Raw genomic sequence first — 72,089 nt, 5'->3', positions numbered from 1 at the left:
TCCTGCAAAACATCCAAATGTAATCTTATCACAGAATGTATTAAGAGTCAATGAATAGGAATTTAACAGAGTTAGATAGTGGATTTTACGCCTTGACTCCCCATATCTTAGATCTCTTAGGTACACTGGGCAACTTCGTCTCCAATGCCCCTTTTCATGACAATGGAAACAAGTGGATTTTTCTGGAGTATCCACAGAAACATGGTAGGTTGAGATTTTAGACAAAACTGCTCCATTGCTTCGCCAAATCATTTCTGATTCAGCAGCAAACAACATGTAAGTCAGGTCAATGAGGGTTGCATCAAGATCCATCATATAATACTATCTTATGAACTCATTATATGATTTAGGAAGTGACTGAAGAACCCAGTCTACAACCAACTTCTCTGGGAAATCAACCTATCGATGTTTGATTTCATTGTTAGAACGTGAGCACACACGGGTTTACCATCTTCATGTTTCATTGCCAATAGGGCTTTGGTGATCTTGAACCTTTCAAGTCTTCGTTCTTGTGGGTCAAGGAGAACAATGGAAGGAGGAGGAGGAAGTGAAATCAAGCTAGTCCAAATTGAACCTTCACTTTGGAACGAGCTTTCACTTTCAACAGGAACACTTTTTCCTTAGGATTCAGGAAGACCATGGTTAGAATCTGACATCTACAAATCGGGAGAAAATTCAAGTTAGTTGATTGAATCCTTAATGAAACACCAAAATGAGACATTAAGGCTAGGATCCAACACAACATCCTACAAATTAGAAGAGGGATGTTGTAAACTAACTTGCAGAACACTTGAAGGTAAGTGAATGACGATTCACTAATTTCCACAATTAAAAAACGAAAAAGAATGTAAGTCTTAAATGTAGATCTTTTGAGATTCATTGAACTTTTCAATGACATGTTTAAATCTCGATATGCCCTTCGATTTGTGACTGGGATGCCAAGGATCACAAAACAGGGTGTGAATAACCATGCAAATATACATGGTGCTCCCAATGTTACAGTCACCTATTCGATGTGTCAGTTAACCACACATGCTCCATCGAACTATGAAAAACATGGAGTCACCCTTTGCCGCCTTTTCTTAGAACCCAATTACTGTGCCGGTTAACCACACACGCTCCACTAACGTCTTAGCAAGGATACAAAGTGTAATTTCATGGATTTGCATCAATTCAGTTTTTGCCTAAAGTAACTAAGATTGGGAATTTTGTAAAACGTTTAGTTACTTTATATTTCATTATACTTTTAATGAGGATAGGGTTTGCCCTATCCTACCCGTTCGGCTAACGACCCTCCACTAGTCAAGAGTACGGTAGGTAAGAGTGGATACCCTTTCAATCGCCATTTTATAGGCAATTTTCATAAACACCCCTTATAGACTAGCTTCGTGAGTAAGGACTACTAACTGTAAGACTAGCATTTACGTTATACATATATAATATTAGACTTTTAATGTTATATATAGTATAAGGGTGTATTTTACACTTTTAAAATACTATGTGGTTTAATTTTATAAATTACACTTTTAATTTAATCATATATAAACCAAATGATGATGGATTTATTAACTTTCTTTTAATTATACTTTTAATTAACTTAATAAAACCAAAAGGGTGAAATTTGAACTTTTCAAAACTAGGGTTTTTGAATTTAACATTTTAAAATTAAACTTTTAATCAAAATTTAAATTCCAAAACTTGAGGGCAAGTTTTGAAACTTTTCAAAACATAAGCAAGAACATTCTAGATCAATTTACAAATAATAATAATTAACCAATTAATTAGTAATTATCTAAATATGACCTAATTCAATTTCTTGCAAGATAATCTATCAAATAATTCAAATAAATCAAGTTTATCACATAAGGCAATGATTATCTAATTAATTTGACAATTATCTTCTATTTTGGTAAGGATATCTTTTAAATTAAACAATTAATTTAACCTAATCCCTTAAATCCCCTAAAATTCAAAATTAAGGGATGGGATAATACAAAATCTTTAATTACCAAATTTAAACACTTAAAAGATAATTACAAGATATCCCATTTATCCAAATCCTTAAAAAATAGGATCTTATCTTGGGGAAGGAGGCAAAATTTGAAATTCAAGGGTTGGATAACCCTAGAATTCGAAAAGTTGGAGGCTAAGGAAAGGGTTTGGAAACCCTAACCCAATTTCGTAAATCAGGGTTCAAGAACCCTAATTTCGAAAATTCATGCCTCCTAGGGTTTATTGGCCATAAACCCTAATTTGTCAAGTTCATACATTTGTATAATGCTAATTGAAAACAAAAACCAATGGCTCTGATACCACTTATGGGTATTATACAAACAATCCTATGTGTGCATGCAACCCTAAAGTTGGATCTATGTTATTACTATTAGTTATACAACATTATGAACATGTGAAGAACCTTAACAAGCTTCTAGGGATTTCGAAATTCACAAAGAAAGATGAAATACATACCTCTTGTTGTTATATTGTAATAACAACTTAAATCTTGAATCTTCTTGTCTTTGAAAGCAAGTACCACAAGTGTAGTACCTCTAATGGTTAACAAACACCAAGAGCAAATGGAGAGGAAAGAGAGAAAGAGGAGAGGTATGAAATTCGGCTCTAGGAACCCTAGATCAAGGCATGGAAGGATTTCTTATGCCAAGGGGTGTTTATATAGGTGTAGGGATTAGGGTTTCAATCCTTATCCTTATCTGGTCGCTTGCCCACCAAGCAGCCCAAAGAATAACCCTAGAAACCTTATCATGGATGAATTCTAAGGCCTTATCCCCTTGAATTCATCCACCCTATTCTATAGGGCATCCATTGCCCTACTTTGCAATTATCACATAATTACAGTTCAGCCCCTCTAGGTTAGTTAACTTATTTTAATCACAAAATTAATTCTTAATTAATTCTTGACTAATGTTAACTAAATAAATATGATTTCTCCTTTAATATATTATTCATATAATATATTAATAAACAATAACAACCTATTTCTCTATTATTTCTCCAATCAAGTCGCTTTGGTGAAGGCAACGTAAAAGGACCATGCACAACCGGGTCATGTACTTACCAAATATGGTTACGGGCTTAGACACTAATCCAACAATATTATGTATGACCCTCTGGGCAGTGTGTCTCAGCGGGACCCTCCAGTCCCGTAGCTCATTGAACCATCTGGTCCGGTCTGGTTGAGCCTTTCAGCCTCATAAATCGTTGGACCCTCCGATCCAGTCAGAATGGCACATATCATATATAATCACAATACACATAATCTCAAACAGGCACATATGACCTTCCGGTCCACATATAGATACCACCCTAGGTAATGTATAGTAAGAAGACTCACCTCGGTAAACTCGAATGATCTCGAACTCAAACCACTGATCTGGCCTCCGCCTAATCATACACATAAATTATCTCTGATTATTAATGGCTCTCAAAGGCTAGACTAATCCCTCTTATGCTCTCTCATAAGGGTAAAAGACCATTCTACCCCTCCAATGGTCCACATTACTTGTTGACTAAACTTTAAAAGTCAACCCTAAGGAGTACGCGGTGCGTACTCGATCCCTACGCTGGGCGTACTTGACCACTATGTAGATAACAGGCTGATTTCACCCTACGCCCCGCGTTCTGGGATTTACGCTCAGCGTACGTCCCAGTTTCACTATTAACTCATTTATGGTGTTAATAACTTAAGACCTTGGCTCAAAATACAGATCTGGACTCCCTACAGCCTCCTAATCCATAAAGTCTAGGACTTTGCGCCTTTGCATGGCTGTAAAGATCACCATCAACCAAAACACACCACTTTCTTCACTCAAGAGCACATATCTCATGCATGACTCACTCCTAACATCCAAGAGTGGATTTTTATGGATTAATAACACTTCATACACTGAATAAGGACAAATCAAGGTCTATGGAGCTCCCTTTGCTCATAAAGTCTCCACAACCCTAGAAATGACACATAATGCACAAATCAAAAAGATTGAGATAGCTTTGATCTTTTTACCTCTAACTGATGCTCCAACCTCTACAAAGCTCAGATCCAAGGCTTGCACTCCAACTCTAGCTTCTTAATGACACCTTCTTCTCTTCAAAGGCGCACAAGAACACTATAAAGCTCAAACACACACACACACAAGGTCTAGAACGAGGGTTTAGCACACTTAGGGATTTGCTCTCTGGAAATGGTGGCTAAAAGTGAGGCCAAAACATTTCTTATATAGGGTTCACCCCTACAATTAGGGTTTCCATCTGGACCTAGTACGCCTAGCATGCACTATGGTACGCCCAGCGTACCGGGTAGACTTCGCGTCAAGAACACGCTCACGAGAACGGGCAACATACTCTCCCTTACGCCCAATGTACTTAAAAGCCACACTTTTATTTCAAGGACTAATTTTGACAACTTGGGGAAATAAAAGGATCAAAGGAAATATACCTAAATTTCAGGATGGTACACTTAAACTCTAGGGCTTCCAGCCTCCTTTGTCCAAACCCTGAGTCTAGAAACCTTAATGCCAGTTTGAGTGTTGTGAGCCATCCTTGAGACAAACTTGGTGTGTTTTGAAGCTTGTGAAGGAAGGAGAAGCTTGGGGATTCAAGAAGAAACTAATAGACCCAGAGACTCCATCTCATTCTTATCACTTTCTGGTAATCAAATCTCAAACTTGCTTAGTAGCTTCTTAGATCTCTTTATTATTATTTTATTGGATTTTTGGTCCAATTTAATACACCATCAGATCTGGAACCATGGAGGGCTTTCATGGCATAAAGGTGCATACTTTATGGCCATTGAAGCCCTATGCAAGCTGTAGGGTGACATTTTGGCCTTTTAAGCTCCAAAAGGCCATGCATGGAGAGAAAGGTAGAAGCTTTTCGTGTTCATGTAGTGTTTAGGGTCTAGATCTCTATTTGTATGCTTTAGTTTGGAGTATGGTTGGTTTGTGGACCAAGATCTAGGTCCTAAAGAGTTAGGGTTCTAAAGAGTTGGAAACTTTACCCTTAAGAGGAACTTTTCAGTGTATATGAGAAATATGAAGCTTAGATCTGAAGAGTAGGGATTAATCCATTAAGGTGGTCCAAACAGACTGAGGAACTCATTGAGTCCATAAAGGAAACTCGACGAGTTGGGTCACTTTGTGCTGATTCTGTACCAGGTAGAACTCGACGAGTCCGAGGAGGGACTCGACGAGTTGACTCGTTTTGTCACGAATATGAGTAGCATGGAAACTCGGCGAGTCAAGGGGGATGACTCGATGAGTTGAGTCAACCCATAATGTTGACTTTGACCATAATGTTGACTTTGACCAGAATGTTGACTTTGACCGGGGTGTTTACTCTAACTTTGACTTTGACCAAGTTTGACCCGTGAAGGGTTCTTGAGAAAGGAATGATATCTAAGGTATTATTGGATTTTGACTAAGTATTATGTTGGTAATGATAGCTCGGGGAGTCGAGAGATCATCAGTTCGGGGATCTGCCAGCTAGCAACGAGAGGTTTATTCGCAGGATTCTGCAGTCAGCTTGTGAGGTGAGTTTTCTCATGTAGGAACGAGTCGAAGGCACCAATGTCGGCTCATTTTATGTATGTTAGTATTTCAAGACTAAGGTTCGTTGCTGGGTAATGCCCGATGTAGGTTTGTATGTTTCTGGATTTCCGATCTGATGTCAAGCGGTGTCCGAGGAATGTTTGTATGCTTGATGTCTTTTTGATTCTTGGATGTGCTTTTTTTATATGTTTCTAGAATTTTTTCCGATGCTGGGGAAATCTCAAGGAAGGTTTGTATGCTCTATCGATTATGGTCTGATGCCGGGCAGGGCCCGAGGAACGTTTATATGTATGTTTCCGAACTACGGTTCGATGTCAGGTGGTACCGGATGAAGGAATGCATGTTTATTTATACTTGTTGTCTTCGTGATACTTGTATATGCCTGATAGGGAGGTGAGTGTGGGCGGGGTCCCGTATCTCATCACTAGCTGAGAGTGGACCAGGTTCCATATCTCATCATTAGCAGAGTAGGGGCGGGGCCTATGTTAGGTGATGCCTTAGGATTGGAATATATAGTACTATGTATGATTCCTTATGTGCTAGCATGATTATATGTTATTATTTGTGTGTGCATAGTGGGCGGGGCCTAGAGACAGGCGGGGCCTGGAAGAAACATATATGTATACCGAGTGGGGCTCGATGCCAGGCGGGGCCTAATGCTCGACTCTATCCGATGCCAGGCGGGGACCTAGTCTATGTGATTATGTGTATGGTAGGTGGTAGCTTGGGGAGACTCACTAAGCTTCATGGTTGCACTTTTCAGTTTTGGTTTCAGGTACTTCCAGTAGCTAGGGGAAGAGCTTGGGATGACTGCAGTGCACATACCATTTATTTCAGCCTGGGATGTTATACTATGATATATTGACAGATGTTTATGTTATACATGACTTATGATTTTTATTTGATGAATAATGTTTTATGGTTTTATTAATGATCAAAAACGAAAATTTTGGACTGTATTTTTGGGATGTTTCAGAATCAAAGTAAAGTTGATTATGGATGGACATGACATATGCGATAAGGTTGAACCAAGGGCGTTCGGTGGAAGAATCTCTCGGAACATGATTGAACGAAAAAGGTATAGTTGTCAAGACAAGAAGGGAATGGACAATTACACAGTGTGAACATTATTGCATTTGAGTTCAAATCGGGTAGCTTTGGATGTGGCCTAGGAAGAGGTCGTGGATCCAGGAAAATTTGATATGGTAGTGAACATGTCCAACGTGATGCCATGGTATATGTCACATGTGACATCAACAATTAAAATGGGTTGTTAAAAGACTTAGGATGTAACCGAGATGAAGGTTGGGTGTCCGGGTAAAGTCAGGATGGTTCCAAAAGGCGGTGATTCAGCACTACTATGAATAAGTGGTATGACCAATCCGATTAAGAGGGTGATTGTTGGGTTAATCATATATTTTGAATACATGTTTTTTATGGAAATTTCTATTTTTAGTAGAATTTGTGTTAGATTAGGATGCTATCTGTTTTAGTATAAATAAGACCATTGTCTTTGTTATTTGAAGTGTTCTAGCAATAAAGTTTTATTTACATAGTAATCTTAATCTCAAAGTTTCTCTTATTTTTTTTGTTGTTCTGATTTCATCCTTGGGCACCGAGGTGTCACTAGTTTAATATCTTACAATTAATATTTCCAACCTAATTTTTGTGGTTGTTTAAATTTAATTATTAGACTCACGTAGTCTAATTATAAAAGTTGTGATATTATTTTGGAAGTTAAAATATCAGTATCTTTGATACGATCAAATATGATTCGGTTCTTAATAATTTCACTTATGGCATATTATTTAATTTTAGTGTAACTTAACTGACACAATAAATCACCAAAGTAATGTAATTTGTGGAAATTAAATCACAAAGAATTTTATTGTTTTGGTCTATGTGTTTATTACTGCGGATATTAACCGACCCAAATGTTGGTTGACATTTTTTTCCGGATAAACACATATATGAGAATAAACATTCGACAATTTTTGAGGTTATATATCATTAACAAGTCAATGTAAAGAGGAACTTGTTAATTGACATGTTTTACTGTCGATGTTTGTTATTATATTTTATGGTTGCTGTATTAATTAATGCAAATACTAATCGACCAAAATATATGATAATATTTGATCAAATAAACACATGTTTGATGATAAATATACGAAAATTTTTAGGTTATATGTCCTTAATAAGTCATCCACGCACATGATTTATTTTCAATGCTTATTATTAAATTTTATAGTTTATGTGTTGACCAAAAGGTTGGTTGATACTTGGTCGGATAAACATATATGTGACCATAAACATGTGACAACTATTTTGGTTCTATATCTATGGAGAGGCTTGTTAATTGACATTATTTATTGTCAATGTTTAATTACAAAAACAAATATATCCTTTTCAAGTTAATATTAAAGTCCAAATACTTGATATTAATGTCGTGTCAATATCTTGTAAAGATGTCATAAATTGAATTTATTGATTATAGTCAATAGATTAATGAGCATAAAAAATAGATGTACTTATGTTCTTAAAATAATAATTTTGAATTATGGTATTATATTTGCTAGCATTGATCACATCCATGATGCTCAATGAGACTAATTTTAAGGAGTAACATGAGAGGATTATGTTAGTCCTCAGTTGCATGGGTATTACCTTGGATTACGGATAAGAGCAACGTTCTTAGAGATATTTGTTGTCAACATACCCCATAGATGATTTTCATCAAATAAAAAACACCATTGACTTCTTCTAATTTCCTATAAAAACTCCCAAGCTTCAAGACCGTTTTTTTTTTTTTTTTCATATATGTAACGTACTTTCTTTTTTGTGTGGTGCTGCCAATAGACCAACAAAAATTTTTAAGACTCACATTCTTGTACTTTTGCATGAAATTACTTCTAACGTGTCGAAGACAGAAACGATGGTATGCAAATGACTATTTCCAATCATGTAGATTTTCCATTGCATTAATTATTCCTTTGTATCTATCTGAAATAACAATTGTCTTTCTTGAACAACAAAATGTTTAAGTTGGTAAATGTAACACCTGCCACATGTATTATTTAATTTTCTAAGTTTTAGGGTTTTGATGCTGGGACTTGATGAGTTGGGAGCCCCGACTCGTCGAGTAGAGGACATTTTGAGGATGCGGGATCTAGGCCCTACTTGACGAGTAGGCACTGTAAAGGTAAAACCCTAATTTTAGGGTTTGCACCCTATATAATCTCTTTGAGGCTGACCTTCTAGTAGCCTCCAAACCCTAAGAACACCTGTGCTAAACCCTAACCCTCATTCTCTTTTATTTTTATGAGTTATAGTGACTTATGGAGCTTGAAAAGAGGGAAATAGTTAGAAGAAGAAGGAGAGCTAGCAAATCAAGCCTTCACTCTTGAGTTGGACCGTCTTGTGGACTGTGGTAAGTCTTCAAGATTCGATTTTTATCTGAAAATATGCTAGATCTTGAGTTTACTCTTCATTTCCTATCATTCCTATTGATTGCATGCGTGAGGTTCATAAAGTTTGCTACTTTATGGATCTCCAGGGAAAAATAGTCCCAAGGTAGGCTAGATCTAGCTTTTAATCAATCAAGGATGCCATGCTAGGTTTTTTAGAGAATATTTATGCTTTTTGGCCATTTTAACCTAAAGACATGAAATGGACATGCATGTCCCTAAAGCCTCCATCTTTGGACTGTTTTGAGGACTAGAAACTCCTCTGGAAAAGAGGGATTCCAGTTCCTCAAGTTTTGGGAATGCATGGAAATTTTTTTGAGCTTTCCAACCTTAGATAAGGACCTTAGAGCATTTGGAGTTGTTATAGAGGGTAAAGTTGGAAACTTTATCCCTATGGACTCCTTAGGGTTTCAGATCTAAGCCATAGATTCCCTACATTCGGTGAATCATCTTACCTTGCCAACACATCATTCGTGAGAAATGAGTCTCCTCACCATACCAATGGGTCGAAGGCACCAAGGCCAGCCCATTCTGTGTGATATGTGGCATGCTTGTTGATTATAGAGATACGTGTTGCGATAGTTAGTTATGTTAGTGCTTTGCTATCTATATGTGTTACTTGCAAGGAAGACCATGGGGAGAGCCCATGTCATTTGAATGTAAGACCATGTGGGGGACCCATGGCTTTTCAAGTAAAGACGATGGGGGAGACCATAACACCTGGGTGTAAGACCATATGGGGGAGCCCATGGCTTTCCATTTAAAGACCATTGGAGGAGCCAATGACACTTAGGTATAAAAGCATGTGGGGGAGCCCATGACATCCTAGAGTAAGACATGAATTATGGTTTAACTTATAGTGGATATCCTTCTGTTTTAGAAGGTTATTCAGATGCCAGCTGGATTAACAACTTAGAGGATCACTCCTCTACTAGTGGTTGGGTGTTTCTTCTTGGAGGAGGTGCCATTTCTTGGGCATATAAGAAACAGACTTGTATTACTAACTCAATCATGGATTATGAGTTTGTTGCTTTGTCTTTTGCTGGTAAAGAAGCTGAGTGGCTAAGGAATTTGATTTATGAAATTCCATTATGGCCCAAACCGATATCTACCATTTCTATCAGATGTGATAGTGTTGCAACCTTGGCTAAGGCTTATAGTCAAGTGTACAATGGAAAGTCTAGACATTTAGGTGTTAGACATAGCATGATTCGTGAGCTCATCATGACTGGTGTGATATCTATGGAGTTTGTACGAACTCAGTTGAATTTAACCGATCATCTAACCAAAGGGTTAGCAGGAAATCTTGTGCACAAGGCAGCTGTAGGGATGGGTTTAAAGTCCACTTAAATCTTTTATATTGAGATACCCAATTCCCATCTAATGCAATATTAGATGCTGAATTCAATGTGGAAAGATTGATATTTGAAGATTGGAACACATTTTATTATCATCCTAAGGTATGTGTTCAGTATTGCAAGTTAAGGAGGTTGAAATTTTATTTCTTAATAGTTCTTTGAAAATTTTCATTTGCAGGTGCAAGAACAAAAGAACTACCTATATAAGCATGAAGTTTAGCTGCTTCAAGAAGTTGGGACTTGACTTTGATATGCTTATTGAAGGATGGGACACAAGCTAGTAAAATATAGTGTCAAGTTAGAACTTTGAGAATGTAAACTGTTGTGTATATTATCTTCATGTATTCACTTAGAATAGATAATATACTAATGTGAAATTCAATCGTCACGATATTTCATTTATGCATTAGTTTTGTTGGTGTTATGTTTCATTTTAAGTTAATCAAGATTACACTTAAATGACTCTTTCAAAAAAAAATTACACTTAAATAGGGGAGGTTTGTTGGTGATTTGTTATCATCAATGTTATTTAAGTCTAATGGGATTACTTTGTTGACTAAAAATGATCTTGATAAATATTGAACAAGTAAGGAAGGTGTGGAGTACACACTTGTTTAAGTTTGATCATGTTTCAAAGTATACTGTCATTTAGGGGTGAAGCCCCTGAACGAATGGGGGTTCGGAGGCAGCGCCCCTGGGAGCGGGGTCCAAGGGGCAGAGGCCCTGGCTCCAGGTCAGCATGAAATTTTTTTATTTGGGTTATATTGCTGTATTAAAAATGCATCATAAAATCCAAATTTTGAATATTTGACCCTGTTTTGACTTTGTATTAATCCATATACAAAACCCGGATTTATAACAATAATGACTGTTGAGAAAAACTGTTATATGCCAGTTTTGACAGTTTTTCAAACAAGGAAGGTTTATAACCAATTTTAGTCATTTTTCTGGTACTCACGAAATTACACTATCTCATTCTCTCTTTCTTTCTCTCTGATTTTCTCTGAGTCTTATTCAATTGAGGATTTGGGAGTACCACCCAAATATTTCGATTTGAAAGTGATTATCACGATTCTCAGATTTCCAAGTGCCACTAAACCATATTTCTAACAAAATATTCGACTTATATGACGTTTTTGAACTCCAACATGATTATAACATAAATCTTTAAATTCTTCATACCCCATTTTATGCCTAATGATATTTGAAGAGCTAAAAGTTGAATGGTCACCCTTTACGATACCATTCTCATATTCAATATTACCACCCCAATATAAAACAGTCATAAACGGATGATCTAGAGTCATAATGCTAAATAATACGTATCTGGTTATAGATGAATGAATGATGAGCATGATAAAGAAGGAAAGAACATAAGTTTGAATTTGTGAAATAATTTCTCCAGGATAGAATGAAGTGAATAAAACCAAGTATAAGAGTTGAAATTTATAAATACCAAAAAGTGAATTGATTTAACAATTGATGATTATCTGTATGATAAGTTAGCATTTGATTGAAGGGGGATCATGACCAAACTTTGTAGTGAAATCATGAAAGTAACAACTATACTTACAATATTATATCAACAAAAATCTCCCTTTCAAATACATTCTAATATATTTAAGTTGTATTGTAATATTGTTTTTACTTGGTCTTGTAATTTCGTAAAATATATATATATATATATATATATATATATATATATATATATATATATATATATATATATATTCAATATTGATATCTATTTGAAGATATTTGTAAGATCTAATTAATGGTTTAAGTTATTAAAAGTAATGTTTAAGCTATAATCATATATTTTGGTTTAAATTAATTTACGTATAATATATTGCAAGGGTAAAAGTTAAATTGTTTAATAGTAAAAAATTTAAATAAAATAAAGATAAAAGCTGAAGGGCTAATTATGTAATGTCTAGGGGCTAAATTTGTAACATTTGAAATAGAAAAATCGAATCAGACGAATCATATGTAAAAAGATAAAAAAAATGTGGGTTACCTCTTAAACTCAATCTATTTCGATAATTCTTTTTCAAATTAACATACTTCTACAAACACTTTTTAAAACATTACCTAATTTTTTTTTTTTTTTTTTAAAAGTCCACTTTCATCCCACGGTATCAAAAATATCTTAAAATTTTCCAGAAAACGAAGAAGATGCTATTTTAAGAGAGAAGAGTGAAATGTTGTTCTATTAATTTTAAAAAAGAATGGTGATTTTTGTTTGAAAAATAATGAAGTGGATAATATCATTTATAGGAAAGAAAGGAAAAATGAATGAAAAAAAAAATATTCAAAATTTTGACCGTTTATGGGTCTTTTTCCCCATCAACCAATCACATTACACGACTATAAATTGCCACACTGAGGCCTAAACCACATGAGACCGTGGTTAGGAGATGGTGTGCACGGTTGAGGTGGCAAAACCACAGCTCCAAACAACAATCACTCCCTCAAACCTAATGAAACTTTTCAAATAGTTGGGCAAAAAACTAAGACTGTTTGCCTATCCCAAAAAAGATGGCCACAATAAACGTGATAAGACCCTTTTTATGGATTTAGGGACGTTGTAAACGACTCCTATGGTTGATGGTACCATTGCGGGCGATCGTGCCTCGGACCCATTTATGATAATTTGCCGGGATGATATTGCCCTCTCATTTCCAAAAAAAAAAAAAAAAAAAAAAAACCGGACAAAATACGATCAATGAAAATAATTTGTTTTTTCTTTACCAATAGTTTCATACAACGGGGTAAATCACGACTTTTTTAGGCATTATGTCCTAATTTTAAAGTTAGTCAAACAAAATTGTATAGTTATTGCGTTATACCAACATTTGATATAATTATATAAATAACATAAATTTAAGTTGAATTATTTAATTATGTTTTTTTACAAACTTCGATTAATTTTTTGTCTATTATCACATTCAAAAAGAAATAAAATACTTTTTTGAGAATATTGCATGGAAAATCAGAGTGTACCGAACTTTAAATATTTATAAACATTCCCCTTTAATTTCTGAACCTTCAACTCCATGATCAGAACTTTCATGGCACCCCTTTCCCTACGAACACAATGACGAAGGTCCAATTGCCGTATTGAGGATCGACTTCCTTCAATCTTCATCGTCATCGAAACTTACTTTCAACGGAACCAATGACATATTCTTCGATCATCGTTTGATTCAATACACGAGACTCTACAATGGGTAATGCCATTTAATCTTTGTGTCCTTTTAAGTTGATGTCATCAGATGTGATCTTTCTCTTTATCTATCTGTTTTGTATTGGATGGTTACAAAATCGATTTAATTTCGGCAATTGAATTCAAATTTGTTACGTTGTTGAGCGTTTCAATGTCCATGACCACATTAATTGCCATCGTTTTCATTAACAACAAATTGATGTTCCTTTTTAGATGCATTTGTTTGACGATGAAAAACCTACGTATTTCTGATTCACATAGATTTTTTATCATCATAACTTGACATTATCACATTTGAGGCCGCATATTTGGTAAAATTTCAAGCAATTCATTAGCAGGTATAAACGCTAGTTGAATTTGGTCCACAAATTCCATTGTTAATTGAAGGGCGTTTTCTAGAATTAGTTGATCGACAAACATTCCAAGTTCCCATGATCACACCTAATTTAGGATTGAATGATTGTTGTTGTGATTGTGTTGCATTGCAAGTTTCTGCTTTCGAACTATGATGAAAAAGATAATGGGCTAATGATGTTATATATACCCGTATATATGTTCTCCTTTTCAGAATCAGCTGCCTCCTGTTGTTCTACCCACCTGATAGATGGAGATGGTACTTTTAATGCAGCTGGACTCGAGAAATTTATGAAGGAAGTAAAACTTTCTGAATGTGGACTTTCGTATGCAATTGTTTCCATCATGGGCCCACAAAGTAGTGGTATGTTAAAGTATATATATTAATATTGTGTAAGCTAAAGTAAGTCGGTATATATTGAATATTTTAAACACACCTATTGTTTTGAACAGGGAAAAGCACACTTCTAAATCATTTATTCCATACCAACTTCCTGGAAATGGATGCTTTCAAGGGAAGGCATGCATCCATTCCATTCACTTATTACTTTGGTTTTATCTCAAGTATTCTGACTGTGGTTCATTCATATTAGGTCTCAAACCACCAAAGGTATTTGGATGGCAAGATGCACTGGTATTGAACCTTGTACTGTTGTTATGGATCTTGAGGGTACAGATGGAAGAGAAAGAGGAGAGGTTGCATACTAATTAATACTTCTCTTTCATTGGTTGAATGATTTTACATTTGTACTATGACTTATTGTATTCAATAAGCTTTTGTTTTCATTTTCAGGATGACACTGCATTTGAAAAACAAAGTGCACTTTTTGCACTTGCTGTTTCAGACATAGTGCTTATTAACATGTAAGTGTACTGATAGCTTATATTGATATATATATATATATATATATATATATATATATATACACACACACACACACACATTATCTAGAAAGTTCTATAAACTTTTATCATGTTTCACAACGAAATTTCCTGTTATTAGGTGGTGTCATGATATTGGTCGTGAGCATGCTGCAAACAAACCTCTACTAAAAACTGTATTCCAGGTATATCATGTGTATTTCTTCTCTTCCTATATATATTCTTATACGGGTAAAATTCAAGAAATAGCAACGTACTTTATTTATTTATTTATTATAGCAACTTACTTCTATTTTTCTTTATTCCAACAATGTACTTCCAAATTTTCCTTTTAAACATTGTACTTTGTAAATCTACCTAATTATAACATTGTACTGTCGATTTCTTATTAGGATATTCTAATTTGAAAAATCTACCAAATTACAACAATGAAAATTACTTTGTGTTTGGATGATATTGCTATAATTGGGTAGGTTTATCAAAGTACAGTGCTTTAATAGGAAGAAATGGAAGTAGAATGCTCGAATATACAAGTAAATGAAAGTACATTTCTTATATATATATATATATATATATATATATATATATATATATATATATATATATATATATATATATATATATATATATATATTGGCCAACTTTCTTAAGTTAGGATTTTCCATTTTTAGGTGATGACACGATTATTTAGTCCACGGAAAACAACATTGATTTTTGTCATACGTGACAAAACAAGAGTAAGTGTGCTGTGATCACACTCATTTTTCTCAAAGTTTTCTGTTATTTCTTGTATAAAGTTTTCAATTTGTTTCTTTAAAGACTCCTCTGGAAAATTTAGAGCCTGTATTGAGGGAAGATATCCAAAAGGTAAAATTCTGTAAAGTAAAAAAATGATTATATAATTACTGAAGTCTTAAGTTTGATTTTCAAATGTTGTATTGGGTCTAGATATGGGATTCTGTACCCAAGCCAGAAGTCCACAAGGAAACACCACTAAAAGCATTTTTTAATGTAAGATACCAAAGATAGCACTTACTGTTTTGTTTCACTTTTTTTACTTACCATCTGTTGATTATTACATTTTTATCTTACCAATCAAATAAATGACCAGATAGAAGTTGTTGCTCTTTCTAGTTTTGAAGAGAAGGAAGAATTGTTCAAAGAGCAGGTAGAGCTTGTTAGTCTAATCACATTCTGTTTTATATAACATGCATTCTTTTAATTTTTCATTTTTTTAAAAAAATGGAAGGTGGGAAACCTTAGAAAAAGATTCTATCAATCTATTGCACCTGGAGGGCTTGCAGGTGACAGACAAGGAGTTGTTCCTGCTTCAGGTTTTTCTTTTAGTGCTGAACAAATCTGGAAAATTATCAAGGAAAATAGGGATCTTGACCTTCCTGCTCACAAGGTACAAGATTATGCAAAATTAAATGCTTATAGTAAATATTATAAATATACTTTCAGGGTGTTGTAGTTTTTCTTTTGAAATATTTGGGTAGGTTATGGTGGCCACTGTACGTTGTGAAGAAATTGCTAATGAGAAGCACTCCGCATTTGCTGAAAACAAGGTTCACTATTTGTTCTTGTTAAAATAGTTCCGATTTTTGTTTTATTTTTCATGTGAGAACTTAATTGTTTATTCCAGGAGTGGTGTGAGCTAGAGAAAACTGTAAAGAGTCAATTTGAGCCCCACTTTGGGAATAAGATTAGTTCACTACTTGACATTTACCTTGCAGGGTATGCTATGCACATATCCACTTCCTTAATGCATGTGTTTAAGTATATATATTTTTCTGATGTATTTATTTTATCTGCAATTTGTTTTCAGTTATGACAATGAGGCTGGGTTTTTCGATGAAGGTGTTAGGAATTGTAAGCGAAAACAATTAGAAGAGAAATTGTTGCAGGTAAATATCTTTGTGACATAATTTTAAATTGTCTTTTGTATTGCTGATAATAGATGTTGCTTCTTCATCACATCAAATTTCCTTCATTTTTCTTCTTATGTTATGTTTTTTTTAAGCTTGTTGAACCAGCCTACCAATCAACAATGCATCATATAAGGTCTGAGACACTGGAAAAATTCATAAAAGCATTTGAAGATGCTTTGAATAAAGGACAAGGGTTTAAAGTTGCTGCCCATGATTGCACAATCTCATCAATGAAATCATTTGATGAACAAAGCAAAGGTATCTATATATTCATTTGATCCCCAATAAATTCATTATATTATTATTAGATGAATGTTTTTATGCGTCATTGGAAAAACAAATGAAAATAGTTATTCGGTTTATGATTCTATGGGCTTTATACATTGAATCTGAAGGTGTGATTATTAAGCAAGCTGATTGGGACTCCTCCAAAGCAAGGGTTAAACTTTCTCATGACATCGATTCACATATTGCTGATGTAAAGACTGCTAAGATTTCTGATCTTACTGCATTATATGAGGTAATAATATGCCATATTTCATTTGTTAGACAATATAGAATAGAAGAATATAAGATAGGAGTTTGAAATGCTTTTAGTCTGGGAGTGATGCAAAAATTAGAATTTTTGGTCCCGGGACTCAAGTTCTCAACTAAATAAAGGAACTGTTATGCAGTCAAAAGTAAAGACGACATTATATGGACCTGTGGAAGCTCTTCTAGAAGGGGCTGCTGATGACACGTGGCATGCAATCAGGAAGCTTCTTAGAAACGAGAGCGAGACAGCTGTATTTGAGTTTTCTGATGCACTTTCTGGTTTAGAAATGGAAGAATCCGCCAAGAAAAATCTACTTTCAAGATTGGAGAATTATGCAGTAGAAGTAGTTGAAGGGAAGACTAAAGAAGAAGCTGCTAAAGTTCTAAACCGCATGAAAGAGAGGTATGTTATGTAATTCATTAATTATTAATTATTCCAACCCACCCCATGTTTTAGAAAGGTAGTTTTTGATAACATAATACTAATAAAATGCACACTCATAGGTTTACAACCATATTTAACCATGATAATGATCTAATGCCACGTGTCTGGACTGGAAAAGAAGATATTCGTGCAATCAATAAAACTGCCCGCACTTCTGTAAGAATTGAATTATTTGAACATTAGATAAAAAAATCATAAATATTGTTTTCTTATATAATGAATGTTTTAGTCTTTGAAGTTACTATCTGTGTTGGCGGCAATTCGCTTGGAGGATTATGGTGATAAAATTCAGGGTATACTACTTGTGGCTTTAGCTGATCCTGCCCAAGCGTCTGATAAAAACTCCAATGTTCAAGACCCTTTGGCAACAAGCAAATGGGAAAAGGTAGGTATATAACTTAACTTATGTGATTGTAATTCATTCTTTGAAATTTAATGATCCTTATATTGTATATATGTTTTTACCTTTGGTTAATTAATTTACACCTAGATTCCAGCAGACAAGACGTTGATAACTCCTGTCCAGTGTAAATCTTTATGGACCCAATTTCAAAAGGAGACAGAGTATGCAGTCAGTCAAGCTATTTCTGCCCAGGTGTGATGTTGTTATTTTAGGGGAGATAGGTTTGGGAAAATAATGTGATTTCTTATTAAATGAATGCCTTTTGTTTTCTTCCAGAAAGCTAACAAACAAAATAACAACTGGATGCCTCCTCCATGGGCTATCCTTGCCTTATTTGTGTTAGGGTTCAATGAATTCATAACTCTTTTAAGGTTATTTTCTTTTCATTTCATTTCAGCATATCATATTTATCTATTCAACTATTTTGACTGACTCAGTACCAAATTGTAATATATATATATATATATATATATATATATATATATATATATATATATATATATATATATTTCAGGAATCCATTGTACCTGATCTTAATTTTCATCACCTTTTTGCTTATAAAAGCCTTATGGGTTCAAATGGACATAGCTTCCGAATTCCAACATGGCGTGGTTAGTTATTTTTTCATTCTGGTTAAATGCAAGAATATCAATGTAGTTTCATTGATTTGCTTATTATTTATAACAAGCATCCTACTTTCCTATTACAGTTTCATGGGTTTCTCTCGTTGTCCACTAAGCTTATTCCAACCATCTTGAACCTCATTAGAAAACTCTCCGATGCTGGCCAACGCCAACCACCACCACACTAAAGTAATCCCCAAACACATTGATGAATTAGTTCATCTTGGTAAAAACAAAAATTATATTTGTTTTTGTATTTTATTGTACAGATATGTATAGTTTTACTATGTTGAACTAAGTTTAAGTTTGATTAATATTGTATTGGAACTATTTATTTATTGAGATAATATCTAATACATTTTGTAACAAACCAAAATAATCCCTAAGCTTCTTTGTAAGAATTATAAAGCTTTTTCTTTTAAATTGATTGTATTGGTTTCCGTTATTTAACATATATTTAGATAAAAAATATATAAATTATGAAAACAAGTGTGTATTAGTATCTAAAATGAGGGTTGAATTGATCAGTTTCAAAATTTGTTGCTTCGGATATGTACAATAAAAGCCGAAAAAGATGGATACTTTGGTTCATGATTCCAACAAAATCGAATCAAATCCAAATCTTTTTTTATTAGCTTTAAACAGAATGATAGGCTTGGTTGTTACAAAGCATCATCCAAAATACATATATTAAGATTCTAAATTTATATAATGTAATCTTTTCATATTTTAAGATTCTAAATCTATGAAGTTGCAAAACTTTTCTAAGAACATTTCATCTGCAACTGCAAACGATGACATCAACAAACCATTAAAGCCTTTAAAGGTTGATTCTGATAAGATATATGTACTGCATGACCTGAATGACCCGAATCACATCATCCTTGTATCAACTGTAACCAATGTAAAAGAAGCTATTAACAACCAAAGAATTACTGAGAATCAGCAACATGTAACAACTGGAATCGAAAATGGTTAACAGGGAATCAGTACGCAATGGGCCCATAACCCTGAAAAATATTTGACTGATCTAATTCATGGCTTATCCAATAATGTATCTCATGAATATGTTGTTCAATTGCCATTGATTTAGAATCCAACTACATCTGCTGGTCATAGGAGGGAAGTTTCACTGATGGATGAACACTTTTTCATCTACACCAAGCAAGAAGTTGGTAACTCAAATCATGAAGCATATTACAATAAAATGCATAAAGAAATGGAAATTCCATTTATCCAGGGCATGAAAGATAATCAACTAGAGTTGCTTGACCTTTTGGTATATATGATTGATGCTGCAAGCAATTCTCCTTTGTTAGATGTAATCAGCACTGAAGTTTAATCCTCAAATCAACAGAAGCTGAAAGCACTTTCTCAGATTCCAATGTCGAGGTATGCGCTTTTTCTATCAGATATTAAGATCCAGTTTTAAAGTAATAGACATTTGACCTTTAGTTGAGGTATTTCCATATCTTTTGCAGAACGCTGCAACAGATAATGAGGTAAGGATGGCCAATTCAGTAATGCATTGATGGCTGAAATGGAAGCTGATATGTATGGCCTCCAGGTATAACACTATGTTCTACACCCACACATACATACATACAGACATAAATATAAACATACACACATACCTATATTACTGAACTCGAATAACTAAGAGAATTAGGATCTGGAACATATGGAACTGTATATCATGGCATATGGCGTGGATCAGGTATTGCTATTAAAAGAATCAAGAAAAGCTGCTTTGGTGGGAGATCATCTTAGGAAGAATGGTTGGTGTGTTATCCATCTATAATTACTATTTTCCCTTTAGAGTGGTTGCATTTTTCTCTATTTAACTCCTATAAATAAAAACTCATGGACTTCCAATTGTCCAGACGAATGATTTCTGGAGAGAAGCCTGGATCCTTTCAAATCTTCATCATCCAAACGTGGTTGCATTTTATTGTGTTGTACTAGATGGAGCTGGTGGAACTTTAGCTACTATTACTGAATTTATGGCAAATGGATCACTGAGAAATGTCCTGGTAATAAAAGACAGGTAAAAAAAAATTCACTTTTATCTCTCATGAAAATGAAACCATTGGTTGGTTCCTAGTTTTGTGTCTTAAGTATGTTGAATTTTTTTTTATCTCATTTAAGGTCACTTGATCATTGTAAAAAGCTCATAATAACCATGGATGAAACTTTTGGGATGGAATATTGGCAATCCAAAATCATTATACATTTTGATCTAAAATGTAACAATTTGTTAGTTAATATGCGTGATCCAGAATGACCTGTTTGTAAGGTAATTAAAACTACTAGCATTGTTAATTTTTCAAATTTCTTTTTTTGGTTTGTAATATGAATCCTTAAGTATTTACAGGTTGGAGACTTTGGATTCTCAAGGATCAAACAAAATATTCTAGTTTTAGGTGGTGTGAGAGGAACTTTACCATGGATGGCACAAGAATTATCAAATGGTAGCACTACCCAAGTCTCTAAAAAGGTCAATAGTATACCTCATAAAATAAAATAACAAAAAACTTTTATTTATCTGCGAGTTGTGTTTTTTTTCTTTTCTTATCAAGGGATTAATTCTACTTTGAAAAATCCATCCTGTTGAAGATATTGTGTTTCATCATTGGGCTTTTTTTTTTTTTTTTTTTTTTCCCGGTTGGGCCTGTCCACCCGTTATTTATTTCTAGGGTTATAGTATTTAAGGTGCATGCATGCATGCATGATGTTTGGTAACTTTGGATTTATTCTTGTAACCCTAATCATGCCTCTACAGTAGCAATTCTTAATCGAGTTCTTATGAGGTTGTGGCTTATAATCATTAAGCATATTTTGAATCATTGTTCTTGTTCTTGTTTTGAATCTAATCGATATTTCAAGGATTAATATCCTAAAAATTGGTATCAGAGCATGAGACTGTGTAATCTATACACATCTCTTCTGTTATTAGAGTCGTTAGGATTTCCGTTAATATTGGATCTGGTTTAGCCGTCATCACAGTTTCCTTAAAGTTATTATGTGATCTCAATATTACCCTAAAACTACATCAGTATACACATCTAATTCTTAACAGGTCTCAAAAAGTATATCAGCATGTAGCACGACGATTCTCACATCAGATCCATTAACCTTTCAAGCACCATTGGATTGACAACTAGGATCCTTATTATTTTCCCTAATGCATATGACGTATGGGCACTTCATTTTGAAGATTAAGTTCTTGGCCTTGAAGACAACATATATTTGATATGGGAAGCCATCACTATTGGAGCATTTGTTCACACTAGAACCAGAAGAGTTATTAAAACCCAGTCTGACTACAACCAACTTCTTCTTGAAGTTAAAGATGTCCCTCAAGATGAGAAATGCAAACTGATTAGCAATGTTAAGGCAATGAGAATTATTTGATTTGCTTTGTCAGCTGACACTTTTCTTCTGGTTAGTTCATGTGACACAGCCAAAGCCATCTAGGAAAGGCTTAAGGAACTTTACTCTACAAATGCAGATCTTGAGCACTCTACACAAATACTCTTGCTTTCAAAGTTTGGTGACTTTACATAGAACCCTGAAGAGATTTTGAGTCAAACTTTAAACAGTTATAATCGTCTTCTAAGTAGGATGATGAAACATGGTATTGGACGTGAAGTTATTGAACAAAAAGTCATGCTCATGAATGAGCTTAGATCAGAGTGGATGGTGGTGGTGTCAACAATCAAGGCAAATGAGCAGTACAAGAATTATAGTTTAGAAAAGCTTGTTGGAATCCTGAACTCACATGAAAATGAGGTGACAAAAGAAGCGAAAGTTGTATCTGGGATGGGATCTTTGGCTCTCGTTGTGAAGGGAAAGAAAGTAGAAGAGGATGGTTCAGAGATATTTTTGATTGTGAGCTTAAAAATGAAGAGTTTACATTGAAGGTATCAAATCCAAAGCGATTTGCAAAGAAGAAGTTTCCAAATAACAGGAACCGAATCTAGCAGGGAAGCTATAGCTCTGAGGAATAGCTCACAAAAGGAAGAGGAAAAGACAGAAAAGAAGCTGACTGGTGACTCTGGCTATGATTGTAACTACTGTCATGGCAAAAATAACTTGGCCAAAGAGTGCATGTTGTGAAGGTTGAATGAAAAGAAGGAAGGACAAGACGATGAGACTTAAAAATCTCCGAAAGCTTGAGGAGATAAAGAAAAAAAGAACTTTGATAATTCAATGCCTGCTTTAATTATGAAGGAAAAAGAAGCTGATGATGAATTTGGCAGGGTGAAAGTCTGGTCCACAGATTCAGTAGATGAGGAGGTTCGCAAGCCAACTCATGGGAGAAGTTTCGTTGCAAAAGAAAAGAATTCACATTCTGGAGGAAGATGTTTCATGGTGACAAATGATGTGTCACAGTTGCGAGGATACGCCACTGATAGTGAACATCGGAGTGATAGTTGTTTCACTGTAAAACCAGTTTTTGAGCAAGTCAACGAATGCGATCAAATGATTAACAAGGTAAAATCTATTCTTAAATCTCTCAATATACATGTGTCAAGATACAAAACAGAACTAAATGAATTAAAATTCACATTTTCTAGTAGCAGCAACAGTTTCAAACAAACTCACTTGACAAATTCTAATCTAACCGATCAAATCAATAGGATTTCATCAACGAGTAAGGAGAGACGCATATGGATAGAGAATATTGAGTCCGATTTAGCTAAGTATAGGGATGAGTTAATTTACTTGCAAAGAGACAATTTAATGCTTTTGAAACAATGTAATTTTTTTTGTTTGATTGCAAAAGGATTTATTTTAATATTAATCAATTGCATCTTGATTGTCAGATTGGTTAAAAATTCCATAAGATGATATTGCCATTACTTGAATTAAAGGAAGATGACATCGACGCTGACTGTTTCAAGTGCAAATCCATCGTATTATCTGGAGAAACTTCAGAAGCTTACATGATTGGTCTGGACAAAATTGAATCATTTATTAAGTCCAAAGACCACAAGAACATGCTAAAACAGATTTTGGACGAGAATGCTAAAAAGCAAATTAAATATGACAATGTGCAGAAGTTTGACTCATGAAGTACAAAGTTGAGTTAAGATAACAAACTTAATGTTGATAACACATCTGAATTTGACGATGACAATGATATGAGTGAAATATCTGTAGATGATGAGGTTGATTGCTCATTGTTTGTTAAAAACAATCCTGATGTTGCGAAAGTCCCAATTTCTGAAAATTCTGTTGAATTCACACGTCTTTCTGAAAATAATCCAAATGTCTTAATAGAAATTGTGACTATTTTTCCAAAAGTTCAAACTATCCCTAACCAAGTTTTCAAAATAAATTGGGTAAATTATAATCAAAGAGTCGAATTAAAGTCCTTAGTTGAAGAAGACAACGTAGACAGATGTGATGAGTACTTTTGGTCAACTCCTATCGATAATGTTGATGAAACAGTTGGTCTCTCAGAAAGGACCTCATGGAGAGTAAAAGGAAGATATGTAGCAGAACCTCTAAAAAAAGGTCAATTCTAGCTATGAGAAAGGGAGTTCCAGTGGAATTAAGTATGTTCCTAGTGACACATCTTCAGTACAAAATGAAACTCGAACAAGAAAGCCAAGAGCGAAGGTTAATAGTCACAAATCCTCAAAATAGTTCACAGCCCAGAAACATCAAAGGAACGCGAGATACAACACAAATCTCAAGGAAGGAAAACAATTCTGGCAATCCAAAAATACCAACTTCGTTCGCATTGAAAAACCTCTCAATCAAAATGCGAAAGTAGCATTAAATGCGAATCCAAAGAACTCTTCGTAAAGTCCATTTCCCAGTCCACAGAATATTAAACAAAAGGTTTTTCAAAAGCCTATTCTTCTAAAGCCAAAAGGCCCTATGGAGAATCCACAACCTCAAAACTCACAAACCAAGTATACTTCATATCCTTTCAAGACATCAAAAGATGTTAAGGGAAAAGGAAACATGGTTTCGAATCACCAAGCTCCAATCAAAAAGCCCGAACCTAACACAAAAGATACTAACATAAAAGATAAGAGGATCAAGGTTTTCAAAATAACAGGGAAAGATAACACCACATTAATAAAACGAACCTATATGGTTGATCTTGCAATTGCTTTCCCTCTTTCGGTAAAAGGCTCACAAGGACCCAAACAACCTTGGATTCCTAAATTTGCTTAATTTTTTGCAGGTAATTCGTGACGAACAGTTTGACACTGAATGATATATCGACATTGGTTGTTCGTGTCACATGTCAGGAAGAAAGGAGGAACTATGAGAGTATAGAGAACTGAAGAATGGTGGACGAGTGAAGTTTGGGAATGACTCACTTGGAGAGATTAAAGGTTACAAGATAATAACCAATGGCAAATTCTCAATTCGTAAAGTTGCTTATGTCAAGGGTCTGCAACACAATCTTATAAGCATTTCACAGTTGGTCACTGGCATAGGATTAAAGGTCTCATTTGAAAACGAAGGTTCTAAGATCATAGGAAAGTCAACCAAAGCAATTCTTTTAAAGTCGAAACGCAAAGAAGAAATGTATCCATTGAACATAAATCCGATATGAGGGAAGCCTGCCATTTTCCTTCTAACGAAAGCTCTTGCAGACGATAGTTGGCTATGACATAGAAGACTTCCGCATCTTAACTTCAAACATATCAACAAGCTTGTTCTTGGTGATCATGTGTGAGGTCTTCCTTTCTTAAAGTACAAAAATGATCATCTTTGCACTGCATGTGAAATGCGGAAGAAAAGCAGGAAAATTCATCCAACTGTAGTGAAAGGAAAGTCATTGATCCACTCGAACTTTTGCACATCGATCTCTGTGGTCCTTCTACAATCGAAAGTGTTAGTGGTAATAAGTATATTCTTGTTATTGTAGATGATTTTTCTCGTTTCACTTAAGTTCATTTTCTTAAGAAGAAATCTGAAGCCAATCCCAAGATCAAAGACTTCATAAAGCAGATTGAATTACAACTACGAAAGCTGGTTTACAATATTCGCAGTGACAATGGGTTGGAATTCAAAAACAAGGAGTTTGAAGAATTTCTGATTGTGAAAGGAGTTTTGCATAACTTTTCGGCTCCATACACTCCCAACAAACAAATTCATTGAATGGAGAAATCGATCATTGTGTGAGGCTGCAAGAACCATGCTCTCATTTGCGAATCTGCCACTATATTTCCGGTCTGATGTGATTGGGACAACTTGTTTCACCCAAAACCATTCCTTTCTTAATAAACAATTTTCTATCACTCCCTATGAAATCATAAACAAACGAAAACCTAACGTAAAATTTTTCCATGTTTTTGGTTCCAGGTGCTTCATCTTTAATTCTAAAGAACAAAGGAACAAATTCGATGTGAAAGTTGACGAAGGTATCTTTTTAGGGTATTCGTTGACCTCTAAGGCATATAGGGTTCTCAACAAACGATCAAAACGAATAGAAGAAACCTTTTATGTCACGTTCGATGACAACCATTTAAAGATGATTCAAGCGAATGACAGTCAATCAAAAGAGATCTTTCCTAAACCAAGCCCAGCTACGATTCCACTATCCAATCTCTATGAAAAATTCATGCTACTATTCGATGAACCAGAGAAGGCTATCTCTTATGAATCCAAAGTGGCTAACAACAAGGTTGATGAATTAAAGAAGATTATTTTTGATGCTGCGAATGATATGTACAAAGAGCCACCAAGTACGAATGTCCCACAAGACACAAACGTTACATTCCATGGGGAGAGTTCTGAATCACCTTCCAATGTAACTTTTTACGGGGAGCACTCTACTCCACAAGAGACTCACGAAAGTCTTGTTGGATAAGTTTCTAATCCTGTAACCATATTTGGTAGGTACTTGACCCGGATGTGCATGGTCCTCTTGGGTTGCCTTCACCATAGCAACTTGATAGGGTGATTTATATATATATATATATATAGAGAGAGAGAGAGAGAGAGGATATTATGGTTTATTAGTATATTATAAGAATAATATATTAAAAGAGAAATAATATTATTTAATTAATATTAGTCATAAATTAATTAGGAATTAATTTGGTGACTAAAATAGATTAACTGAATAGAGGGGACTTAAAGTGTCAAATGTGTGATAGTTGATCTTTGGGTTGGGAAACCTAATGGATCAAGGGGTGAACGAAATTATGATGAAAGCCCATCATATTTTCGTCCATGGCCTTATTCCAGAAGGTTTCATGGGCTGCTTAATGTCTAAGCTGTCCATTAGGGTTTTGATTGAAACCCTAGCTGCTCATTGCATAAATAAGACCCCTAGGTTACAGAAATCGGCCACTTGCTTCTCTAAGAACCCTAGAGCCAATTTGTGTGCCTCCTCCCTCTCTAAAATACTACCCTCTTGCTAGTTGGTGTTTGTAAGCCATTAGAGGAGTGACACTTGTGACTCTAAGCATCAAAGACAAGAAGATTCAAGCAAGCAACAAGAGGTAATCTTCTAGATTTGTTTTGGTCATTATAATTTCGAATTATTATCACTAGATCTCGGGTTTATAAGCCTTTGATGATTGCATGTACAATTAGTGAAACCTAGATCCAAGCATTAGGGTTTGCATGAGCACATAGGATGTTCTTTTGGCTCAAACCCATCAGTGGTATCAGAGCTTTTGGTTGGTTTAAATTGTATTTGATGCTTATATGTTCATTCATTTCTTGATATGAAAACCTTTTTCTAAAAAAAACAAGCTCACGACGTGACACTATGAAGTTCACGACGTGAACTTAGTCTGTCTCAAAGACTCGATGAGTACAGTTAGCTGCTCGACGAGTCTGTGGATCAGATGGCTCAAAACTCGGATTTTTTTTTGGCTAATTTTGTGTTTGGATAGTTACCAAAATTGTTTTTGTATTATAAAATCCGATTTTTATATATATTTTGTGATTATGCTTATCAAATTAAAAGATAATTACCATTTATTTGAATAACAAGTTAATTATATGATAATCTTTAATTATTTAATTTATTTGGTGAATTATCCTATAAATTATCTTGATTAGGTCAAATTTAGATAACCATTAAATTAATTGTTTAATTTAAAATTATTTGCTATTTGATCCTTTATGTTTTGAAAAGCTCAAAACTTGCCCTCGGGTTTTGAAATTTAAATTTTTGACTAAAAAATTATTTTGAATTATTTAAATTTCAAACCCTAGAATTTTACAAGTTTAAAATTCACCATATACTATTATATTATTACAAGATTAAACGGTAGGTGAATTGGTGCAATCTTAATTTTTCATTTGGGTGACATCTGAAAAAGGAAAAGAACAAAGTTTGAAATTCCTTGATTGGTGGAGGGTCGTTAGCTGAACGTGACATCTGAAAAAGGAAAAGAACAAAGTTTGATATTCCATGAATCTAAAATTCACCTCATTCAATATTAGTTACTTTAGGAAAAGTCAATTGGTACAATTCCTTGAAATTACACTTTGCACCCTTGCTAAGACGTTAGTGGAGCGTGTGTGGTTAACCGGCACACTAATTGGACTCTAAGCATAGGTGGTAAAGGGTAACTCAATTTTTGTCATAGTTCGATGGAGCGTGTGTGGCTAACCGGCACATCGAATAGGTGGCTGCAACAATGAGGGCACCATGTACATTTGCATGGTTATTCACACCCGCTTTGTGATCCTCGGCATCCCAGTCACAAACTAGAGGGGTACATAGAGATTTAAACATGCCATTGAAAAGCTCAATGAATCTTAAAGGAATCTAGGAGTTCACCATACATTTAAAACTTAATCTCTTTTTCGTTTTTCATGGTGGAAAATTAGTGAACCGTCATTCACTTACCTTCAAATTATTTGCATGTTAGATTACGACATCCCTCTTCTAATTTGTAAATAATGTTGTTGGATCCTAGCCCTAAATTTTCATTTGGGTGTTTAGTTGGGGATTCATTTCTAATCAAACTTTGTTCTTTTCCTTTTTCAGATGTCGAACATGAACAACAACAATGCTTCCGGCTCGAGTTCCTTAGGCTCATTCTCACTCATGAACTTGTGTGGGAGGGTGACATTTGATGGGAACAATTTCAATGATTGGATCTGTAACATGAGAATGGTCACCCATTAGGAGGACAAAGAGTATGTCCTTGACAAGGAGCTGAAGGAGATAAAGATGAGCACTACCACTCTCGAAGAGATCGCTGCCTTTGAGGCCTACGAGAGTGATGCCACGAAAGTCCATTGCATCATGCTTGAGACCATGACTTCCGAACTCCAAAAGTCCTATGAGGATATGTATCCCTACGAGATTCATCTAGACTTGTTGGACCGGTACCACCAAAGTGCGAGGCAAGAGAGGTATGAGATCATCACTTCGATGATCACTGCCCGAATGGGTAGTGGAGAGTCCCTTACCGCTCATCTGAAAAAAATGCAGAGATATGTTGATCACTTGCTGAAGTTAAATGTTAACTTCGATGAAGAGCTGGCAATTGACATCATCCTTCACTCCTTGCCTCCCTGCTACATCCAGTTCTGCATGACCTACCATATGAATAAGGAAGAGGTCACCTTGATCAAGCTTCAAGGCTTGTTGAGGACTACTAAGAGCAATCTCAAGGATAAGTCTGTTGCACCGATTCCCTCTCATACTGCTGCGCCTGTCTTGGCAATAGGTCAAGGGAAGGGCAAGAAGAGGAAGGCTCCCTCAAAGAGCCACCACAAGGGAAAGTCCGAAGATGACACATCTTCTAGTGGAACCAAAGTTGGTTTTGCTAAACCCAACTCTAACCCTATGGAGGCAGAGAGGCACCACTGTCACAAGATATGGCATTGGAAGAGAAGCTGCCTAGAATATCTGCAAGCCATCAACGATGAGAAGATCAAGCCATCTTTCGTACGTATTTACACGATTAAATCTAATGATTCATCACATGCTATTTCTTGGGTTCTTGATACAGGATGTGGTTTTCACATATGTTCTGATTTGCAGGGACTAAGAAGAAATAAAGATGTGGAGCGTGGAAGGATAAATATAATCATGGGGAACAGAAGATCATCGCCTGTCACCAAGATTGGAGTGTATTCCTTGACGCTTAGTAATGGATTAGGTTTAGATTTAAACAATTGTTGCTATTCTCCAGATATGGCAAGAAACATCATTTCATTTCATGGTTTATGTAGACAAGGTTTAAGATATTCATTTGATAATGAAAAGGGTTCTATTTATGCTTATCTTAATAATGTTTTCTATTTTGAAGCATTGTCTTGTAATGGAATATATGAGATTGTGATGGTTGTAGATAACTTAGGAAATGATGTGTTGTCTGTTGATTCTTCCTATAGTATGGATAAAACATGTTTGTGGCATTGTCATCTTGGACATGTCAACAAGAAACGCATAGTCCAACTCCAAAAGGATGGAGTATTGGAGCCATTCGACCTTAGGGACGATGACATGTGCGAGTCTTGTTTACTTTGAAAGATGACCAAGTCACCTTTCACTAGCACTTGTGAGAGGGGTGAGGGATTATTGGATCTGATACACACCGATGTGTGTAGGCCCTTTAGATCCACCAAAAAGGATGTGAGGTGCTTCTACGTGACTTTTACCGATGATTATAGCAGGTATGGTTATATCTACTTAATCAAGCACAATTCAGAAACTTTTGAAAAGTTCAAAGAGTTTAGACAAGAAGTGGTGAATCGCTTCGGTAGGAAAATCAAGATGCTTCGATCCGATTGAGGAGGAGAGTACCTAAGTCTTGAATTCCAAGACTACCTCAAGGAATGCGGAATCGTTTCGCAATTAACGTTGCCTAGGACACCACAGTTGAATGGTGTAGCTGAGAGGAGTAATCGAACCTTGCTAGACATGGTTTGTTCCATGATGAGTCATGCTTCACTACCTATCTCATTCCAGGGGTATGCCTTAGAGACTGCTGCCCATATCCTTAACTTAGTCCATACAAAGAAGGTTGCCAAAACACCTCATGAGATGTGGACATGGAAGGCTCCCTCCTTGGCACATATCAAGGTTTGGGATTGAGAGGCTTTTGTAAGATGAGAGACTCACGACAAGCTCGAACCTCATAGTGAGCGGTGTATTTTCATCGGCTACTCGCAGAAGTCCTTTGGATATCTCTTATATAAACTGAATGACAATGGTGTCTTCATTACGAGGATAGGGGTTTCCAAGAGAGAGAGAGAGAGAGAGAGAGAGAGAGAGAGAGCTCATTAGCCAAGGGGACAGTGGGAGGCCAATCGATCTTGAAGAAATTCAAGATTCGAGCGATGAAGGAACCTCTAACACTGGCGCTCAACCCGAGGAGGAAACTCCGGTTGAACCGATTGACGAATCATTACCTCTTAGATATTACAGTAGAGTTAGTGTTCCACCCATGTTGTATGGTTTTCATATAACCACTGAGGGTGATACATATATTAGTGATAGTACACTAATAAATTTGGATGAACCTAACAGTTACAAGGAAGCCATGGTAGGACCAGAGTCCGCAAAATGGAAAGAGGAGATGGACAGCGAGATTCAGTCCATGTACGATAACCAAGTTTGCAGCTTGGTTGATCATGTACCGGGTCGTAAGACGGTCGGGTGCAAATGGATCTTCAAGAAAAAGACCGACATGGATGGGAATCTGCACACTTATAAGGCTCGATTGGTTCCGAAGCACTTTACTCTAACTCCTGGAGTTGACTACGATGAAACCTTCTCACCAGTTGCGTAGATAAAATCTATTAGGGTGATGCTGGCCATTGCTGCATTTCATGATTATGAAATATGGAAAATGGATGTCAAAACCGCTTTACTTAATAAGAAGTTGGCTAAGTATGTTTACATGGCTCAGCCAGAGGATTTTGTCAATGCAAAGCATCCTAATAGAGTGTGTAAGCTTGAGAAGTCCATTTATGGACTTAAGCAAGCGTCTCGCAGATGTAATCTTTATTTCGACGAGAAAGTCAAAGAGTTTGGTTTTCTGCGAAGCGAGGATGAATCATGTGTATATGTCAAAGCCAGTAGGAGTATAGTGAGCTTCCTCATATTGTATGTCGATGACATACTGCTCATAGGAAACGGCATCCCGACACTGCAGGAAGTTAAGTCCTGGATCGGGAAGTGCTTCTCTATGAAGGACCTCGGAGAAGCAGTGTATATTTTGGGAATAAGGATAGTGAGAAACAGGAGTAAAAGACTTATAGGACTTAGTCAAAATACTTACTTGGACAAGGTAATAAAACATTTTAGTAAGGAGAATTCCAAGAAAGGGAATTTACCAATCCAAATTAATGCCAAACTGAGTAAGACTCAATGTTCGAGTACCGAAGCCGAGATAGCGGAGATGAGTTGAGTACCTAACGCTTCCGTAGTTGGCTCAATCATGTATGCTATGACTTGTACTCGCCCTGATGTGGCCTTCTCTTTGAGCATGGTCAGCATATATCAAGGGAACCCTAGAAAAGCACATTGGACCGAAGTCAAGAATACCCTTAAGTACCTTCAGAGGACCAAAGAATGGTTTCTAGTCCTTGGTGGGAGTGATGACTTAATGGTGCGAGGGTACAGTGATGCCAGTTTTCAGACCGACAGGGACAACTACCGTTCGCAGTCGGGATGAGTCTTTACAGTTAATGGAGGAGAAATGACTTGGAAAAGTTCCAAGCAAAAGGCCGTAGCTGACTCAACATGTGAATCATAGTACATTGCAGCGAGCGAAGCATCCAAGGAGGCAATATGGATGAAGAATTTCATCGGAGACCTTGGATTTGTGTCAGACATACAAGAGCCTATGTAAATTTTCTGTGATAATGAAGGAGTGGTTTCCTTGACCAAGGAACCAAGGTATCATGGTAGATCTCGACATATCGATAGAAAATATGACTTTATTCGACATCGGGTGGAAGAAGGATTCCTCATAGTTAAAAGGGTATCATCAGAGGATAACCCAGCAGATCCGCTTACGAAGGGACTGAGTAAGGTTAAGCACCTGCAACATGCTAGGAGCATTGGGCCGAGGGACGATATTAGTTTAGATTAGATAGTTTGGAAACGTGTAATAGATAAATGTATTTGACATTTGATGATTAAATAAAAGGTATTATTTAAAAGTAAAGTTACTATCTTGTGTTAATTGTTTACCTATTGTTTCATTTTGCATGTTTTGACTTCCTAAATAATAGAATTATTTGAACCGCCCACATTCGTTCATATGTTAGAATTAGGTATGAATGAAGACTGTCATGAATTTGTGTGTAGATTGTCTAAAATGTATTCGACATAGCAAAAGTTTCCTACAATGTTCATGAGTGCTTATGAGTTTGATTTGAGCATTGGAATAAACCTACGCTTGCTGGAATCACTTCATGGAATTTATCTTGAGTGATCGCAAGGCGATAATATCAAATGGTCTTAAAACCTAGATATATGGTTTATTGTTTGCTAATTGGTTGTGCATTGATAATGCGTAAACGCATCAGTAACTTGATGTCATAAAACACATTATTGTGTATGATTTGGTTAGTGAATAGTAAATGCATATAAGTCGCAGTTTATCTGTTCCTTTTATCCTAAGAGGTTAAAAGTGATATCAGGGCCCCTCGATGATTTGGTTTGACTTATGTGTCTGGCTCAGTCAGGACTGAATTGATGTGTTCAATTAGGTTCTATGTCAAACGAATATGATATCGAGAAACAAACTGTTGGACAATGAGTATGACCATGTTCCATGTGATTGTCTGCTCGATATCAAAGATAGAGCATTATACGATCCCTTATCTAAAGGACATGTTATTGATAAGATCAGAGTTCGACATCATCTTTGAGAGCTACGACTGCTAATCAAATTCTACTTGCATTTATGGTTACTAGACTTATCCCAATGGGAGACTGTTGTATTAGTGTCTAAGCCTGTAACCATATTTGGTAGGTACTTGACCCAGTTGTGCATGTTCCTTTTAGGTTGCCTTCACTATAGCAACTTGACAGGGTGATTTATAGAGAGAGAGAGAGAGAGAGAGAGAGAATATATTATGGTTTATTAATATATTATAAGAATAATATATTAAAAGAGAAATCATACTATTTAATTAATATTAGCCATAAATTAACTAGGAATTAATTTGGTGACTAAAAGAGATTAATTGAATAGAGGGGACTTAAAATGTCAAATGTGTGATAGTTGATTTTTGGGCTGGGAAACCTAATGGATTAAGGGGTGAACGAAATTATGATGAAAGTCCATCATATTTTCGTCCATGGCCTTATTCTAGAAGGTTTCATGCTCTGCTTAATGTCTAAGTTGTCCATTAGGGTTTTGATTGAAACCCTAGCTGCTCATAGTATAAATAAGACCCCTAGCTTACAAAAATCGGACACTTGCTTCTTTAAGAAGCCTAGAGCCGATTTGTGTGCCTCCTCCCTCTCTCAAATACTAGCCTCCTGCTAGTTGGTGTTTGTAAGCCATTAGAGGAGTGACACTTGTGACTCTAAGCATCAAAGACAAGAAGATTCAAGCAAGCAACAAGAGGTAATCTTCTTGATTTGTTTTAGTCATTATAATTTCGAGTTATTATCACTAGATCTAGGGTTTATAAGCCTTGGATGATTGCATGCACAGTTAGTAAAACCTAGATCCAAGCATTAGGGTTTGCATGAGCATATAGGATGTTCTTTGGGCTCAAACCCATAAAGTCCACCCTAGGGGGAAATTAAACACCTGATGAAGAGACATTCAAATCATTCAAGGGGGAAAAAGATAATATGAATGATGGTTCAAATGTACAGAATGATGATTTGGATGTATAGTCAGAATTTGAGGATATAAATGCTGAGTTGGATCCTTCTTATGATCCTAATTATCCTCCTCTTGCAAAATAAACTAGAGATCATCCAAAAATGCAGGTTATAGGTGAATCGTCTTCAGGAGCTCTTCTAAGAGCAAGACAAAACATGAAACGAGATTCTTTATTCTCCAAAGAAGAATATTGCATCTTTAATTCGTTCATCTCCAAAGTCGAACCCAAAAATGTTCAGATTGTTCTAGATCATTCGGATTGGGTACAAGCGATGCAGGAGGAGCTCAATGAATTCGAACGAAACAAAGTTTGGAGACTGATTCCTACTCCAAAGGATGCATACGTTGTAGGATTAAAGTAGATGGTTTGCAAAAAGCTTGATAAAGAGGGAAACATTATACGAAACAAAGCGCGACTGATTGTAAAGGGGTATTGTCAAGAAGCAGACATTGATTACGAAGAGACCTTTGCACTTGTTGCTAGGCTGGAATCCGTTCGCATCTTTCTGGCTTATGCAACACATAGGAATCTTGAAGTATACTAGATGGACATCAAATGTGCATTCTTGAACGGGGAACTTGAAGAGACAATATATGTGGAGCAACCACATGGATTCATAAACGAGAAGTATCCTAATCATTGTTACATTCTAGACAAAACAGTGTATGGTCTGAAAAAAGCTCCAAGGGCCTGGTACGAAACTATCACTCGTTTCTTAAAATTGTCCAAATTTAAACAAGGTTCGGTTGACCCAACCTTCTTTTGCAACAAAGAGGGTGACCACTTAATTATTGTCTAAATTTAAATTGATGACATTATCTTTGGATCAACTAACCATAACTTAACAGTTGAATTCAGAAAGCTAATGGAAACAAAATTTAAGATGAGTTCAATGGGTTCGATTAACTTTTTCCTTGGATTAAACATAAGACAGACCCAGGAAGGTATATTTATAAATCAGGAGGCATACATGAAGACCCTGCTCAATGATTTTGGAATGGTGGGAGACTAAAAAATGAAGGTTCCAATGACATTCAGAATGAAAATAACACCATCTCTAGATAAACCGGCTGTAGACATGACGCTCTATCGTCAAATGATAGGTTCGTTAATGTATCTAGCTGCTAGTCGACCATATATTATGTTTTTTGTTTGTTATTGTGCTAAGTTTCAAGCGAATGCTCGAGAACCTCACATGACGGGTGTTAAGAACATATTCCAGTATCTAAAATGAACATCTTCACTTGGAATATGGTACCCATCGAAACCTGGTTTCTTTGTGGAAGCATTTTTGGATGCTGGTCTTGGAGGATGCGGGTTAGATAGAAAGATTACAACTAGGAGATGTCAATTTCTTGATGGCAAACTTGTTAGTTGGCAGTCCAAAAACCAAACTTGTGTTTCCTTGTAAATAGCTAAAGCTGAATATATTGTTGCTGCCTCATGCACTTCTCAAGTCATATGGATTCAAAGTCAACTTCATGACTATCTCCTTAATATGAAATGAATCCCATTATATTCTGACTCCGAAAGTGCCATTCGCATTTGTCACAATCTAGTGCAACAATCAAAGATGAAACACGTAGCACTGAGGTATCATTTTATTAAGGATCATGTGGAAGATGACAGGTTTGAAGTAAATTTCGTGAGATCCGTTGATCAGTTAGCCGGTATATTCATGAAATCCTTACCTGAAACAACCTTCAATAAAATTCTGCAAGGCCTAGGAATGATGGAAGTTGAATATGTTCTGAAATCACTTTCGCATTCATAAAGTTGTCGCTGCGAATGCTCATAGTAATTCGCAGTCCACTTTGACACTACGAATCAGTGCGAACGCTTGCAGTGACTCGGGATCCACTGTTCATTCGTGGTTCAGATCTTCCTGTATCCTTTTGTATATTATGTATATTATCTTTTATCTTTATTTCATTTTTGAGTTATATTTTTTTTTAATTCTTTTTCAGAAAACCCCAAAATATAAAATTATCTTCTTTGTGTTTATTTTTTATTTCTTTTATTTTCACAAAATATAAAACATCAAAAATATCAGATAACTGAGAAGCTCTTGAAGGAACACATTCATAGTCACTCTCAGTTCATATGTGTGGGAAAGTATAAATGTAACATCCCAAAATTCAAGCCCGAAAATTTCATTTTTGAATTAATAATTTAATAAACATTTTACCAAAATATGGTCAAATAACAAGAAGTTTCAAAATCATAATGTTGTGTCCCAAACTATGACATCAAAAGTAATGAAAATCAGAGTACAATCCCAGAAACTCAATGTGAAAACCATGTGTGTGTGTGTGATGCGTTGCTATACTCTTCGAGTCCACTACTTAAACCCCGCGTCGCATCCCACTTTTACTCGGCGAGTTGGTCCTTCAACTTGCCGAGTCCAAGGCCAAAAATGAAAAATACTTAGCTAAAAATAAAAAAAATACGTACCAAGAACCAGGTGCTACAATAAATCTCTTTATCTATGTACTAGCTAAGTGTCCCTAGAAGCATGCTATTTCATGTTGTCCAAAGCCTCATCGACTCTATGTTGAAGCCTTAATGAATCGATTCTACCAATCGTTTCTTCCCAATCAAGTTGCAAATTCACATAAGTCATGAGCCACCTTACTCTTCTCACACTGAGTTAAGAGTTGTCTACTTGGTCACTTTCGCATAACAGAGGTACATTCGTTTCTCTGTAACCATCTCCACATTTCTCCATCACTTTTGCATTCATGATCTTAACCCTTGAGACTCTCAGAAATTACCACTGAGGTTTATGGTTACACAACATCTCTGTTAATAATCTTAGTATCGTACAACCACGAACGGAGTGAAACCCAAAATTCAACACATGTTTATGAATTAACGGTGAACAATTACATGTTCTAGATTTTTCACCATAGAATTGACGAAAATCCACTTTTGTGGACTGAACCAATAAATCTCTTTTTCTTTTGCGAGATCTCAATGAAATGGCCTAGACCTAAGACGTTTCTTTCCAAAAGATACATATATTTTTTTTCCGGAGATTTCTGAATCTATCCATGTCACTAAAATATTTCCAAAGCTACTCGTTCAACTGACTACACTAGTCACACGAGTACTTCATCAGAACGTGCGTACTTATATCAAGTTTCAAAGTTTGGTTGAAGATAAAGCCACCATGTAAACCTAAAGAAAAGATGCCTTTCACTGTTTCTTATCAAACAGTTGATCGTGATTCAACTGGGAACCACACAGACACTTATTAGTCTATCTTGACTTCGAAGCAATAGATCTTTTCCCGGGATCCACTGCTTCATGTCTTGCATAAGACATCAGTAAAATCCCACATATATGTATTTCTTTATTTCTTTATCATTGACACACTCTCACACGAAGATCCTTGTGATTTTTCTGAAGTCTGGTTTGTGGCACTTACATTTATTTTCAATTTCGTAATTCTACCAAGATTGCTTAAAAGTGAAAGTTCATATCTATATGGGAAAGGTGGAACATAACTTAACTGTGAAAGGGTAGAGCTGATGTGACATTTTTTCTGGATAAGAATTCAAATGGGTGCTTGAAAATTTGAACAAACGTCTACTTTACCACCGTCTAACGCACGCTTCTGATGTAACAGTTGTCAATCACGCTTTTTTAGACGACTTTTCAGTACCCGATACAATCTTTCTCTGGATTTCTCTCACCAAATAACTGGTATAAAAGGCTTTTGACGCTACATCTCTCCTCACTACTCACAAATACCCATAAAGAAATTTAGCGATCGAAAAGCTCTCTGCTGTTCATCATCCTCTTCTTCAAGAACTCATCAATGGTGAGATCCTCTGAAACTCCTTCCATCCAAGAACAAACAGGGCATTCTCTACTTCTTCCCATCAATTCCAATGAAAATCTGGTAATCGATTTTGATCCTTGCAAATATGAAAGTTATCTTCTTACCATTGTTGAATGCTGGGAGTACTCTCCATTGAATACGGCTCTTACAAAGATGGAATACATTTCGATGTCCCTTCTGTCGAAAGCTTACTCTTCTGTGTGTTATATCAAGGAAGAACAAAGAATCACTTTTGAAATCCACTATAGAACCACCTCCATCACCAAATCTTGTTTTTTCTCAATTTTAGGGCTCACTCAAATAAATGACATGATTGATCCTGAATCTGTCACTAACTCAACCCTATTAGAGACGTTCTATCAGATGGGGTACAAGGGAACCCTAACCGCCATCTCCAAATTCAGAAAACCTAACTTGCCGCGGCAATGGAATGGGCTCTTTACCATATTGTTCAAGGCTTTCTCTGAAAGGGTTATAGGGTCGGATTGCTCGAGCAAGCTGTTTATGGAGATCATATATGGAGTTTACATCAGGCTGACACATTGGTTTTGGTGCTGTTCTCTGGGCACAAGTGATTTAAAGCACTCATTCTATTACTCATCACAGGGAAATTTCTTGTGCACGTTTCTGATCAATCATCGTTCAAAGGGCGATCACCAAGCTACAAATTCCAGTTATGCAAGACTCAATGATGGATTATATTTCAACCCTTCACACCAATGGAATTATTCTTTCTGACAACTCAAAGTTTGTATATGTCAGTTCAATTCCTGAAGCCATGCTTCGTGATGTGCCAGCTACTAGCAAGATCCTTGCAGGCTATAGGACGATTCCTGCTTCAGGTTTTTGTCCTTTAACTCGTGAGATGCAATCAATCATTGTTGAAGCCGACAAACCGAAGAAAGGAGGTCAGAAAGGAGGAAAGAAACAAAGTGCTAAAGAGGGTCCATCTGAACCTGCAAACCCTCCCAAGCAACGAAAGGCACAAGATGGCTCATCTGCAATTGCTCCCACTTAAACCAAGAAGTGAAAGATCAAGAACGCAGCTCGCATCCCAAATCTCCCACTCCAAGTGAAAGAAAACATTCACACTCTGACACTCAGTCAGATTTTGGCATTAAAGAGGCCGAGCCTACACAAAACAAAGATACCGTAACAACTTCCCAACCAGAGGTTTCGGCTTCGATATCATAAAACCCTGAGGTAACTCCAACTGATAATGATTTCTTCCAATCTCCACCTCATTCACCCAAAACCACCACCACACCAATAACCATCGCACCTCGTTCACCACCAGTTTCTTCTCAATCATTGGGCAATATTCCTCTCTCTACTCCCTTATTTTCTGATTCCACTACCCCACTAACAACATCAGTTGAATCTCCTGTTTCTGTCAATGCATCTGATGCAGGGGCAGGAGCTTCAAGTTTTACAACCGCTCATATCTCACCATCCATTTCCCCACTTTGCCAAAATGACCCATATATGATTTATGGTGATAATTAGGTAGACTTCACAGGATTCACCTACAGTCCATTCAACATTAGGACTGAAAGTGATGACGAAGCTCCTGTTATGAGGGGTCAACTCAAGGCCATACATGAAAAACTTGACTCGTTGCTTCATGCTTCAAAGCCATCACCAACTGATGATTATTCTCAAGCTACAATCAACTTCCTCCGTGAGACACTTACCAAGCACTCAGCCAATCTTGAGAGGATGAAAAAGGCAGTAAATGCCTTTGCTACTGTCTGCAACAGCACGACCAAAAAAGTTGATAAACTAATTTCTGAAGCCACTGCATTCATGGAAAAGTTCCAAACCTCCTTTGAGTCCAACACTGCGAAGGCTAATAAAGTCATTTCTAGCCTTGGCTCATCCATCAAAATCGAGAAGGCAAAACTTCAAGTGGTTTGCACTGGCCTTAAATCCAACTATGACGAGTTCCAGTCATAAATCTTCTCGTAAATATCCAAGCTTCAAGATGACCTCGCAATGGAGAGTAAGATAATGGATACTCTTGCTGTCAAAACTGAAAAAGTGAAAGTTCTGACTGTCAAACCTGACGCTGCTGAGAAACAAGTCAATGATTTGTTATCCGATAGAGCAGTTATGAAAAACTCAGGCCAGACTTTTCCATGCTTCATCATTTGGAGGGTGTGACAATAGCCAATTTCGGGTCAAGTCAAAGTCAAACAAAGTCAACAAGTCAAACCGGACGACTCAATTAGCCCTTGTATATTAGGGTTTACATTGTGTATTTACTAAACAACCTGCTATTTTAATGAGAAAACATCAATTGGAAAATCGTATGTTTGAATTTCCATAGCCGTGATAATGCTAAACATTGAACCAAAGCGATAAAACAATATTACACACTCATCGGGAGTGTGTAGGGCACTAAAACATGGCTTAATGGGGTCTACGGACCTTGCATTGCGAAGCCGGACACTCAAAAATGTCATAAACGAAACCTCCCTCAATCGTATTCACTCTATCTATCTCTATTTCAAATCTCTCTCAAAAGTTCCCGTAACTTTTGATAGTCTTTCGGGCCATCCCGACCCTTAACCGGGTCAAAAACGGCTTGAAACGGGGTAAAAACATGTAAAACAGCCTTAAGGAGCCGAAACTCCTCTTAGGGGCCGAACCCTCTTAACAGCCGAAACCCTAGGACCGAGACCCTAGCAGCCGAAACCGAGACCCTGGAACCGAGACCCTGAGAGCCGAACCCACCGAGGACCGAAACCCGCCTGAACCGAACCTCGCACCTTCGGCTCCCCCTTCGCACCTTCGGTTCCTTCTTTCCCTTCTCTTGGTCCCTCTCCTACTTTTGGTCCCCAATCTCAACCGAACCACACTTTTGGTTATAAGCTCCTTAGGAGCCGAACCCTCGCTATTTCGGCCAGAATTTCCGATTTTTGCCATTTTTGCCCGATTTTCAATATTTTTAGCGTTTTAAGCCCGTTTTTCATCATTTTAAAGCGGGATTTTCACCCAAAACTTTATTTTAACATATTAAGACCTATATGCCTTAATTATTCATGTTTTTAATGCAAATCTTATCCAAGATTTAGTGGTTGGAGTAATAAAGGTGGAGTGTTGACTTTCCTTTAGTTTATGACAGAAGCAACCCCTCACACCCACTCCTTGACCAACCACACTCCTTCTACCATTCCTAGGTCATTTCAATGTACTTTTTCATCATTTCCAACCTTTTCCCACATTATTAGAGCTGTAACATCACTCCACACTCCTCACTTCACTCATTTCTCTCATTTTACCAAAGATCAAACACAACTTTACTCTTACTTTCTCTTTCTAAAAATTCGAGATTTAAGGCTGATTATCAAGCTTTCTTACACTCTTAGTAAGCAAAATTCATACTCCTTGTGATCATTATACTTCATTTTACTCAAATCATTGATTGCTTACACAAACTCCATCATTATTGTGTTAGATTCTTGAATTTTCAAAGTAATCCTTCAAGTGTTCTTGAGTTGAACACTTCTCTCCTCCAACATACATCAACCAAAATCACTCAATGTGAGTTCATACCCCTACATTTTCAAGTTTTTTTTAAGTTTTAAGGGGGGAGTACAAGTTAAAACACCAAGAATACAACTAAATGTTTCTAACAGATTTCACCAGAAAAGTTGAACTCCATTCACGGACTGTTTTGGTCAACTAAAACATTTTAGTTTTTAAAATTGTACAAGGTGCAAGTAGTTCAAGTACTTAGATTTAAAATGCCTACTTGCACATCTCCATGCGATTTTTCTACAATTTATAGTGATTTTTACAAAACTGCCTATCATTTCAAGAACCAATCTAGACCAGTCTGTGTTTATGGAAGTTTTCACCTAAGTTGGAGGTCACTAAAAATCATGGGAAAATTTATGAACAAACTAGACTCATTTTCCAAACTCTCAGAATTTACAGATTCTGATTTGGATCTATTATGAATTTTCTATAAATTTTCTAAGAACAGTAATGAAATCTGTTAATAACAGAAAAAACTAACAATTTCATTTCACCTTGTAACATGTTGAGCAAGGTGTACATCTTTATGTGAATATATGTTATTGCAAATAAATGACATTTTGTCTTGGTATATAGACATACATCAGTTAATAAATGGATTTTGATACATATATAAAAGATAACAAATTTTTATAATCAAAGTACATCCATTTATGCGAACATTTGAATAAACTATGTTAAATATAGTTTACGTATATTACCACTACTACCCTTGTTTTGATAAACTATAATAGGTATAGTTTATGATACATTACATAAAACAGTCATACAAAAGGGTACATTTATACAAAAAGGGATTTTCATCACATTACACGTAAATTCGTTAATGACTTTGTGAGACGTTCGCTTCATATTTACCAATAAGTCCTGTATTGTAACCAGAGTCTCCTGGAGGGAGAGCGTGATAGTTGTATATAGATATATATTGAGTTTGACAAACCCACACCTTAACTGCATGCAACAGTTAGACCGGCAGCTCTGGGGTGACAAATGTCATAACATTTCTTACGCCGGAAGAACGTCGTTTCAGGCCAACTAGGTCATAGCATGGTTATAATAACTCACAGAAAGTATTAACAAACATAAGAATTTACGGGAATTTCATTGAATTCAAACACGTTTATGTCGATTTAAACTTACATTATTTTCTATAAGTAAGAAAGGTTACTTATATATTTCGGTCTTTGGATATAAGACTACATTACACATTTTAAGGAAAATATCGGATTTTTCTGGAACAAACATGACATTTACAAGAGAAAGGCTTTAATCAAGTTTAAAACTAAAGCTTATGAACTCACCAACCTTTGTGTTGACACTTTTCAAACAACTTGTATTCTCAGGAAATCACTAAACAGGTAACAAAGTACATTTTGAGGATGGGACGTTAAGGTGTCAACATTTCATATTTTGTCAACATATTGTAATTGATTTGGAAACATGTAATTCATACAATGATGTAACTCTTTCAATTATATATATTTTGGTTGTGTTTTTCTTGGATTACAATTGCCATTGTGGTTATGATACTATACATGAAGTCCTCCACCCCCGGACGTTTCCGCCATCCTTGGTTTGGGGGTGTGACAGAGGGTGTTCTGGAATTCAGCATTCCGGAACAAGGGGGAGAAAAATCCAAGAAGGATGACTGGAAGACTTCAGCCAAGCACAATGTCAAAAGTGAGTATGATCCTAAAGGCAAAGAAAAGCTTTTCTCTGAAGAACCCATCATTGATCATAGTGAAGACGAAAAGCCTGATGAGATTGAGCTCAAAAGAAGAAAAGTACGTGAAGCCGAAATGGATGAGTATTAGAGGATAGTTCGAGAGGCTGAAGTAAAAGAGAAAGCATAAAGAGAAGCTCAAGTCACACTTGAAAGCCGAAAGCTCTTATTTTCGGTGTGGATGCTACAACAAATTCAAAACGAAGCCATGGACTTACCAAGTTAATATTGGCTAGAACCAGTTGTGTCATTTGAGCTTCAAAATACACAAGATTCACAACTGGATCTTACAATAACTCCAAAAGCTTTCAATTTTCGATCTTTGGTAAGAGTAGCGAATGTCCTATCCATTGATAACGGTGCTGAGCATCTGTTCTTCTCGTTCTATCTCAGGAATATGAACCCACTATACGAAACGTGGAGTGCTTGCAAAATTACTACAGTGAAGGTCATAGGTCTAATCGAAACCGACAGCTTCCCAAATGCGAAGTTCAAGGTTGTGAGAGGTTATACTAGTCAGGTTCACGAATTCACTCTTGCAGACCTGCCCGGTCTCAACCCGTATGACTGGATCATGCTTTACAACTTATTGTTGAGAGTAGGCAGAAGTACGAGCTCGTTATCGCTCACCTCAAGTTGATGATAGTTTTGTATATTCAAGAGGTGGGAAAAATGGATGTGGAAATAGCTGCCGTGCTAAGAAGGAAGCCCTCTATTCTCCCTAAAGAATCTCTAGAAGGTTTTGAGAAGTTGAAGCTTGGGAAGATTTACAGAGAAGGGTGGTATGTGGTATTTTAGGCACGAGAACGAAATGATGCAGACTTTCACAAGGCCTGTTTCTTTCTACCTGACAAGCATTTGTACACCACCACTTGCCTAGAATATATTTAGATATGGTCAACAAATTCAAGGGAAACAGCCAGGGAGACAAAAAGTTTTTTTCTATATGATCCAATGGTACATCTAGGTTCACAAGGTTCTGCTAAGCATAATTCCAAAAGTTTTTGAAGTGTAGAAGCGAACTCAGCCCTGATAGACCCTCACCTTAATTGACGTTGAGGGGGAGATTGTTGAAGAGATTGTGTTGTGTCATTGGGCTTTTTATTTTTGTCTATTTTGTTATCGGGTTGGGTCTATCCGCCCGACATTTATTTCTAGGGTTATAGTATTAAGGTGCATGCATGCATCATGTTTGGTAACTTTATATTTATTCTTGTAACCCTAATCACGCCTCAACAGTAGCAGTTCTTAATCAAGTTCTTCTGAGGTTGTGGATTATAATCATTAAGCATAATTTGAATCATTGTTCTTGTGCTTGTTTTCAATATGTTTTGAATCTAATCGATCTTTCAAGGATTTATATCCTAACACACCCAATGAATATGATAGCAATGTAAATTGCTTTGTATTTGAGACAATCCATTGCTATAGTTTCCATTGGATGGGTTGTATAATGTTTCAACAGGAAAGTAGAATGCTATATGGTAGCTTTTGCATTTATAATAAGTTAATTGTTGTTAGTAATTGATTAATAGGTTGACGTGTTCTCATTTGGCATTACTATGTGGGAGATCCTAACTGGTGAAGAACCTTATGCAAATATGCATTGTGGGGCAATCATAGGTAAGCAAACTCTTCTCTTCTGTTCTACTCGAACAAACAAAAAGTAATGATACCAAATATAAAGAAGAAGTAGGTCTAAGAAATAACTATGTACTTGGTTAATTTGTTTGTTAATTGCCATTTCATTTCATGTTTTGACAGAGGGGATCGTGACGGACACCCTTCGGCCTATTATACAAGAAAAGCGTGATCCTGAATGGAAGAAGCAGATGGAGCAATGCTGGTCCGTGAACCCCACTATCCGACCTTCATTTACTGAAATCACAAACCGCTTGCGGGCCATGTCCAAGGCCCTCCAACAAAATGGGCCCAAATAGGGCTCACAGTCGCATGCACATACTTCACTTCACTAGTAAGTAAGTAAAGTAGTAAATACTAAACACATACTGTTTTTCATCCGTTCCATATGTTTTGATTACTCATGAATTTTGCCATTTGTTCATTCTTTTTTGACTGAAAACCGGTTTGTGTGAATAGTATAAAAGTTTACGGATAGTATTATGCTCATTCACTTCAGTAATCTGTTTCAACTTATCATTATGAATATCTATCTAATTATTCAAGGGTTATGTGATTTTGAATCATCAATTTCATATACCGGGAGGTTAATCAATCATTTGCCTTAAAAAATTGTTCTTACAACTTTAAGCAATACAAATATGTCTCCACATTATTTCTAAATCTTAGGTGTCACTTAAAATGAGTTGGATTGATGGGCTAATATTTTTTATTTCAATAAAATAATAATATATCTTTCCATAGATACAATATTTTGCGAAGTTGTATGTATTCATATGGATTTTAAGCGATTTTCGATCCCTTTAATAAGTTTTTTTTTCATTAAAGATGTTCTTAAGTTTTCTTTGGTATGGGCTATCATGTGTTTTTATTTTTTGATTTTAAAAGAAACCCAAATTAAAGAACACCCAGAGTACGAGTCTACAACTTTTATCTTAGAAATTGAAAACTTTTAATCCAAAAAATATTTCAATAGTTTTTATGAGCTTTTATATTTCAATATTGAGCTTTTTATTCACAAGTTCTTTTGTGTATTTTACACATTTAAAGGATACAAATTGTCTAATACTTTTATACAATTAAAAACTACAACTTCTTTCTAGCTATCCCTTACCAACTATTTTTGCATAACATACCCTATGATTAGCTTTCAAATGAATTTGTTACCTTTACCGTAAACAAATGCAAATATAAAGTTGAAGCTTACAAAAATGTATAGAAGAGGAAAAATAAGTCTTAAAAAGCAAGATTATTTATATTGTTATAATTTGAAGAAAATGGGAAAGAGATGTGTTAGACATTTATTTTCTTTCCAAAGTAGATAGCTTTCTCCCCCACTATTAATGAAGTGTTTGACCCTAAATAAAAGGTTTATTTGGTGGAAATAAAATTTGGCAAGGTTTTATGGGAAGTGGCCGTGAACCCCAACACCCCTTTAAAGGGTTTAATGATGGATTTGAACCCAACTCAATCTACCACTTGATAGTTCATACCATGAATCCACGATCAAACGTCTTCAAGACTTGTTACTCTTCATATTAGTGGTTTATTATTTAGAGTAAATTACACGTTTGATCCCTATAGTTTGGAATAACTTTTACATTTTGTTTCTAACTTATTTTTTTAATTTAGACCATCCCTATATTTTGTGGTATGGTTGATCCCTACCCCCATCTAAAATAACAAAAATACCCTTATATATTTCTTTTTAATTTATCTTTGTTATTGATATATTTATTTTAATTAAAAATAAAATTAAAATAGATACTACCCTCGCATTATATCCTCCTGCTAACTCTCACACACACCCTCTCTCTCTCTCTCTCACTCTCTCTCTCACCGGACTTCCACTGACCACCATCATTGGAACGTCACCATCATCACTGGACCGCCGTCTTCTTCCCAGCCGAAGAGAAATATCTGCCACTCACCCTTACCGGATCCCCACTGGAAATCTCTACATCTCATCCGCCACTGGAAAAAGGTAAGTATCAGGTCTCCACCGAAAAGACAGAAGGTTTCATGTCTCCGGCAAACCACCACCAAATAAAATATCAATTACATCAGTAAACCCAATACAACCAAACCAAAAATTATATGAAGTTTGATTTTGTTCATGAATAAGGAAGCTGTAAATATAATCCTTGAAATCAAATCTGACGAACCTCAAATCAGATAGGATGAAACATGAAACTATGATTAAGGAAACCAAAAAAGTTTTGCTTTTTTCCTGATGCATGCAATCAAAACAAATTCGGTTAACTTAAATCCCAAATCCCCAAATCAAAAATGATTAACTTAAATCCACAAATCAGTCCCTTGGACCTACACCATCAGATCTATAACAGATGAACACAAACCCAGAAACCCCCTCCAACTGCAACTCAATCCTGATCTTCTCGCCACCATCTTCAATGAAATAGAGTCGATCGAAGTTTTGAATAGAAATTTTCATGAAAAAGTTTGATGCTACAGTGAGAGAATCAGCAACGATGGACTTGCAGTGTTTTGACGATCGGTGGCGGCGGCGATGTTCCTGGTTCTAGGCTGTAAAGATGACGATATGAAGAGGGTGGTAATAGGGGTGGACCTGCATCTTTATTTTCTTTTACAAAAATAATATTAAATATAATAAAAATATTAAAAATTATAATAATACATTTAAGGGCAATATAGTAAATTGAAGTCGGTTGGGGACTCAATGCGCAACAAATCGAAAACATAGAGATATTTCAAGTAAAAAAAAAAGTTAGGACTAAATATGCAAATTACCTTAAACCATAGGGACCAAGCATATAATTTACTCTATTATTTATGTTTAAAACTTACACAAGAATTAAATTTTCGTTGCGATTACCTATAGAAAATGAAACATGAATTGGATTCCTACCCAAAAATAAAATACCATATTTGGTTTTGAAAAAGTTTCAAAAGATATGTTATATTTATATCTATCTATCAATATCACTAAACAAACAAGAGAATGGTCATTGTTCCATGCTACAAACTATTCGCATCCGTGTAGATCTTGGCTTATAGAAGCAACATATTTGAGATTTGTTAGATCGGTTTAATATATACCGAAGCGTGAATATCATAATTACGATTGTTTGGATAATTCTAAAGGTTGTGTTACAAAATAGATAACAGATATTCATAATTGTAATTTATTCACCTTCTTATAAACATAAAATTTATTCAAATAATTTTGAAAATACGTGGATTTGGTCGACCAATGTGTTGAAGTCACTAAAACCCATGGTTGGAGTAAAACTTAGTGGTTTGCCAACATGTTTGAAGTGCTCTTTGTAACTCTAACAATCATTAGCAAACCTAGTCACCCCTCAATATTTTTTAATTTCTAGATTAATTTGTACCACCAACTTTATTATTTAATTATCTTATAATAAGTTTATTAGATTTTAGCGATCAATTTGTATTAATACTAGTAAGAAGTAAAAAAACAAAATTTGCAAGATAAAGATAGCCAATTGCAAGGTTTTGAACGGTTGAATTATATTAAACTTGACGATTTTCATTTCGTGCGTGTGATAATAATAAAACTATGACGATTAAAATTATAACAAATACTAAGTGAATGCTCGCGCGTTGCGCATAAACACCTATATAGTTAAAGTCTTTACAAATATATGATTTTTTTTTTAAATATAACAATAACGTTTGTTGTTAAATTTGATATAATAATTTGTATATACTAAATTGATATAATATATTGATTATTTTAAATTATATGATAATATATATATTTATTATAACTTCATAATCTCAATCGTTTGAATGATTTCTACCCACGAGTTACACATAAATAAAATTAAATATAATATATTATTTGATGTTATATAGTTGTTTTTATTGTTAATTAATTTTTTAAAATTTGTTTGCTTAATGTTTTAATTTCTATCATTATAATTATTTAAAACATCAAACATTGTTTTTTTTTTATTTTAAAGCTAACAATATAATCATTTATATAGATGTTTTTTTTAACTATTGTTATTGTAAGTTATTTTAAGCTACTTATTTGGAAACTTTTAACGATTATAAAAAATATATTTAAGAAATATTTTATTTAATTGAAATTACAATTTAGTTTTTGCTTTTATCACTACAATTTATCACTTTTACTATTTACAAAATATTCTTTAGTTTTTTTAAATGGAACTGAAATTTATATTTTAGTTGACATTGCAATGCGCAGAAACATCTATATAGTTGAAGTCTTTACAAATATATATTTTTTAAAATATAACATTAACGTTGTTAAATTTGATATAATAATTCGTATATTAATTTGATATAATATATTGATTATTTTGAATTATATGATAATATATAAATCTATTATAACGTCATAATCTCAATCATTTGAATGACTTCTACTCACGAGTTACATATCAATAAAATTAAATATTATATATGGTTTAATATTATTTATAGTTGTTATTTTTAACTAATTTTTTAAATTTTATTTGCTTAATGTTGTAACTTCTATCATTATAATTATTTAAAACATCAAACATTATTTTTTGATTTTAAAGGTAACATTATAATCATTTATATAGAGTTATTTTTAACTATTGTTATTATAAGTTATTTTAAGTTAATTACTTGAATTTTTTTAACGGTTATATAAATATATTTAGGAAATATTTTAGTTAAACTGATATTACAATTTAGTTTTTGCATTTATCACTATAATTTATCACTTTTAACTATTTATAAAATATTATTTGTTTTTTTAGTGGAACTGAAATTTATATTTAAGTTGACACTGTAATGTTATATTTAAATTAACAATTTAAGTATTTTGTCAAAACTGTTCAAAAATTGTAGCTTTAAACTGATAATGGTTTACATGCAATAACATTTTAAATCTAATAAATTAAGTATAATATGTTAAAATTTAAAGACATAACTATATAAATAGAAGTAAATATATTATTTTAAAATTGAAATTTAGTCTATTTATGAATACACTTTAGGTTTGATATTTATTTAACCTTATTAACCAACTTACAATTATTATTAGAAAGACACTACAATTTATCACTTTTAACTATTTATAAAATAATCTTTGGGTTGTTTAAGTTAAATAAAAATTATATTTAAGTTGAGCCTATAATATTATATTTTAATTAATAATTTAAGTATTTTATACAAATTATTAAAAAAATATATCTTTAAAATGATAATGGTTTACATCCAACAATATATTAAAACTAATAAATTAAGTATAATATGTTAAAAGTTAAAAAACACAATTTTATAGGTAGAATTAAAGATATTATTTTAATATTAAAATTTAGTTTATATATGAATACACTTTAGATTTGATATTTATTTAACCTAATTACCAAATTATGATTATTATTATTATAAGAAAATTGAAAAATCATGGGAGTTTCAAATAAATGTGGTGAAAGGAAAAAAAAGAAGGGGTGTTTCAAATGTATGAGATTCAAGAAAAAATACTAGCTTTATAAGTATGTATGATATTGCGCTTATTACATTAATATTAATATATTATTGATACATATATGATATTAGAAAGATTTATATCTTTGTTATTAATTTTAGTATTAATAGTTTTTTATGCTAATCATTTCAACAACTTTTCTTATTAATATCTAATTATTTTTTATATGTTATTAATGTCATCAATCACTTCCACGCAAACATTTTGATTATTTCGAATGTTAGTTTTGTTGATAAATTATAAAACAACAATACAAGATAACCTTATGGAAATTATAAAATAAAGAAACAATAATAAAATGACAAACAAAAGAATAAACTTTAATAATAGAAACAACAACAAACAATAAGTTTCAATTATAAATTATAGAACTATGAAACAATATTAAAATGAAAAACAAAAACATAAACTCTAATAATAGAACACAATATATAAAAAAAACAAAAGAAATTGAACGTGAAGAAAGAAATAAAACAAAAGATATAATAATAATCTATTTGATGAAAATCCTATCAAACAACTATATTATTGTTCATGTTCAATTTCATGATGTAGAACTTTGTGTTTTCTTAACTTTCTTTTCTCCAATGTTATTCTTGAAATGCTAACAATCTAATCTATATCCATGAATTTTATATATATATATATATATATATATATATATATATATATATATATATATATATATATATATACATATATATATATAGACACACACACACATTCTTTCATTCTCTCTCTCTCTCTCAATCAACAAATTAATATATCATAAATTACAAAAACTCTTGATTTGTAATAGTTAATTAGTTGAAAGCTAAAGAATTTAAGTATTAAAGTAATATTCAATAAAATTATGAAAACCCTTTTATGACTTATACTTACAATCATTATTAAAAGACAATTTAAGGGTCATTGGAGTTTCAAATGCATGAAGTTCAAGTATTTTTGTCTCTATTATAATATACCAGGTGAATGTTTGCGCGTTACATAGTGGAATAATTATGTAGTTTAATATGGTTATATATATATATATATATATATATATATATATATATATATATATATATATATATGTATATGTGTGTGTGTGTATTATGGTAAAATAAATAGTTAACATTCTTTTTAAGCATATGGTTAATTGAGAATTTATGATTTTAAAACAAATAAGATGCTAACATAATGCAATTAACTAAATTTAGCATTATAATTGATATGGTTTAATCTATTATGAATAGGTTGTATATAAAGGTTATCTGCAATTAAATAGTATGTATATTTTTTGATTTATAAATAATTTATACTAATAAATAATGCTAAATTCTTATTAGTTTAAAATTGTAAATGTAATGCTTATGTACACATTAGTATCTAATGTAATTATTCGACAACTGATTAAATATGGGTTCTCATTTGTGGTCATATGCGTTTAGTTTAACCCTATATGTGTTGAATCACATTTTTTGAAAATTATTGGAAAGGATTAGAGAACTTATTTATTGCTTGCAATGTTTGGTAATTTAAGACATCTAATTTCACATTTTTTTCATTGTAGATTTTGTAGAACTTGTGAATTTCTGCCATTAAATTTCTATGCTCAAGTTTCTGTTAAGATCACAATCCTTCAAGATTGTTGAGATTCAAAACAAGTAAAAAAAGAACACAATGATGATTTGAATAATACTGAATGATTAAGTCTCACGCCTCAGAAGAAGTCAACAAAGAATTGCTACTATAGAGGCGTGATAGGGGTTACAGAACAAAATAAAAGTTAACAAAAATAAGATGCATGCATGCACCATAAATACTCTAACCCTATAATTAAAAACAGGAGGACAAGCCCAACCCGTTTATATAACAAACTTAAACAAAAAGGCTCATTGACGCAACATATAATACTCAACAATCTCCCCCTTTACGTCAATTGAGGCAGGAGTCTATTATCCTTGAATTCGCTTTTGCACTTCATAAATCTTCGGAATAAAGCTCAAAAACAACTTGCGAACTTGAATATACCACAAGATCATATCGGAGAAGCACTTGAGATCCTCCCTACTGTTTCCCTTGAACTTGGTTACCAAGTCCAATATGAATTGAAGACAGGATGTAGGATACAGATGTTTGTCAGGAAGAAAGAAGCAAGTAATGCGAAAGTCAGCTCCAGTTTGTTCCCTAGATTGATACACCACGAACCATCCTTCTTTGTAAATCTTTCCAGGCTTTAGCTTTTCAAAATCCTTTGGAGCTTCTTTGTGAACAGAAGAGGTTTTCTTTCATAGTACCGCAACTATCTCAACATCGATCTTACCAATTTCTTGAATGTAAGACTGAAGCATTAATTAGAGATGGGACATGAGAGGTTAGTACTTCACTTTTTCCTTCAAAAACATGTTATAGAGTACGATCCAGTCATAAGGGTTTATACTAGGCAAGTCTGCGAGTGTGAATTTGCAGACCTGACAAGTTGATCCTCTCGCCACTTTGAACTTTGCGTTGGGGAAGCTGTCAGTTTCGATCGGCCCTGTGACTTTCACGACACTTATTTTGCTAGCACACTATGTTTCATATTGTGGCTGCATGTGCTTCAGATAAAAAGAGAACAACATATGATCGGCTCCACTGTATGTGATTGGAGCTTTCGCAACTTTTACAAAAGCACGAAACCTGAAGGCCTTTGGAGTAATTGGTAGATCTAGCTACGAACCTTGTGTGTTTTGAAGATCAAACGACATAACTAGCTCTAACCAATACTGGCTTGGTAAATCAACAACATCATGCAGGATTCTCTTCAAGGTCCACTTGGGAAACAAGAGGTTTTTTTCTTGGAAGAGTGGCCTGAGCGTCCCTCTCACCTCTTTCTTTTTCTTTAGCTTCTCGGATGATTCAGTTGTTCTCATCCAACTCTGCTTCATGAGCCCTTTCGCCTATTAAGCTCGTCTTCATCCAGATCTTCTTCATATTCATTGTCGTCGATGATAGGCCCTTTCGCCTTTTAAGATCGTTTCGTTGATGATTTCGGGACGTAATCATCCTAAGGGGGAGATAATTGTAACGCCCGTAGATCCGGGCTAGTGAATTTAGAGATAATAGGGGTCGAAAATGACTTTTCGACAAAATATTATTTAGAATAAATAATTTGAACCAAGTTGTAGTATATGTCACAAGGTGTCCGTACATATAACGCCGAAATCCGAGTTATAACGAAGAAGTTATGACTCCTCGAAGTTTCGCGACGGAACTGACACAGCACCGGGAAGCGTAAAAAATGAATTTACGATAGAGAGAGATTTAGCCTTAGTGATCTAAACGAAAGTTGTAAAATATGTTAAACCGAGAAAATCCATAAAAAGAACGCCCAAATCTGACTTCGTATGAAGAAGTTATGATTTTTCTAAGATTCGGCTTAGCAGTGTACAGCCCGAAACTCGAATTTTAGTTCGAGCGGTTTTTGGCTTATGCGACCTAAATGAGAGTTGAAGATCTCATTAATAGGAACTCAACAGTAAAAAGACAGACAAAAACGGAGTCCGTATGAAGGAGTTACGAATTCTTCGCGGTCATTTAACAGTCTAAACACCTCGTACTGTTAAATTTAAGATCGGTCGAGAATTAGCCGACGGAGTCAAAATGAAAGTTGTAGATATTATTTTTACCTACACGTGGATATAAAGAACGTCAAAAACGGAGGTCGTATGTGAAAGTTACGGATTTTAGAAGTCGGAAGTGTGCTATGCGAAAATGGGTGATGTGACACAATCTTGGCCATTACTTTCTCCCCAAGTCATGCCACTAGATGGTGACATGTGGCACCAAGTTCAGCCATTTTCACCCTATAAATACCACCTCTCCCACCCTCATTTTCTTCACACCTTTCCCATTCTTTCTTCTCTTTACTCTCTCTCTAGAACCTCTCTCTAGCCCCGAAATCCCCCGAAAAGCCTAGGGAACCTCCCTAGCACGAGGCGGAAGCCCCAGAGTGCTCGACGGCTCCGAGAAGAAGAGCTTTTCGGCTCGGAAACGTTGCCCCAAGCAAAGCCTGGTTTTCTATAAAACCCGCTGTAAGTGAGCTACGCCTACGCTATTTTTAATATAGTTTTTATTTAATTATATTAACGTTATTAAGAACATATAATAAATACTTGGGCTATTATTATGGGTTATATAAGTATTTTTTTAACGCTTATATAATAGTAATAATAGCTAGACTATTAATTAGTCTCGGCGAATAATAGACTAAAATCTATTGGTGATAATACTAGGTTTCGTCGAAGGAAATTATTTTAAAGTAAACGAAGCGTTGTCCGAGTACCGAGTCACCACCTTCTCAGGTGAGTGCATGGTCCCTTTCATCTTACACATAGATATGAAGTATTTTAATATAAGTTACGTGCTATGTGTACATATTGTCTGAATACTTGCTGTCTATGCTGAGTGAAAGATTTTTATACATGTTTTAAATGATTTAAACTGTATACGTATTTTATATCTACAAAACGTGTTTGGAAAAACATGGGTAGATGAAATAGTTGTTTTGTGATAACACGATGGGAGACATCAGTGTTGTCAGTGATCCAGTCATCTAGTGGAGTATAGATGACGACTATGGACGATACTAGATGGTCGAGTGGAACGATAGCAGTTTCGTAACATGTAGGTATTTTTGAACTAGGTGCTCATTAGGTATTTTTGAACTGAGTTTGTTCACTACGTATCTTTGAACTGAGTGTGTTCACTAGGTATTTTGAACTAAGTTTGTTCACCAGTTACTTTTGAACTAAGTGTTTACCAGATGTTTCGGACTACGTGTTCACCAGATATATTCTATAAGCCTTGGTAATGATGGACTTCGTGTCTGATTCCTTAGGATGATCCTTAGGACTAAATAAACGGGGAATAGCTGATTCTTAGGATAGATCCTTAAGACTAAAGAAGATAAGGGGGATGAGTAATTAGGTTGATTGTTTGATTGTTTAAACATAATAATTATATTATTGTGGGTTGAAAACCCTATGTACTCACCAGGTTTCCCAACCTGACCCACTCAGTTTATTTATATCATAGGTGTTGATACGAAGTCACTTTACACTGAGAGATTTAAAGAGATGTAGATCACTAGTGTAAATAAATGTAAGTTCTGTTTATGCTTATGTTCCTGTATTGACAATGACATCCCAAACGTTTTAAAATGAATAAATTACGTTTCTTCGGAAATGTTTTAATAACGTATTTATCATGTTTTTCTGGGAACAAATTCCGCAACATTTTTATTAAAAGAAGAACTCTGATTTTTATAAAGAATAAACAAAAATTGGTCTTTTCTGGCCATGAAAATGGGGATGTCACACCGGACTTGATATAGATCGAAATCATGGGATTACTATCCCGAAATAGATATAGATTGAAAACCATGGGATCACTATCCCGGACAAGATATAAGTGTAAACCATGGGATTACTATCCCGTAATAGATATAGATCCAAAACCATGGGATTACTATCCCGTATAAGATATAGTTAAAAACCATGGGACAAACATCCTGTACAAGTTATAGGTACTTTATAAAAAGTAGATACGAAATCGAAACAAAGTCAAAACCAAACCCAAAACGATACTGTGAATAAACTTATATTAATACATATTGTGAGTCGGGTAACCATGCTGATACGACAACGAGACCTCCTTGACGCTTGTCAGACGTCGAATGATATCCAGAAATTTGTCACCCCAGGCGTGCCCGCCTAACTGTAGCTAGCAATTAAGGTGTGGGATTGTCAGTACCGAATAGATCTATTCACAAATTCCTCGCTCTCCCTCCAGGAGACTCTGGTTACACTTCCGGGGAGGATTTACTGATCATCCATAAAGGGTAGTGACAAACTCACAGACTAGTACTAAACTATTCACAAGGTTCTCATAAGATATCAAACATACAAAAGATTATGAAACGTAATACAGCGAATATAGATACATACAATGAAACTATCTGGCAATACATTCAAATGATACGGAGATAAACTGAATCAGACATAGTTTATCTAATAACTTTATATACATATTAGTACATGATAAAACGGACACTAAAGAACCCCAAATTATTCCCATAATAATTTGATTAGTTTGGTTATTTTCTTAACTAAAATCCATTTAGTTGTAATTGATAAATCATCCCTTATGCTCAACATAACACATAAGGGGTAAAAGTATTTATAAATTTTCCAGATATTATTTGAAACACATCAATGTTAAGCTTTGAAAACAGTTATAGTTTGCTTGTATTCACCCCTGAAAACATTGAAAAACATGGAAAAAACGTAGGGGTATGAGTTCACCGGATGAGAAATGTGACGATTTCGGAGGTTAAACGTTGGTTCGGGGCTTGCAAACGTACGAGATTCCTATGTAAAATGAAAAGATACACATTTGTGTCTAATTAGGGCTTAGATTACTTAATTGTTAGGGACAAACACTTTTAGTCACGAAAACACCCCATTTCAAGTGTTTGGAAGGACCCGGGTGGCATTTAAGAACGTGTAATGGCACTAGGGACTTGGAATTTGAGTTTACTCCCCAAGAGTAAACTCCCTAATGGAGTTTTCGGTCATAACACCCATTCCCCATGAGTTTACGGCCGTAAACTCATGGTGGGGTGGTTTATGGTGTTTAATGTGTTACAAATGGATATTAACACTTGGAAATGCTTGGAATAATTTTACCTAAGGCTTGGATTGAATTAAAATCACCAAATGACAACACTTAAGGGAGTTTACGGCCTAGCATGGGACTCATGGCCGTAAACTCCTATATACTTATGAATAATTGTGTTATTGATTCCAAACAAATCACATGTGATTGCTAAAATTGTTCCAAGGCCTTACATGAATTTTTATGGGACTTTTGAGGTGTTTTTGGAGTTTACGGCCTATGAGACCCCCCTCATGGCCGTAAACTCTCCTAAAGTGTGATTTATTATGTTTTAAGGCCAACAACTTGTTTGTATGCACTTCTAAAAATTATTCCAAGGCTTTAGGGGTGTTAAAGTAGCTTTCTAACACCTTTGGAGGAGTTTACACCCCAAAATGAAGTGTTTACAGCCCAAGCATAAGTCTTGGCCGTAAACTCTCAATTATCCTTCAAATAATGTGTTTAAGGTGTTCTAAGGCTAAAACCAATATTCTAAAATTCATATCTAAGCCTTATTAGTGTTTTGGAAGGGTTTAAGGTCATAAAAACCCCATATATATATATATATATATATATATATATATATATATATATATATGAGTTTACGGCCCAAGCATGTTCCTTGGCCGTAAACTCCTTCAAATCCCTCAAAATCTATGTCTAAAATGTTCTAAGTCCATTCCATGAAGTCATTTAGCCATATCTAAGTCCCAAAATTGTTTAGGAGGGGTTTAAAGGCCTTAAAACCCTCTAATTGTGTGTTTACGGCCCAATCTCCTTCCAGGGCCGTAAACTCATCTACAAGGTCTTAATTCATGTTTTAATCTCGAATTTGAAGGCCAAATATGCTATACAATGAGTTTAGGAAGGTACCTTAGAGATTTGAGGCCTTAAAATTGAGTTTTGGACCCTTAAACTTGGATTTAGGAGAGAGGTTAGAGAGAGAGTAGTGAGAGAGAGAAAAAGCTTCAAATGAAAGGTTTAACACGTTTATATAGGTCACAAAACTTGGACACGGTGGAATTCTACCCGATACCGGCATTAAACGGGGCTTTTGGTCGCACCCGATTAAGTTTCCGAGACTCGGCGGGGACGTTTCTAATATTTATGAAATACATATTTTGGGCTAATTTCATGAGTTCCTAAGGGGTTTGGACACTCATTAGCATCAATTAAACATATAAGTTTAATTAACTTAACCCAAAAACGACATCGGAACGTTTCGATATACAACGAGTTATACGGGTATAACGGGGTTTCGGCGATGAATAACTTCGGGTTGTTACATTATCCCCACGTTAGAGGGAATTTCATCCCGAAATTCAAAGAATAAGATATAGATCATGAATTTGGAATGAGACACGAATGGATTTGTTGCCTCGGATCTTCACATTCACAAGTAGGATCGGTCTCTGCTGGGCGTTCTAGTGAACTCTCACTAACTGGACGTGACTTTGTTTCGTACATTGACTCTCTCTCTCAATTTACGATCTCAATCGGTTCTCTCATGGAAGTTTCAACCCTGGATGACTTCAGTTTCCTCAAAGGAAATCGGGTTTCGTCGGTAAGTACTTCTAAAGATTCGAGATGTAAAGTACTGGGTGTATGTTACTAAGTTCTGAGGGTAGCCGAAGTTTGAAGATTGCGGAATCGATTCTACGAAGATCCCGAAAGGTCTGATGCGGGACTAAGCTAGACGTTCGGAAGAAATTCCTGGGAATCCTTCGGGAAAGACATTTAGAGGAAAGAGCTGCTAACTTCTCGTTTCCCGATGATCACAGGAACGAGGGATGCATGGCAATCTATTCAGGAAAATTTGTCGAACTTTAAAGTATGAACTCATACGAAGGTTTGATGCCGAAGATCACGAGAGTCGGGTCGGGGAAAAGATCTAGACAGGCGACCCTTTCGAATTCAAGGATAACAACATGAATGAAGCTCGGTCATTCCATGTCAAACATAGCATCAAAGCATTTCGTGAAAAGTTTCCCATTTAATCGAATGGAACAGAATGATCCTTCGGACTGAGAATACAATCTATAGGTACGAAGTTGGTGTTCTCTATCTTACTGGTTAGCTGTCTCGACGGTATACGTTTTCAATTACCAGCAAAAGATTAAGTTTAGACAGGTGTTCGAATAGATTGATAACAGGTTACCCTTTTGGTACTGGAATCGAAAAGAGTTGCAGGTATAAGAGTTGTCAAAAGGGAGTATACCTGTAGCGACAGTAGGATCAGCAGTGGTCTCTTCTCGTCCTATTGCTAGGACTCTTCCGGTGTTGTCGGTTGTTGCTGCTTTAGGGAAATTTCTTTTGAAGTGGCCTACTTCGCCACAACTGTAGCAGGCCGGACTGATTCCCGCTTCGGATGATTGGTTTGTTGGGTTGGATGGTTTCCTGCAGGTTCGAGCAAGATGACCCTTCTTGCCACAGTTGTCACAGATCCTTTCGCGACATGGACCAGGGATACGGTGATGGTAGTTGCACTTACCACACCAAGGAAGGGTACCGGTGTATCCACTGGTAGGAGTTTGGGCCATGGATCCGACAGCTGAGACAACAACAGGGGCAGTAGCAGCATGGACTGCTATTGTTTGCTGTTTCTTAGAGGAACCTTGCATACTCTGGGCCTTCCGTTTGTTCCAGAATTTCTTTTTACTTCCACCTCCACTTGTGACTTGCTTAGGAGTGGTGGCTTCCTCATCAGAGTTGTCTTCGTGATCGATCAGGATTTGCGCAAGACATTTTGTACTGTCATAGGTGTTTGGCTTCGCAGCCAAGACATTCCCCTTTGTTGGCTGGGTCAATCCCCAAATGAATCTCTCGATCTTTTTACTCTCCGCGGTAACCATTCCCGAACAGAGTAATGCCAAGTCATCGAATCCTGAAGTATAAGTGGCTATGTCGGAACCCTTCATCTTAAGGTTCCAGAGTTCGTGTTCTAGCTTCTGTATTTCGCCCCGAGGGTAATACTCTGCAAGCAGAAGCTCCTTCATGGCTTCCCAACCCATGGAATTTTCTACAGGTAGAGTTAAAGATTTGACTCAGCCGTTCCACCAAGTCAGGGCTTTATCAAGGAAGGTGCAGGTGGCGAACTTTACTTTGTCAGACTCCGAACAGGCTCATATTTCTAAGATTAATTCAATTTTCTCAAACCATCGAGTTAGGGAAATGACACCTCCAGTGCCATCGAATGATGTGGGTTTCGCATTCATGAAGTCTTTATAGGAACCCCCTGTTCGGTGTTCCTGGCTGTCTTCTGGGTTTTGGGGCTAGGGACCACCTCCGGAGCCACCGGGATTCATTTGTGACATGGCTGCCACCATTGCGGCAGTCAGAACTGTCTGAAGTGATGCAATATCAAATTGAGGAGGAGGTGGTGGCGGAGGAGGATTGTTGTTGTTCTTTGAGGTGGGTCTATTTCTTGGAGGCATCTTGATCAAAAAAGATCAGGAAAGAGAGGTTCATAAGTCCTCTGAATTGAATCAAGAGATATGGAACAAGGGGTATCTCATCAAGACAGATATAGCATTATATCAAGTGATAAAGCAGGAAAGAGTTATCAAGGCAGAACATTTTATCGCTAGAGGAATGATCAAGTAGCAACGTGTCTACGAGGATTTCTACAAAGGATCGGCTCGAGAAATACTCCCATACTATTTCTTCTCTCGTTGCAACGACGACTCATTGTTTGGGTATTGGGTAAGTTTTAGGCATGCCGCACACCACAGTCACTCCCAAGCACATGTTGGCCGTGTCTCGAATGAATATAGTTGGCCAGGCTATATTGATCCTAGACACGACTACATAACTGCCCAGGTTTAACCGTAGCGCACAACACCCATTTACTTATGTTTTGTTCTACTTTAGTTACGGATCACGACGGTTCGGTATACTTGTATACTTTTGAAAATACTTGTAGTTTGAAGATACTTTTAATTCAGAGCACTTAGGCCCTTTAATGTTTATAGTTTTATACCATGTAAGGTTTGGTATACTTCATTCACTATAAACAAGGGCTCTGATACCAATCTGTCACACCCCGAAAACCGAAGCCGGAAACATTTCCGGGGCGGACTCCACGTTAAGTATCAACTCCAATGCACATAGTAAGTAAAGTAAACAACCATTACATTACATATAGAAATTTACATTTGTTTCAAAAGTAAAGTTATACAAGATATACATATGCATCATATTAACAAAAGTTGAGACGCGTCTTCTGAGCACTCCGTCTTCACCAAAAGATATCGCCGGGTACCTGTCTAACTTGGACCTGAGAATACAAGCGGTTTGAAAATCAGCATAAAGCTGGTGAGTTCATAAGATGTTTGTTTTTCTGAAAATGTACCAATTTCCTTTAGTTTTCCGAAAAGATTTGTTATCCAAGAAAATCCCATATTTTCTTATGTAAAGTTAGTTTAGTTATCGTTTGTTACCAATTCGATTACGTGTTGTATTTTACCCCAGGAAAATCCCATATTTTCCTAATTGTAAGACCGGTTGTATATCACAAAGTACAGTTTAATACACAAAACTATATATTGAAAATCATGGGATCACTATCCCGAACGAGATATAAGATAGTTTGATACATATGAAAATATAGATTAAAGACCATGGGACTACCATCCCGGACTAGATACAAGATAATTTGATATATATGAAAATATAGATTGGGAACCATGGGATTACTATCCCGGACAAGATATAGATTTAAACCATGGGATTATCATCCCGTACTTGATATAGATCGAAATCATGGGATTACTATCCCGAAATAGATATAGATTGAAAACCATGGGATCACTATCCCAGACAAGATATAAGTGTAAACCATGGGATTACTATCCCGTAATAGATATAGATCCAAAACCATGGGATTACTATCCCGTATAAGATATAGTTAAAAACCATGGGACAAACATCCTGTACAAGTTATAGGTACTTTATAAAAAGTAGATACGGAATCGAAACAAAGTCAAAACCAAACCCAAAACGATACTGTGAATAAACTTATATTAATACATATTGTGAGTCGGGTAACCATGCTGATACGACAACGAGACCTCCTTGACGCTTGTCAGACGTCGAATGATATCCAGAAATTTGTCACCCCAGGCGTGCCCGCCTAACTGTAGCTAGCAATTAAGGTGTGGGATTGTCAGTACCGAATAGATCTATTCACAAATTCCTCGCTCTCCCTCCAGGAGACTCTGGTTACACTTCCGGGGAGGATTTACTGATCATCCATAAAGGGTAGTGACAAACTCACAGACTAGTACTAAACTATTCACAAGGTTCTCATAAGATATCAAACATACAAAAGATTATGAAACGTAATACAGCGAATATAGATACATACAATGAAACTATCTGGCAATACATTCAAATGATACGGAGATAAACTGAATCAGACATAGTTTATCTAATAACTTTATATACATATTAGTACATGATAAAACGGACACTAAAGAACCCCAAATTATTCCCATAATAATTTGATTAGTTTGGTTATTTTCTTAACTAAAATCCATTTAGTTGTAATTGATAAATCATCCCTTATGCTCAACATAATATATAAGGGGTAAAAGTATTTATAAATTTTCCAGATATTATTTGAAACACATCAATGTTAGGTTTTGAAAACAGTTATAGTTTGCTTGTATTCCCCCCCTGAAAACATTGAAAAACACGAAAAAAGCGTAGGGGTATGAACTCACCGGACGAGAAAGGTGACGATTTCGGAGGTTAAACGTTGGTTTGGGGCTTGCAAACGTACGATATTCCTATGTAAAATGAAAAGATACACATTTGTGTCTAATTAGGACTTAGATTACTAAATTGTTAGGGACAAACACTTTTAGTCGCGGAAACACCCCATTTCAAGTGTTTGGAAGGACCCGGGTGGCATTTAAGAACTTGTAATGGCACTAGGGACTTGGAATTTGAGTTTACTCCCCAAGAGTAAACTCCCTAATGGAGTTTTTGGTCATAACACCCATTCCCCATGAGTTTACGGCCATAAACTCATGGTGGGGTGGTTTATGGTGTTTAATGTGTTACAAATGGATATTAACACTTGGAATAATTTTACCTAAGGCTTGGATTGAATTAAAATCACCAAATGACAACACTTAAGGGAGTTTACAGCCTAGCATGGGACTCATGGCCGTAAACTCCTATATACTTATGAATAATTGTGTTATTGATTCCAAACAAATCACATGTGATTGCTAAAATTGTTCCAAGGCCTTACATGAATTTTTATGGGACTTTTGAGGTGTTTTTGGAGTTTACGGCCTATGAGACCCCCCTCATGGCCGTAAACTCTCCTAAAGTGTGATTTATTATGTTTTAAGGCCAAAAACTTGTTTGTATGCACTTCTAAAAATTATTCCAAGGCTTTAGGGGTGTTAAAGTAGCTTTCTAACACCTTTGGAGGAGTTTACACCCCAAAATGAAGGGTTTACGGCCCAAGTATAAGTCTTGGCCGTAAACTCTCAATTATCCTTCAAATAATGTGTTTAAGGTGTTCTAAGGCTAAAACCAATATTCTAAAATTCATATCTAAGCCTTATTAGTGTTTTGGAAGGGTTTAAGGTCATAAAAACCCCATATATATATGAGTTTACGGCCCAAGCATGTGCCTTGGCCGTAAACTCCTTCAAATCCATCAAAATCTATGTCTAAAGTGTTCTAAGTCCATTCCATGAAGTCATTTTGGCATATCTAAGTCCCAAATTTTTTTAGGAGGGGTTTAAAGGCATAAAAACCCTCTAATTGTGTGTTTACAGCCCAATCTCCTTCCAGGGCCATAAACTCATTTACAAGGTCTTAATTCATGTTTTAATCTCGAATTTGAAGGCCAAATATGCTATACAATGAGTTTAGGAAGGTACCTTAGAGATTTGAGGCCTTAAAATTGAGTTTTGGACCCTTAAACTTGGATTTAGGAGAAAGGTTAGAGAGAGAGAGTAGTGAGAGAGAGAAAAAGATTCAAATGAAAGGTTTAACACGTTTATATAGGTCACAAAACTTGGACACGGTGGAATTCTACCCGATACCGGCATTAAACGGGGCTTTTGGTCGCACCTGATTAAGTTTCCGAGACTCAGCGGGGACGTTTCTAATATTTATGAAATACATATTTTGGGCAAATTTCATGAGTTCCTAAGGGGTTTGGACACTCATTAGCATCAATTAAACATATAAGTTTAATTAACTTAACCCAAAAACGACATCGGAACGTTTCGATATATAGCGAGTTATACGGGTAGAACGGGGTTTCGGCGATGAACAACTTCGGGTTGTTACAAAAACACACCTATAAAAAAACACACAAAAATGCACACAAAACATGTCCTCCTCAAGGCGGTGAATGTCGATCGGAGCAGCTAAAAGAAGGGTCGTACGAGTGGCGATGGCGGCGTGCTAGCTGCTGCCGAACAAAATAAAAGCAAGGGGCATCCAGAGTAGCACCAACAACTGTCATGTTGTGGCTGCGGATGGAGATAGAAAAGAAGAAGAAGAAGGTGGAGGAATGGTGGCAATGGACACACTCATAATTGCCAAACTTGTTCTTGCATGAAATGAAAGTAGCTGCGATGCTTGACGGTTCAATGCAACAAGGAATGGAGGAGGTGGTGGTGGTTTGGGATTTGGAGGGATAAGGTGGAAGTTGGTATATTAGGGTTAGGGTTTCGCATGAAGGAAATGAAGGGGAGGAGTGTCGGGTTTAAATCTCGTCTCAGTCCTAAAAACATTAATCCATTTTTACAATTTTGGTCCCTGCCCTCACAAATTAATTTAGATTAAGTCCAATAATTTACCAAATAGCCCCCTAGCTCACACAATCTATTCATAGTTACTCCAAAAGTTACACTTTAACCCCCATTACCTAACAATGATACTTTTAACTCCCTGATTTCCATAACTTATAACATTTAAGTCCTATTAATAAACACCCCGTCAAATTAATACAACTTTAGGGCTATTAAAATAAAAATATAAAAGACATCTCGGGGTTTTAAAGTTTATCGTTTATTTATTTATTTAATTTCTCTTATTTAAACGAAATGTTAAGGTGGGTTGCACCTAATCCCACATTGGCTTGGAACAAGAACAAAACATTTCCTTATAAGGGGTGTAGAACAACGCGTTTTAAAGCCGCAAGGGTAGCAGATCCCATAAGAATTCTACAGTTAAGTGTGCCCGAGTGAGTGTAATTCAGAGATGGGTGACCCCCTGGGAAGTTTTCATGCTAAAACCCAAAAGTAGACAATATTGTGATACGTGCAAAAAACGGATGTTACAAATGGTATCAGAGCTGGGGCATGGGTCAATGTTTTCAACGTGGACATCGAACCCTATAATGGGGGGGGGGGGGGGGGGTGAAGGTGGGTGGCACCAAATCCCATAAGAAATCTATAATTAACTATGCCCAGGTGAGAGCAATTCACGGATGGGTGCCCCCTGGGAAGTTTTCGTGCAGGGAGCCCAAAGCAGACAATATTGTGATATGTGCCAATGAGGGATGTTACAAGGGTATAGGTTATGTATTAGATTACTACACTAGTATTTCTCCTCTTTTTGGATAGCTATAAATGATGGGTCTGTGTCGGGAAAGGTTCTAAAAGGCGTGAAGCATGGCATGGCGGCAAGGCCACGCGTCAAGCTTTATGAGCCATGGTGAGAAATGGTATTTTCTAGGAATGATGTAAGGCGACTACTTTGCATTAATCTATAATTATTTTACCACATAAATATAGATTTATATAAAATATAACCAGTTTTTAGAAGTGTTATATCAACGATTAATAACAGAAAGTTAACAAAAAAACACCATACTTGTATGTCCTATAAGAAAAGGTATAACAAAGAACAAAAAAAATGCCTCAAATGAAAAAAACCTGTTCCATTACACATTATAATGCACCGTGGCATGCCATATCACACCTTTCCATGTGTCACGCCTATCAGCAATGCCATGTGGCTTTTCATAATGACAGAGTCGCACTTCATGCCATAGCACACCTTGGCACGCGCCATGGTGTGCCTTTTAGAACACTGCGGTTAGATATGCATGGCATCTGCTAGAGTAAGATGATTACACTTGACTGATCTAGACAAGTCTTGTGAATTACGTTGTTCATGTGGATTTATAACCCATAGGCATATTATATAACATAATGGGTGTCCATTCCTATTGGTGTTTATACTCTATCCCCCTCAAAGTTGCATTTATCGATGTCTAATTCTAAGGAATTCCTGAAGTAGAAAATTCTATTTGTTGCGTATAGCTATCCATCAGGTTAGATCTTAAAAGTCAATGTTATAGGATCAATATGTGAGAATCAACAGGATGTGGTAGATTGTCTTATGGATATCTATGTTAAAGGATATACTTGATAGGTTTTATAGCTTACAAAATTTATGTTAATACTTAAGGTTAAATACAACCTAAGGATGTATGATTAATAGCGACATACCCTGAAACTTAAGGAACCCCAACCATAATCGAAAATCGTAAGATTAGGGTTACATAAATTTGTATTGTTATAGCAAACAACATTTTTGAATCCTTCCTGATCTTGGAAAGCTAGCACAAAAAGTATGATTCCTCTAATGGCTCACACCCAAAACCCTAGAAACCCTAGAATGAAGAGGATGGAGAGAGAATGAAGGAGAAATTTTGGTTTTAAGCCTCTTGGAAAGCTATGAACGAAATTTGAAAGCCAAGGAGTCTTATTTATAGTTTAGGTAACTTGTATACAAAGATATATTTGAATAATTAAATAATAGATTTAGTCCTGGTTCAAATCCTTTCCTTATTTGCTACCAGGGGGCTTCCAAAAAACTTAAGAATCCCTCTAAATCCGTCCATACCATGGATGGTTATGGAATTTCTTCTTTTGTTCGACTATTGAACAATTATAATCCACCACTTTAACCTTTAATTAATTCCAACTAGTCCCAAATTAATACTAGCTTAATTCTGATTAATAATTAATTCTTTTTGATTTCATATTAATTTATTAATCATATAAATAAACAAATCAATTATTTAACCACCGATTCATACTGATTTACTAATCACATAATGATTTAACAAATAAATTATCTATTTCTAATTAATATATTAACCATATAATATATTAACAAATCATATCCTTTCTCTCCTAATATAATTTCTAGTTATTTCTGGTTATAAGAGAAACCAACAAAGCACTTTGCTTTTAATTATAAGAATATACCAATTTAGTTATGAGCTAAAACACCTTAATCCAATATGATCCCACTTGAATAAGTCTATAACTACAATTACAATCAAGGTTATCAAGATCGAGATCCTATGTAGGATCGTTTTTGGGTTTGCAAGATCGGGATCAGGATCCTAAGATCCCACAAAATAAAATATAATTTTAATTTTTAATTTTTAATCATGAAAAATAGTTCAAACATTCAAATTTTCATTAAAAAGTTATAAAAACCTCAAAATATTAGTCATAAGTCGCAACATAAAATGATAAATGCTAAATTGGTAAGGGTAAAAAACATAAAGTGGTAAACAAACTCATTTGCAAAAAAAAACAAGGGAGGTAGGATCGGCTCGGATCTCGATCCTATAATCCTACTTAAAATCTTATGATCCTACTTGCGATCCTACCCCAAATACAATCTTTTTAAGATCTAGATCGTTTTTCATACCTAGGATCGTAGGATCGTATGATCCTACGATCAGGATCATGATTTTAAAAACCATGATTACAAGTATAACCTTGAACCAAACAACAAAGTGCAATTACTAAATCCATTGTAGAACATTGATTCAAATCAAAATTTGGCCCTAAGACAAGTGATCAACTATTCATTCATTCTACAAGATATCATATGAACATAGTCATGGATTAAAAGATCAACCTCATGTTCATTTATTAGTTTCTCGGTCTCTGATTTTTTGATCAAATTCACACTACAAAATCAAACTCATCAATTTAGTCCAGACCAGGCCTGGTTCAAATAGATCAACCCCAATCACTGAGGGCCCGATGATATCGCTTTTCCTATTAAGACAAAAGGAATGAATAAACTATGACTACATAATTATAAGCTTTACTTATTAAATTGCACATGATACTACGTTTTATAACATCAATTTACTGATGCATTTATGCAATACCAATGCATAAATGACTTGCAAATTACAACTTTATGTATCTCCATTTAAAGAATAGAAGATATTATCATCTTTGAATTACTTGTGATTTAATCCATGAAGTAATATCTAAGCGTGTGTTTATCCAATACTTAAATTCCTATTTCCAAGTACTCATGAATATTGCAACAATCTGTATGTAATGTCTAATCTCCATAGATAATCTACAACCAATTCATGGCAACCTTAATTTACTACTTACTTCCAAAAGTATGAACGACTGTGGAATTTTAAATAATATTTGAATTACTCAGGAAGTAAACATGCAAAGTGAAACACAATAATAAACTAATTAACCATGATATCATACCCCTTGAATATAAATAAATCCCTATTATCTAATCACTATAAAAATTATGAATTTATTCATTGTATATTTTTGCATGGAATCAACTAACTACTTGAATTAAATAACATCAATCATGTCATGTTATGAACACACATACTATGCTTCTTTATGGTCCTTCCTTTGTCAACAGATCGACTGGGAATTACTCCAATGATGCTCATTTCATAAATCGTAATTCTAATCATAATCTAAGATGTAGTGGAATTTCATCTTTACATGCATTGTCCTTCTATGATGTCGAGGTTCTAAAGTCACAAATATTGAGCCTTCGATATTACAGAATGGTCCACTGGAACTTGATATTTGAAACAATTCGATGGTTATGATGTTTTAGATTCAAGGTACACTCCTTGAACACTTCTCTTGTATTAAAGTTTCCAACACACATGTAGATATTATAATCAATTATCATTATGGAAACATGTCCATATTCCAATATGACCATCAATTCTATCCAATAATTGTCTCAATCCAAAACATGTCACTATGGTCCTTCCTAAATAACATCATACTTCCAACTATCCACAAGCAACCAATCTTCGGTAAAACCTTAGAATGTTCTTGATGGTTGTTTTAAAAACTTTAGTCACAAAAGATTCTAATCCTTTTCTCATAGTTGTCAAGGCGTTTGCAAAATCATAATAAGAAAATATTATAGCATATGTGATCGATCCTATATCTAAAGCATATGCGACTCGACATATTATTACATGTACAATGTTTAATGTCTGTTCAATTCCTTGCTATAGTATTTTTATATAGAATCTCCTATGTTGATAACTTTCAACATGATATTTATATATATATATTTGAATAAAGGCTATTAAACTATATGATCTAAGTCTTTAGATTTGAAACAAAGTATAAGTGCCCTCTCCTTTAGGGCCACTAAAGTGAAACAATTCCTAAAATTTTCAATTTGCAAACTAGAGACATCGTTTCCTACAAAAAATATTGGTATCACACAATACCAGTGAAACAATTATGCTCTTACTAGCTTTGACATGTACTTATAAATAAACTGGACTTCTAGAAATCAATACCCTTTGAGTTTCTTACGAAATACAGATTTCTGTTACACGATACTTTGTTAAGTCTCCGATTAGACTTCTCAAGCTTATACACGTTAGGTAGATAGTGTGTGTGTGTGTGTTTAAACATTTCAATACTTGATATATATATATATATATATATATATATATATATATATATATATATATATATATATATATATCGAAAGTTCAAAACAAATACTTTCCATTCCTCACAATTATTAATATGAAGAGGGATGCAGTAATCAGATTATAAATAAGAGAATGCGATTAACACAACCTATATTTATATTCATCTTTATTATATTTTTAAAATCTATCAGCAAAAGTATTTCCTCATAATCATTTTCATGAATTAGAGAGAAACCTTTGCTACCTATATTTGAAGGTGCATACATTCTAATACATGTGAATATTTCATTTCCAACCTTCAGTTATAAGACATGGTTTAGGACAAAACAACTTCAAACTTAGTTTTCTTTTATGGACTGGACTTCTCTATTCTTAGTTTCCTAATTTACATTTATATTTAAATGTAAAACATAGAAATCAAAATCGTTGCTAAGTTAACTAGACTTGCACATAAATAAGAATGTGTTAACTGAAACACACCAAGTTTTTAACCTCAGGTAGTGCGCTAGTGATAACTAAAAGAATCATTGTCGGTTGACTCTTGTAACTCTCAAGATCTATATGAATCCCACTACCTTCTCTACATACTACTTTTCCATAAAGTAACATTCCTTGACAAGCTAAAACAAATATTCAAAAGTCTGTGTGGATTCCCGACAAGAAAAACACTTCACATAATTGGACTCAATTTATATTTTGTTTCTCGATCAATGAAAACATCACAACTCTAATTCTTAATGTGCTCAAGTGTTATTACTCCACATATTATGAGGTGCTATTAACCCTCATAGTTTTAAATGAGTTTCCACATATGACTTATAGTTACTAAAGCATGGCTCTAAACTTGATTGGAAGTGAAACATGACTTGGTTATTATCGAACCATCTGCAACAATGTTTGATTCCTTTTTTTAGTCATACAATTGCACTAACATGTTCTTCGAGGATCAATTGTCCTACAATACCACAATTAGTAAGTTGATCATAAATAATGATACTAAATTATTTCCCTTTCCTTTCAGATTGGAGAATCAATTATCCTAATGTATTGTTTGTAACGCCCTATACCGAATTGTTTCCTAATGCGGGGTGGTGACTTGAAGACCGAGTATCATTAGGCTAAGGTCCTGTAAGGAAAAGAGATTTAGACCTATTTGGGTGTGGGTAATGTAATTTGGATGATCCGGGAGTTCGGTTTGTGTTTTAGCGCCAATGGGTATTTCGGTAAAGTTTCACTTTTGGCTTTTATGGAAATTGGATTTTTGATCGGGAAGTTTTAAGGCAAGTAAAATTTGATAGAAGTGTAGAGCTTCATGTTAACTCTTCGTGGATATAAGGATCATCGTAAACAGACTTATCATGAAGAAGTTATGGCCTTCGTAAGATTCTTGCTTTTAGGGTTAAGTACGTGGGTCGTACACATGTGTACGCATGGCATACTTGTGATGAGTCTAGTATGCGGGGAATAATTTGGTGTACGTTGGGCGTACTATGCTGATGGATCTTATCTCTCTAACCACTAGCATTGAAACCTATCCCCCATTTGACTGGTTTTTAGGCTTTTGGTGGTATTTTATGCTTTTTGGTGTTCATAAAAGAAGGAACTTCTTGAAGAAGTGTGGGATTGCTTGAACCTTTTGGATCTAGGCTTGTTGCATCTTGATCCGCATTGCTTGAATGATGCTTGTTTTAAGCTTTGTGAGGCTCACAATAATGTGATCCAACTATCAAATCGAGGAGATTTTTAGGGATTCTAAGGGCTGGTCAGGAGAGATATCATAGTTTAATACCATGATTTGTGGCAGTCATTCTGTAT

General features: G+C 35.2%; 1 protein-coding gene and 1 pseudogene across 1 annotated transcript; both read left to right on the top strand.

Moving 5' to 3' along the window:
- The first annotated feature begins 13,425 nt into the window (after positions 1-13,425).
- Positions 13,426-19,147, top strand: LOC145010949 (protein ROOT HAIR DEFECTIVE 3-like). The gene is made up of 23 exons (XM_078969541.1): positions 13,426-13,619; positions 14,184-14,333; positions 14,423-14,489; positions 14,563-14,665; positions 14,763-14,833; positions 14,973-15,036; positions 15,523-15,588; positions 15,671-15,718; positions 15,800-15,862; positions 15,963-16,019; positions 16,101-16,259; positions 16,351-16,419; positions 16,497-16,588; positions 16,680-16,758; positions 16,875-17,040; positions 17,178-17,302; positions 17,457-17,719; positions 17,821-17,917; positions 17,991-18,146; positions 18,252-18,356; positions 18,441-18,535; positions 18,679-18,775; positions 18,874-19,147. The coding sequence occupies exons 1-23, from the start codon at positions 13,616-13,618 to the stop codon at positions 18,973-18,975; spliced, it is 2,298 nt and encodes a 765-aa protein (XP_078825667.1). The 5' UTR covers positions 13,426-13,615; the 3' UTR covers positions 18,976-19,147.
- Positions 19,148-19,361: 214 nt separating this feature from the next.
- LOC145009760 (RAF-like serine/threonine-protein kinase 20) lies at positions 19,362-45,658 on the top strand (annotated as a pseudogene).
- The last annotated feature ends 26,431 nt before the right edge of the window (positions 45,659-72,089 follow it).

This window comes from Lactuca saligna, chromosome 8, assembly GCF_052625555.1.
Source record: "Lactuca saligna cultivar CGN05327 chromosome 8, ASM5262555v1, whole genome shotgun sequence".
Taxonomy (NCBI): Eukaryota; Viridiplantae; Streptophyta; class Magnoliopsida; order Asterales; family Asteraceae; genus Lactuca; species Lactuca saligna.
This window is presented reverse-complemented; position numbering and strand designations above follow the sequence as displayed.

Excerpts from the sequence above, each read along its gene's own strand:
- LOC145010949 (XM_078969541.1), top strand. Across the intron at positions 16,420-16,496 it reads CCGCATTTGCTGAAAACAAG|GAGTGGTGTGAGCTAGAGAA; the intron begins GTTCACTATTTG and ends TGTTTATTCCAG. Across the intron at positions 17,303-17,456 it reads ATCTTACTGCATTATATGAG|TCAAAAGTAAAGACGACATT; the intron begins GTAATAATATGC and ends ACTGTTATGCAG.